The sequence below is a fragment of the Bidens hawaiensis genome, unplaced genomic scaffold (assembly GCF_021521415.1).
Source record: "Bidens hawaiensis isolate Kalapana, Puna unplaced genomic scaffold, B.hawaiensis_p1.1 tig00019314_1, whole genome shotgun sequence".
NCBI classification, from domain to species: Eukaryota; Viridiplantae; Streptophyta; class Magnoliopsida; order Asterales; family Asteraceae; genus Bidens; species Bidens hawaiensis.
This window is the reverse complement of record NW_027492925.1, coordinates 62770-132400: the sequence shown is the minus strand read 5'-3', so window position 1 is coordinate 132400 and position 69631 is coordinate 62770. Positions and strand designations below refer to the sequence as shown.

The following is a 69631-nucleotide window of genomic DNA, read 5'->3' as shown; positions in this document are numbered from 1 at the left end:
ACAAATGCAAAGTATATGTATGACAAATTAAGAAGTACAAATGGACGTATACTTAAAAAATAAAAACAACCTGACAGTAACAATAAAACAAAGATACCTCGTAAACGTAAATCCTTAAATTACTTATTTATAATAGTAAATAAGTAATTTACTATTATTGTGACGCGAGAGGGGGCGCGAGTGGGGGCTCCAGCCAATAATATTGTGACGTGTGGCAGAGAGAGAAACTTGATAAGATGGGTGTTGGTTGTGGTGCTCGCGCCCCTGGCCCTGGTGTGGAGGGGCGCGAGAGGGGGCGCGAGCGGTTTATTTTTTTATTTTTTTATAAATGTATTAAAAAAACGTATTATTAAAAAAACAAGAAATTATTTAAAAAAACACACATTTTTTTGAAAATTCATAATAAAAAAAAACATACTAAAAATTAAACAAACAATAATATTTAATAATAAAACTAATCTAATACAAGATCATCTGGTCGCCTCGCCCACAAATGTTCAACCAACTCATGTCGAAGCTCCCCGTGTATCTCACGGCTCTTGATATTTGCTATGTTATGAAGTTTTTGTTGATCACTGATTGTGGACGGTTGTGGCGGAATGTCACCTTGGTAGTTTTGGCATATAGCTTTGCCCTCGTCTTCTAACATCATGTTGTGTAGGATAAGACACGTGTAGACGACGTCCATTATCATCCTCTTCGGAGGAGTCGGAATCAGACGAGTACGGCGACATTATTTTTAAAAAAAAAAAATTGGGACGATGGGTTGTTTTTGGATTTTTTTTTGAAGTTGTGGTAATTGATTTATATGAAATGGGTTATATATAGGAAAAAAATTTTGGGTTTTATAAAGGAGTTTGGGATATTATATATGAGTTTGGAGATTGAAGTTGTGTTTGATATGGTTAAAATGGGTTGATTTAGGGGTATTATATAGGATTTTGTAAAGGTTTTTTTTAAAAAAAGGTTTTTTTAAAAAAAAACCCGAGCTCAACGGCTCTTTTGGGTGGGCCCACCAGCTTTTCCTCTCTCTTCTCCCGCGATCACCCTTGCGCCCGCCTGGAAATCCGCGCTCGCGCCCCTCTCGCGCCTCGCTGGTGTGGTGCTCGCGCCCCGGGGCGCGAGCTGATGGCCTCACGCGCCCTTTCTCGCACTCCACACCCCTCAGCCTAAATAATAATAATGGTCAAATATAATAAAATATTTAATTTGAGTTGAGGGATTCTCAAGTAAAGTGGATATTACACTTTTATGATATGAACGGAAGATTTTAGACACTTTTTTGTTATCTAATTGTCGTCCTGTCTTTCTTAGTATCTTTTATTAAATATATCACCAAAAATGTTTTTTTTTACTTAAATTACTACTTTTTTTATTAAAAAATGTTTAAATGAATTTTTGAAACTATTTACACTAATACTTTTGTATTTTCTAAAATACTTTAATTAAATACTCAAAATTATATTTATCTCACAAGATAAATTTTTAATTACAAAACTTATGTTTTGTTTATTTTCTTTAGTGAAAAATTAATATTGACAATGAAAGTAGAATTAAGATAACATTATTACTTTGGAATATTGTGTGTTGTAGTCAATGCATTAGAAGACATAACACAAGAAAACAAGTGGATTATCGATTATTTTACTATTGAGTAAATTATGCAAAATTACTTATAATAAGTTTATAATTGACATGAGTGGTGTTTTTTAATCAACTTGTTGCAAAGAATGGTCTTTTCTTCAAGTTAAATAATCAAACTCCAATTCATACATCTATTTACTCTAAATAATCTAGTATTAACATCATTTACATGTACATAGTGAATATCTTGAGTCTTGACGTTCTTCTTCGTTGATGAACTCAGTCACCAAGCCAAAGTGACCATCTCCATCGATCCCTTTTGTCTTATCACTACAATACGGGATGCACTATTGTGTCAAATGGCATATTATATATATATATATATATATATATATATATATATATATATAAATAGTACACATAGTTAAGTAAAACTAATACTTGAGAAGTGTTGTTTCTAAAAGTTTGTTGAACAAATGATCATTTCTCCAAATGAAATGATCAAAACTAACTTTCCTACTTTTACTTAATATATATTTATATTTAATTTAGTATTAAATGCCCCATAATAAGTTACATTTTTCCTGATTCCGTTGAATAATAAATAATGACCGGTTCCATGAGTACTCCAACAACGAATTTTTAAAATTAGAAAAAAATTCATCGTCTTTTTTAAAATTAGAAAAAATTCATCGTCTTTTTTAAAATTAGAAAAAAATTCATTGTCTAGTAATAAAAAGATTCGGATAAAAAAAGTACAAGAGAAAACACAAAACATAAACATAAGGCCAGAATGAAATTAAGGTTATTAAATCCTTAATAATTAGAAATCATGATTAGGTAACTTACGTTACCTTTTACTTTTTCCACCACCGCATAACATTTGTTTTATAAAAATCATTCTAGGCGTGGGCCTGCTGCTGCTTGCTTACTGTATGTATATGGTGTGGTGGACTGGTGGGGTTTATTTCTTTCTTTCATCAGCATCAAGTAAAAATAAAAAATAAAAACTTGCTTCCCGCCCTTCCCGCTTCTTCTTCTTCTTGAATCTCATCTCATCTTCTTCCACAATCAGCCGACAACAGAAGATGGCTGATGACAAAGATCAAAAGGCTATTGTAATGGATACTCCTGAACGAACCCAGATCGCTAACCCACTTTCTAAATTCGAGGTGAATTGGGTCCAATTTCTTTCTTTTTAGGGTTTCATTTCGGAATTTGATTCTGGGTTTTTGTGGGTTTTTCGATTTTGGGTGTTTTTTGTAACATTGGGTTGAAATCAAGTTTGGGTTTTTATTTGTAATTGTTTTGGGGGAGTTTGGTGTTCATGGGTCGATTCAATTTGAAGAATTTGGGTTTTTTATGATGCGTTGTGTTTGCTGTTGATTACGTTTTTAATTGGTGGTCTTTATGGGTTTCATTTTTGGGGTTTTATGGTGGATTGGGTGTGAAAGTGAAGGATCTACTTGTTCTTTGGGATTAGGGTTTGTTTACTGATTTTGGTCTCAAATTGAAGTAATCAGGGTGTTGTTTTGGTCTCATTTGTTTATTGTGATGTCTTTTGAAAGTTTGGTTTATAAGATCTGTGTAGGTTTATGCAGTTTCTGGATTGTGCTCTACTAATTGTGTTTTGGTTTGTAAATTTGTGATGTCAGTTTTGAAAATTCAATGTTTTGATTCGGTAGGCTAAAAAATCTTTCAAAGTTTATTATAATCGAGTCGTAAAGTGAATGTTCACAAACAGAGTGTCACTCTTTGATATAGATTTTAGTATAACTGGTACTTTGGGGGTGTTTAAATATGCATTTTCCAAGTGTTTTACTGGTTCAATTACAAATTTGATAGTTTTGACTATAATAGATCATTTTCAGTTGTTGCTAGACATTCTAAGGATTTAAGATTCATAATAACAAGTCATATTGAAGAATTTTGTTGTCTGTTTGCAGGACTCTCCAGTTTTTAACTATATCAACAGTCTTTCACCTATCAAGCCGGTTAATTCTGTACACTTTACTCAAACATTCAGCAATATAAGTTTTGCTTCACTTCCAACCGTTTTCACCTCGCCTCATGTCAGTACCCTCAAGGATTCTAAATTCCTTAGAAGGTAATGAGACTAATTATGTTTAACTTAGAGGTGCCAATTTACCATGAATAGGTTAATTCATGTTTCATTTCATGTCTAATTGGTCAAACAAGTAACAATTATTAACACAGAAAAGATTAGCTTAAAAGGAAACTTGTCAAACAGGTTAAAAATCACCCAAAGTATATTTTTCAATTCCCAAAACTTTCTAAATCATTGTTTTTAGAAGTTGGATGACTATTGAAATAATATAGTCTTAGTAGTCATATTTGATTACTTCTAAATCTATAAAAATTCGGTTTATTTCTAATGTTTTGTTATGTAACTTATGCTACATTTTGACTTTTTAGGCACCAGTTTTTTGATTCATCAAAACCTGAACTTACTACTGGTGATTCAAAGAAAGCTGGAACCAGTGAAGGGAATTTAACCGCTGCACAAAACACATTAGCGCATCATACAGATTACAATCCTAGTAATCCTATGACCGAAACGTCTACCATGCCATCAAACCAATGCTCAAATCTTGATTCAAGAAAACTGAACTATGAAGCGGTTAGCCCCGTCACTATGAACGCATTAAAATTGGCAGGCTCATCAGCTTCATCTGTTTCATTCATCAACGGGCCTGAAAATGGGTCAATGAGAATTGAAACTGAAATGGGAGGGAAAGAAGTATCTGCATGTGATTGGGAAAGCTTGATATCGGATGCTTCTGAATTGCTCAACTTTGACTCACCGAGTGACACTGTGGCATACAAGGCCCCTGGTCAAAGCGAGCTAGATGCTCCAAGTTTTAATACTTCACTTATGACCACGGAACCACAAGCCAGTAATGGTGATAATATTAATAATTCTTCAGAAAATAATGAAGGTTTGAAGGGTGCTGTTGAAAACCATGTAACGAGTGATAGCACATCTTTAAACAATTTTGAGGTCGGAGAGTTGGTCGAGGATACAGACAATGAGGTGAGAATTTGACTTTTAAAATCATTTATTTAAAAATTAGGCCTTTATTGGTTTAATATGTAATAACATATTCTTTGTATAAAATCAAAGATTATTTACAAGTTACAAATTTTGTAAACGTGCAGGGCGGTTCAACTTTGTACCGTGGGATGAGAAGACGTTGTTTAGTTTTCGAGATGACAGGGTCGCGAAGAAAGCACTTAGAAGATGCTTCAAATGGCAGTTCTGTAAATTTATCAGAATCCAATCAAACGGTTGCTCCCAATGATAATAAGTTACTTCCATTGAGGACTGCAAACGATTCCTCTAAATGTAAATTACCCGGAATCGGTTTGCATTTGAACGCTATTGCTTCAAATTTAGTGGACCACAAAGTTGTTAAGCATGAAAACTCGGGCCTTAATAGACAACTTGCAATTTCATCTTCATCTGCTGTTTATTCTTCTATGACATCTGGTCAAAATTTGACGACAAAACCGTTGGATGCACCTGCTATCGAGAATGACATGGGGCCCGCTTTAAACGTTGCAGAAGATGGTTCTAAAGCAGTTGGATTTGTAAGCAGTGATGAGTTAAGTCTAAGTCAAACTAGCCCGCGAAAGAAGAGGCAAGTTACTTGAATCCTTTATATTGTTGTCGTTGTTAATCATTTCAGTTTGTTCAATTTGTTAATTTTCATTTGATCGAATTTTTATAGGCGTAGAGTTGAAAGTGTTGCAAATACAGAGGTGGCTTGCAAGCGTTGTAACTGTAAGAAATCAAAGTGCTTGAAGCTGTAAGTTTTTTTGTGTTAGATATTTTGATTTGAGTTTTATATGTATGTGTTTTGCAATTTGCATGATCACTTCTGGTTTTGTAACTCTGATATTTACGTCAATTTCAGGTACTGTGAATGCTTTGCTGCCGGTGTGTACTGTGTGGAGCCATGTTCATGTCAGGATTGCTTTAACAAACCGATACATGAAGATACAGTGCTTGCAACTCGCAAGCAGATTGAGTCCCGCAACCCTTTGGCATTTGCTCCCAAAGTTATTAAAACCTCTGATTCATTGCAAGAGGTTAGCATTACAAACTTAAGTGTACTTTAGAGCTATTATGCGTAGTGAGTTTCAAAGTTTATATAACATGGTTATTCTTCATATTACAGGATGAATCTAGCAACACTCCAGCTTCTGCTCGCCATAAAAGAGGATGCAATTGCAAAAAATCTGGTTGCCTCAAGAAATACTGTGAATGCTATCAGGTTCTTTTTACTCTACCTGTTTAACTTTTAATCTTTTTACAATCGTCTAATTTTGGTTGTATGTTTTCATGAAAAAAAGGGTGGTGTTGGATGTTCCATCAACTGCAGATGTGAAGGATGCAAGAATACATTTGGTCTTAAGGATGGTGGTAAGTAATGCATCATGTTAATATGATTGTTTATATGTTTATATGAAGTTGTTTTTGTTATATCAGACATGCTACTTATTGAAAGTCATCTTATGGTGATTTTAATTCTCTAGTAGCTTCGGAAATGGACCAAGAAGTCAATGAGTGTGAAGCGAATGTGAGTGACGGAAGCTTACAAACGGTACTGTATAATGAAACCGAGTTAGTTTCTGCTACTCCTGCAACTCCTTCACGTTTTGGCAGGTAAAAAAATTATGTGCATTACAATAATATTTCAGTTTTGACATGTTTAACACTTTAACCTGCTAGATGTCAAATTATATATCCATTTCTTTTAACTCTAGGAAATCTATCCCGTTGCCAAACTCTACAAAGGGCAAACCACCACGTTCATTTCTAAACATCGGATCATCCGCCAGCCAAAGATTTGGAAAGTTGAATCATTTTAAAGTTAACATGAGCAAACTACAAACTGTTGGAGAAAACGAGATACCTGATATTCTAGAAGAAAACAACGGGTTACCAATCAGTGGTGTAAAATCTTGTTCACCAAACAGCAAACGAGTCTCACCGCCTCACTCAGGCACGGGCCAACGAAGCAGCAGGAAGTTGATTTTGCAATCTATTCCCTCATTTCCATGCCTCACCCCAAATCCCAAACAATGATGCATGCAAGTAAACAAGCAGTTTGCTTCCCCCCCCCCTAGTATGTATGGATGGATAAATCATGGATCATGGGCTATCTTTAGTTTATGTGTTGTCTTTAATTCTTTTTTTTTTCTGCTTTAGTTGTATGGTCACTTATAAAACTCTGTTTGTAAAATAATAATATCATGTTCTTAGTTTGTTTCATACCAAGTTCCAATCCTGATCTAAACAATAACCTAACTAGAGCATGGTTTTGCTATAACCTTTAGCAAAACAGAAAATATGAGCATGTGATACTAAGAACTAAGAACATTATTTAGTTATAACAAACCATATTATGTAGGAGCTAAGTGATTATCATCAGAAAATTTACATATCTGCTTCATCCATTGAAATGACTTCATAATCTTGAACCTCAAAAACTCCATTGTTGATGAAACCGGTCTAGTATTATCAAACATGAAGCTTCTTTTATACTCAACAATCCAAGTGTTTTCATCTAAACGCCATACGGAATTACTCCACTTTTCTTGTTCCCATGACGTATTTGCTGTTCGAACCAACCCACTCGACTCTCCGTTCGACCACTGTCACACGTTACAGGATTAGAATAAGTGACAAACGAAGAACAAAGAAGAAAACCGAGGCTGGTTTACCTCAGTGGCTCTTCCTGACAATATGGTGAATGACCTTGAACCAAAATCAGTTGTGACCAATCCAGATGTCTGCAAAGGCCACCCCCAAATACTCACTTCTTCCATTCCAGATTTGTAGAGCTGACATTGAGATCTCAACATCAAACCATCCTAAATTTAATAAACAAATAAATAAAAAAGAAACACTAATTAAGCATAGATCACACATACAATTAGAGGTGCAAATACCGGTCAAAACCAGCTCCTAATCATCGGCTTGAATTGGTTCCTAACCAGTTAATAACTGAATCTTTGGACATTCCGTAATTTAACCTGTGATTGGTTAACCGGTTACAAATTGGTTCTATCTCAAAAGTCCAAACAGGTTCCTAACCATCGGTTACTAACTGGTTTCTATTGTATCGGTTAATAACCTGTTTGGTTTCAGTTCGGTTAAAAGGCTACAATTTGAACCTCTACATACAATGATACAAGCATATAATAATAATAATAATAATAATAATAATAATAATAATAATGTACCTGAATAACTTCCCAATTGGGGATTTTCGATCTATCTCCAACATAAATCTGCAATTCATCATTCAAAAACCCCAACTGCTGTTTCACATCCCGAAACCCTACCGCCTGCTCACTTAAACTCCTCACCACTTCCGGCGACAATTTCATTTCCATAACTCGAAAACCGTCATACGGAACCCCCAACTTCACCGCCAAACTCAAACACAAAACCACAACACATTTCATCATCATCATACCCAAACCACAACCAAATCCGCTCTTATTCTTCTTCTTCCTCAACTTAAAATCAGTAGTCCTGGTGGTTGACCTAACCTTCGGAGACCGAATAATAAGACTCGAAGTGTCGGATTCAGGAGTGGATATGGAGGAAGGATTGTTATTAAGAAGGAGAGGCGTTTGAGGTGGAGATGGCTTAGGTTTAGAAGAAGAGAGCTTCGTGAGAGTGCTTCGTTGGGCGCTTAATGGTAAGAGATCGAGAGTGGCGTTGATGCTGGCTTGGCAGATTTTGCAGGTGCAGTTGGCGTCTCGTCGGCAAGCAGCAGCCGTCTTCATGGCGGATGATGATGATTTTACGGAGGAATTAGGTGATGATGTTGTTGTCATTACTCATTAGCCGCCGTCTGATTTGATCTGATCTGATCTGATTTGATCGATTATATATTATTATTATTATTTGTTCGTTACTCTGGTGGTGTGGTTGAGCAGATAATATAAAAGATTATAAGATATGGTTTGAATTTTGAACCCAACGGCACTCGGATAATTTTTATTGGGTCTTGCTAATAAGACATCCTCCTTCAAAATTCATACACCATCTATACGACTCGTATAGCTTATACGAGTCGTATAGGCTTCCGCACCCTGACATCCACCACTTTCTTGGAAAACGTGTTTGACCAAATTCTAAAATGAGTCGTATGAGTTATACAAGATGGTGTGGTAATTATACGAGACGTATGGCTCGTATAATAACCATACATCCTCTATACGACTAGTATAGCCTATACGAGTCGTTTTGAATCCTGATACACCCTTCTCAGTCTGTACATACCAGCTTTTCAGATGATTTTGACCATAGTTAAGACTTATACGAGTAGTATAATCTATACGACTCGTTAGTTAAGTGTACCATGTCTGGGAATGACTAGATTTATACGAGTAGTATAGTTTATACGACTCGTACAGGCAGGATAATTATTTGACACGATACAATATTCTGCCAGTTATTTGACACGATATAATATTCGGTAAATTATTTGACACGAAATAATATTCCACCGTAAATTATATGACACAATGCAATATTCTAACCAATCAAATATATATTGAGAGGTTACTGTGTCACAACAAACTATCTAGAGTGGTTAGTGTTTAAAAATTAGAGTGGTTAGTGTTTAAAAAAAATTAATAAAAAAAAGAGTTAGATATGTCGTTTGATGATGATGACAATCAAGATGATTGTGTTGGTGAAACTTCCGACGATGTCTCACCATTTTCAACCAACGAGGTATAAATAATTTTATAAAGTATGTTTATGTTATTTAATATTTAAGATATTGTTGTTAACAAAAGGTTAAAGTTATTTTCAGTTGTTTTCGTCTGTCGACGAACTCAAGGACTGGGCGAAAACAATAGGTCGTGAAGTTGGTGTTGTCGTAGTAACCCAACGGTCGAAGACAAACGCCGGTGGAGAAGTCGTTAAAGTTTGGCTAAAGTGTGATCATGGCGGGTCATACAATTGTACTGCGACAGTTAGGCATTCTGGTACAATCAAAACGGGTTGCCATTTTAGCTTAATAGGCAACTATTTGCGACAATACAATGGTTGGAGGTTGCGGGTGGTTTATGATACACACAACCATGAACTAGTTCAATATTTCAAGGGTCACGCATATGCAGGTAGACTTACTCCTGCTCAAAATGTTATGGTACATGATATGTATCGAAACAGAGCACCACCACGTGACATTTTATGTAACTTAAAGTCTAAGGATGAAAGAAATGTGACCTGCATCAAAACCGTTTACAATGAAGGGCAAAAGATCCGTAAAGAGGATCACCGAGGAAAAAGCCCGATGGAGGTTCTTTTCAATTTGTTGCAAGACACGGCTTATATACACAACCATCGCACAAATCCATCCACAAATGCCTTGGAGGATTTGTTCTTCGTTCATCCAACATCGTATATGATATATCATGCATTCCCGCATGTGTTGGTGATAGACACAACGTACAATACAAATGTATACAAGATGCCGTTTGTACAAATCGTTGGTGTAACTTCAACCAACAAGACATTTCATATAGCAATGGCAGCTATATCCAATGAAAAGGAGGATAATTTCACGTGGGTGCTAACTATGATAAAGACGACGTTAGACAACTGCATGATGCTACGTGTGATATTAACAGATTGTGATTTTGCCATGATGAATGCCTGCGAAATTGTCTTCCCTAATGCTGCCAAACTACTGTGTAGATGGCACATTAATGAGAACATAAAAAAGCATTGCAGGCAAAGCTTCGCTACCGCCGAAGAATACGAACAATTTCTTGGTCGATGGAACTGGTTGGTTAAGTCTAGCACTCTCCCTGAATATGAGTCAAGATACAGGCGACTTTATGATACTTTAATTGCCGACCACAAAAGTAATTTATCTAGCTCTCATATTAAGTGTTTGTTTTAACTTGATTCAGGAGATGTTTATTACTTGTCATATGTATTGATTATTTTTTTTTTCAGGAGTATTTGATTATGTTAACATCAACTGGCTCGATAAGTATAAAGAAAAGTTTGTGTCTGTGTGGATAGACCAAAATCTAAATTTTGGTAATACCACAACGAATCGAGTTGAGAGCGCATACTCTCTTCTAAAAAAACACATGGTGACCCGAAACTCTAAGCTTGATAAACTTGTGGGTATTATCGATCGAATCATGGTGAGCCAGCTAACAGCCATAAAAGCAACCTTTGAAGAGAGTCGTAAAAAGAAAATGAATCACCACAACATATCACTTTTCAACGAGTTACGCCGTCATGTTTCATGTAAAGCTCTAGATATATTATGGGGCGAGCTTAACCGGGTCAACAAGTTGATGGAGTTTGGTAGAACGTGCAGGTGTCATGTTCGCACAAGTTGTGGTATGCCATGTGCATGTATGATTTCAAAGTATTTGACTTCAGATCAAACCATTCCTTTGGTTTCGATAGATATATATTGGAGGAAGTTGGATTTCGATCCACTATTTGTTGACGAGGATAAAGGTCTTGACTCAAAAGCTAACGAGCTGGTAGAAGAAGAGTCAAAGGGCAGAAAAAAAAAGTATGTTGTCAAAGTTCCTTTCACTAGTAAGGCCAGCCTCATCAACCAGTCAACAACCAGAAGTCCAAAAACATAACCGCGGGCGTCCACCGACAAAGTCTAAGAAAAATAGCAAACGCGAGCCCCCTCTCAAACGCAGTAATTCTACATCATTAAGCGTTCATGAAACCATGCCCACCCAGGCAGACCCTTCCAGACACAGTTCCTTTGTCGGTGTCGAAAACAATGCTAGACACAATTCTTATACGGGTAGCCAAGAAAATGCGAGACACAGTTCTTATATGGGTAGCCAGGACAATGAGAGACATAGTTATGTGCCGGTTTCTCAAGAGATACGTTACCATCACAAGTATTTAGAACAAGTTCACTACATTCTTCAACCTTTTGTTTCACATATACAAGATGTTGCTCCTGATGGAAATTGTGGATTTCGGTCTACGGCTGTTGCTCTAGGTCGTCCTGAAGATGATTGGATCCATATACGAAATGAACTTATACAAGAGATGATGAGTAATTGGAATGTGTACATCCATGTATTCGGTGACGTTCGTTGTAATAGAGTATTTAATTCCCGGCATTGGTCAAGCGATGGAATGGCTCCACGAGAACGCTGGATGGATATGCCGTCCACATCTTTTATGATCGCTAATAGGTATGGGGTAATCGTTCACTCATTTACAACAGATGAACGTAACAATTCTACAATTTTTCCATTGTTACATCGTCCTCAAGAAATCCTAGATCATGCTGCCATTGCCATTCTAAATGTCGACGATTGTCATTTTGTGGTTGTTAAATTTGAAGGGATATACCCGATGCCAACAGTTAATTCTTACTGGAAACATTTCAGACATGAAATGGTAAGTGCTTGGGAAGACTTGTATCGGCTGCACGTAAAAATGTTTACAGATCAGCAAACAGAACGTCAAACTAATTATGTAGACTTAAGATGATATATGTTATGCATGTTGTATTTTAATCTAATTGGGAAATTTTATGTCAAATATAAAGTTGCAAACCATTACATCAGAGTTGTTGAAATTGGTTGGTAGATCATTACATCATACATAAAGCCATTACATATAATAATAACTGCATCACTAACTCAAATTTTAATGCATAACAATGACAATTATAAGTATTATGAAGAAAATCCAACTCATAATCAGTTGATGCTTCAATTTGTTGATGCTTCAATTTCTTTTTCTCTGCAACACTGATTTGGAGTTCCATAACCAACTCTTTATTTGCAATCTCCAATTCGTTTTTCTTATTTAACAATCCAGGAATTATGTCAGTTGATCTTGAACACATCTTTGGATCAAACCAGCCAATCCATTGACATTTTGATCCCTGTTATACCATTGAAGTGATTTAGGTTGCAAAAAAGAAGAAGTAATTCATATAATAAATAAATAACTTACCTCATCTGGTACCGGTACCGTAGGGTGACTCTTATTTTGTATTTATGTGGTATGCTATGTTATATTAGGAATGAGCAAATTCGGTGCCGGTACCGGTACCGGTATTTCTCGGATTTTTGTCTTCAATACCAGTACCGTCCCGGTACCGAACCGAATATTTCGGTACCGGTACCGGTACCAAGAATTTATAAATTTCGGGACCGGGATTTTCGGTACCGGTATCGGTCGGTACCGGTACGGTACCGATCTCATCCCTATGTTATATGGTATTATTACTTCTATTATTTTGTGATTTGTATTGTAATTATAGATTCAAAATAATATAGTTAAACATGATAGCATTACATAAATTATATATATTAGATAAATAACAAATGATGGTGCCGCCGAATATTTTTGTTGTGCGTGGAAAATAGGTCATGTATAGTTTTGAACACTTTACTAACACCGCCCTATACTAGTTTTTTCACTTGAAACAAAATGTATTTTGTCTCGTACAAATTTATCTCGTATAACTCATACAGCTCATACACGTAGTCGTATAGGAGGTTGCAATTCAAATTCATCTCGTATAGCCCATACTAGTCGTATGGGGGGGTACTCGTATAGCTCTTCTCGTATTAAAGGGTCAACGGGTTCTGACATAAAGCTGATTTCTATACGACTAGTATAAGCTATACGAGTCGTATAGGTAGGGAAGGGTGTCCAAATAGAAAACTGGGTGTCCGAATAGACAAAGCCTTTTTATTTTTTCTTTTGTTTTTTTAATAAACGGTATCACGTGCAAGTTATGACGATCGAGATATAAAATTAAAGCGATTTCTTATTTTATGAACAATATTGTTTTCAGTAGTTATTAATTAATAACATTAAATGTAAGATGTTTAGAAAACTTATGGTATCGCTCAATATTGATTTGTTTATAAACAAATCAAGCTGAGCTGATCTAGTTTGTAAATTGCAAATGAGCTCAGGAAAACTGGTTTGTTGGCTTGCCGGTTTGTTTGTTTCATTTAATTTAACACAAATTTTAGTATTTTGAAGTTGTAGAGTACTAATATATATAATAAATTAGTTTATATAATATGGTCCATAGTTCCTTGTTGGTAATATGATTATTATAGTAATATCTTGTTCACAAGTTGGTTAAGTTGGTTTAGTTTCCTAGTTATAATATGATTATTATAGTAATATCTTGGTCACCAAGTTATGGTTATATTATAAATATATGGCTTGGTTAAAGGTTTTGAATGCGTGATCAATAGAGAATTATTGTAACGAATTTTTAAGTCAATTTTCTCTTGTAATAATAAATTGTTTAATCAATCATGTGCCTTGAAGTGGTATCAGAGCTTGGTGTAACCGTGGTCCAAACTCGAGGTACCCGGGATTGATATCAAAATCCAGCCGTCGCATGGAAGCATGTCGTTGCCGTGAATAAATCTAGGGCGTATCAATTTTGACAAGGAGAGATCTACAAAGTGAGATCTAGGGTCAACCAATTAGAGACGCCAAGGAAGATCTAATGATTGCTGACCAATTACTTCAAGAAGTCACGCTAGATCTTGTTTATTAATTCCAGGAACCACGGAACCAAAGCCGAGTCACATTTGTTATCCAAGTTAGTGACAAGAAGACCGTTGTTTGATTTTCTTGGTTAATCGATTCAGATTTCGATTTCAAGTTGGAAGTCAGATCTTAACCGTGATCCGAAGGATTGGATCAAGAACACAAGACGATCGATAGCTGATGTACAAGAAAAATCAAGTTACAGTTACGGCTCCGAAATTACGGGGGTGATTGTTGGTAATTCCGGACCGTGTTCACAAGTTGGTTTAGTTTCCTAATTGTAATATGATTATTATGATAATATCTTGGTCATAAAGTTAGGGTTATATTATATATATAGAGCTTGGTTATAGACTTTAGATGTGTGATAAACAGAGAATTATTGTAGCGAGTTTTTATGTCAATTTTCTCTTACAATAATAAAGTGTTTAATCAATCATGTGTCTTGATTCGTTAGAGACTAATGATATTGATTTGAAATTAGTTAATAGTATTAAAATTTCTTAGATGCTAAATATTAATTTTAGTATAAAAGAGTTAGTTTGTAAAGCTATGCGCAAGTTTGAGTTTATTACCAGGCAAACTCGAGTTTCAACTTTAGATCGTTATCTATAAACGAGTTGAGTTAAGTTGACTTGTTTAACTTCAAGCTCATACTCGAGTTGAAGTTGAAAGTTGAAACCACTTGTTTATATAAAAATACGATTTTCAATAAATTTTGCAAAAAAGTAGATATATTCTTTGAAACTCAAAATGACAGAAAATCCTTATCATAGAAAAAATATCTTTAGTTATATTTATCACTTAGTAAAATATGATTGGAAAACCACTCATTAGCTGAGCTTGAGCTCTAGAATTAAAACCTTAAACATATTGATCTCAAATTAAATGAGACAAACTTGAGTTTAAGCGAGCTTGGACCGTTACACCCCTAGGCTTATGTAAATACATTGAAGAGTCAATTATTGATTAACTTACTTTTAACTAGTCATTTGAACTTTTATTGTAACATATGAATATTGACCATATCCTTCAAAGCAAGCCCAGCCTTGAAGGTGTACGAGCCACGCCTTCGGCCGGGGCACTTTTTTCCGAGGGTCAAATATTTTTTTATATGTATTTAAAAAAAAATAATTCATATGTATTATAACTTGATTTTGATCCTCTTAAAATTATCGGACACAAACAAATTTTTATTCTAAATCCATTGATTAAAATTTAGGTTATTGGGCCTAAACCAAATGAAGAAATTGATAATAATAAAAAAAATTAATAATCAGTTAAAAAAAGAAAAGAAAACGCTGATCAAAATAAGGCACTTGGAGACGTTTCGTCATTCTCGTTCCCCCTTCCAAGTTCCAACCCTCCTTCTTTAGTTCCCTGCCACCAACCACCACCATCTCCGGCAGTCCACCCATTGTCGGCACCACCGAACAAAACATCAGGATGAATCAATGTTGTTTTTTAGTTAGAGACTAGGGTTTTACATACAAATTAGGGCTAATTAAAGTTATGCAAATCCTTCAGACATACAAATTAATAATCATGTGTTTAATTTGCCAACCAAACATATTCATAAATTTGGAAGGAATTGTTAATAAACAAAGTATATGACATATTAATTGTTAATTTTCGACCCCTGTAGAAGCCTTTCGTGGTCATGTTTTGACTATAAATTCAAAGTTAATTGTTTGAACACAAAATTCAACATACATACATACGATTCTATACAGTTTACGCATGCAACATAATGTACTTGAGGTTGCAAACTCGACCAAAACACAACAAATTAACTCCTGCAAGAGACTGTAGCACAACTGCTGATCAATCACAAAATTAATATTCACTAGCTACATTTGATTTTCTAAAACCATGGCATAAACTGTGTTATTATAGGAAGGGATGCAATTGAAAATATTATATAAGGAATATATCATGTGGTCTTTTTTTTTTATGAATATATATATATATATAGCGTTAGGAATTAGGGTTGTTAATTTTCTCAAAGTTCCTTTTCACATACGATGAGTATTAATCAGCTGTTCGATCCTAGAACGATGGTCATGGATTCTGTTCCTGAAGATGAAGATGGCTGGAGCGACTACGGTTTTGCGTTCAATGATAGCAATTTCACGGATCGTGTTCTTCACATCGATATTTTTGCGGAGTCTACAAGTACAAGGCCACAATCAGGTATATTATACATCACCTGCTGCTAAGTGTAAACGGGAGGCTCGGTTTTTGTTAGCTATAGCCTGCATGCAATAATAAAAAAATAAAGACTTAAATAACAACAAAGTCAAATGTTGTATTAATGCTTCCACGACGCCACCTTTGTGGATGTGGCAGCCGACAAACCTATTGTGGCCCTTTGTCCGTGAATAGGCTTAACTTTAAAAAAAATATCGTGTTAAAAATTAACAAAATATATAAAACACTAATAACTTTTGGGTTGGGCTTTACAATTGGGCCCAACAACAATTGTGTCAACATAATTTTATATATAAATTAAAAAAAAATCCTGTAAATTCACACTTCAACCTACTTCAAACTCACTCACAATTTCTCAATCTCTCTAAAAAATCACAATAGATCTCTTTGAAATTGAGCCAACTGAATATGAGACCTCACTATCTCCGTTTCCACCTCTTGTTATTCCTCCTGCGATCGAATCCCAAATAATTAATGTTTCCACCTCCTGTTGTTAATGTAGTTTTTTTATTGAAGTAATTTTTTATTTCTAAGTTTTATTTTAATGTACTTTTTTTTAATTTTAAGTTAATATATTAAATGTTTTATTTTTAATTTTAGATTTCTATTTATTTTTAATACATATTTTAATATTTAAATATATACGAAAATAAAAAAAATAAATTTGTTATAGAAAATTGATTAAATTAATTAATTGTAGGGGTAGGTGATGGTGTGGTTGTTTTGTGTTATGAAAGAAAGTTGTGATTTTTGAAAAAACTTGGGTGTTTGTATAGGTTTGTCATTGTGGAAGCTCTTATGTCTAAATTAACAAACATGAAATATAAAGAAGACCTAAACCAAATGCTAAACATAGAAAGAAAGGCATAATTTTTTGACCCATACTTCTCATCAACATCATGCATGGCAATTAACCCACGTTGTGACGTTGGCATGATGCTTCAGACGTGTGTTTATGCTCACATATATACTCATGGCACATATCATTAAACTTCTTATAGATCCTTACATATAACATATTGGTATTGGCCACAGAATTATAACCATTAGAGTAGAGCTAGTGTCTAGTTTAGTGGGTGGAGCCTCATTTTATTGTGGTGTTTTCACTTAATTTAATTTGGCTCCCATGGAAAAAAGCTTCACAAACTTAAGCATTGTATTTTGAAAATAAAACACGAAGTGCTGATGTACACTATTAATTATGTTAGGATTGCTGGTTGTAATCTATATATTAAATGGTTTATGTTGCTTTAATTATTATATATCATGCAACTAAGTCTCTACCACCTCATTTTGCCGCCAAATATCAAAATCAGTTAGCATATGCATAATTTAACTAAAAAGTCTACATTATAGGGAATAACTGAATGTACTAATTAGCAATAATAAGACAAGTATCTTTAAGAAATGATGACCTTTGGCTCTGTTTGGTAGACGCCTACCTGCAGTTTTTAGGTTAATTGGCCTATGGCTTAATCGAACCATCGTTTAATAGGTCGTTTTAGTTAATTCAGTTACGGTTCGTTTTAGTTGGCTAATATCATATCTTATTTTTAAGTTCATTATTCTACAAATATATTGGTTCTACACTTTCTCACGGCAATGTTTCAAACATAACTATATGGATTGTTCAACAGCGGTAAGAGTTAAAACCTAATTACCTGTCAGCTCTCCAATTTTAGCTGCAAGAAGCCCATTTTTCTACAAGGTGATTCCTCAATGTTCACATGGGTTATATATTTCTCTTAATACATGATGAGAAGGTGATTCCTCATTTGTTCATGTAGCTCTTTTCAAACGGGATGAGAGAGTCATAACAACTCCATGCAACCTTGAGAATCCATGCCTCAGGTAGGTTTCTAGTAGTTTCTTATTTCTTGCAACTTTTTCATGTTATATTTTTTGTGTAATCTATATATAGTTTAGTTGTTTTCTTTTGCTTTCAGAGGAAGCTGCTATCATGGAATTATTGAAGTTTATGTATAGCAACATTTTGACAGTTACAACTGCTCCTGCTTTGCTTGAAGTACTAATGGTTGCTGACAAATTTGATGTTGCTTCATGTATAAGATGTTGCAGCCGTTTATTAAGAAATCTACCGATGACACCTGAATCTGTACTGGTTTATCTTGATCTTCCTTCCCATATTTTAATGGCTGAAGCATTTCAGCCGCTAACTGTTGCCGCCAAACAGTTCTATGCTGTCCATTACAAAAACATAACCAAGTAAAGCTTCCTCAAAACTAAATAAGGAATATATTATTAATTACCAGTTAACAATCATACTAGTTTTTTTTTTTTTTAATGGCAGATTTCCAGATGAGATCCACCAGGCTGGATGCATTCTGAAGCATTTACCTTCGGTTGTAAAGGCTTTCACTTGCAAGCCCAATGTAACATGGACCAACAGAGCTCGTCCCACAGGTTCGAGCTTTTTTTGGTGTTACATGAAAAGGGGAAAGTTTATTTTGAGTTTGCAGCAAGGTCAAAGCCTGCCGAAGAGTTTGTAAGCAAACTAAAAGGGCATTATACGCGTGGAGAGGAAGCTAGGCGCCAATGTTTGCTTTCAATCCCAAGGACTTTGTGTATATTGGGGAAGATAGTGCTTATTCCATTAATGATGCTCTTCATTTTAGGGTTGAGCTTACTTGCAAGCCCAATGTAGCATGGACCGACAGAGCTCGTTCCTCAGTTTCAAGCTTTTTTGGGAGTTACATGAAAAGGGGGAAGTCTATTTTGAGTTTGCAGTAAGGCCAAAGCCCGCTCATGATACGTGTGAAAAGGAAGTTGTGTGCCAATGTTTGTTTTCAGTCCCATGGACTTTGTTTATTGGGGAAGATAGTGTTTATTTCATTAATACAAACAGTTGCTTTATGAAGCTACACGTTGTTTTACGGCAAATTAAGGTGTTATTTAAATGAAATTGTAGGAATGAATGTAAACGGGTCATATTAATCTGCACACGTAAGTTCTTAATCGTTAGTTTTACTTTTATATATATTATTAAGTTAAATGTGATTTAGCACATAATTTCGTATTTCTAAAATTATATGCAACTAATAAGATTTCATAGGAGTTCACTTCAATTTTTTTTAAAGTTTTATTTAAGTTTCTATCTTATATCTAGAGCTCCATAACAATCTTAAATATCATCTTAGGTAATGTTTTTATATGTAAGGTATAACCTTAATTCCTTAAATTATATATGTATCTATATTCTATAATTATATATCCTTCCTTTTTATAAAGTAGATTTTATATTTTTATTTGATATTTAAATGATATATAATGTACTAGCATACAAACCCGTGTATTTATTACACACGCACGCATGCTGAATAATAAACATTTGATATTTGATTTTCTATATTGCTAGCTTTACTATCTTTATTTAAACGTAATAGTATTAGTCCTTCGCTAGATGTTGCACGGATTTGAACGTAAAGTGGATTAGGCGCATTACATAAAAAAACACTGATTGGGGGTTTCTTAGACTAAAAATAACTCAAAATTAAGTTGCTTAATCGTTACAATTTATGATTTTGTAATATGCAGAACAAAAAGATGGTAAAAGAAGACAATTCAGAGTTACAAATGTTTTAATCTATTTTTGATGTAAGTATGAAGCGTGTCATATTGTTGAACTCTGAATAGTGGTGTCTGATGGTAATCTATATGTTGGAGTTCATTTCTGATGTTATTCATAAACAAGAGAAGCCCAACAGCTAAGAAGTTACAATCACAAGCTCCCAAACTGACAAGCTTGAAGCCTCTGGGCTAACGATCTTAGATGCTTCCCGTTACGTACGTACAGTATGCTAAGGTATGCTGGCATTAATACCCTCGGTCATCGGATGTTCATGTAAACAGAAATCACTAATTAATGTTTGATACTTTCAGGAACCGTGTAAACAGAAACCATAGGAGTTTTCAGTAGAAGCAGAAATATGTAACAGTTGGTGTGCATGATGAAGAATTATGAAGATTAGTGAGATTTTCTGTTGAGGGGATGAAGCAAAAGGGTTTTGTGCGTGTGTTAAGACTGATAATCACAAAAGTTAAACTAAAACACACACTCTGGTGCTGTTGATGCATTTTATTTGGTTTTATAATTTACAAAAATGATTCTTTAACAATTCAAGTATAATTTTGAAGTCCCTTTCCTTTTTCCACCTAACAAGATCTAAAAAGTATCTAATGGCTTATGTTCCGATTGTGTGAGGATATTATAATTTTGGCTAGACGTACCCTAATGATATGACTTGTAAATGGGTGTGTTGCATGGGAGTGTAAGAGATATATGATAAGAAGACGAATTTTAGACTTGTATTGAGGTGTATGTGTGCAACCGGTTATCTGAAAATGATTTTGTCGGACGAGGAGACTGTTCATCACGTGTTAGAGCTTTGTCGGGTGGCGAAAAGTGTTTGGTAGAGAACTGGTGTGGGGGTCCAAAACTCACAAGCCACAGAGCGTTTATTGCGGTCCAGAACTCGGAAGCCCAAAAAAAAACATTTATTACAAAGTTTTATTTTGTTCTTTGTTATATTGTTAGCTTTGTGGGGGTGGCTGGCTATGTGGGCTTACTGTTCTATTCTTTGTTATTGTACCTTGTGGGTTGTCTTTGCTCAGCTTCAGCAAAATATAACGAATGAGGATTAAGTAGCATGCTAATCCTGCTGAGTTAGGGCTTAATGTTTTATTCTTTGTTATCAAAAAATAAGTAAGACCAAAGAAAGAAACATTTCTTACATATCCTTTCAAAAAACCAACACCCACATAAACCATACAACTCAGAAAGTTGAGTTAGGGCTCAGTTTCATTTCTGGTTAACTGCTCCGTCATAGATAATTAAAACACAAAGTCATATTCACTTGTTTTGCTCGATCAGTACCACCTACTTCTACCACTTAATTTCGAAACAACTTAGGCGTTCCTCGTGCACCTCATTTGGAATGAAAATTTTCAGAGTCCCCTCATCCATATGAGAGCTGTGACGCAGTTGGGTTTGCAACGTATATCAACCTTATACGGTTCAAACAAAACATCTGACCTGCATTCCGAGAAAAAGGAAAGAAAGCCCCTGGTGTAGTAGACTTTCAAGTTTCTTTCATTTCAAGGGATGTCAAAGCATAAGAGGGGGCATTCTTCCTTGTTTTCAGTAACACACCTCAACTTAGGCAGATAATAATTATCCTTTGACGGTTTTTCTGATCCAGGCCAAGCCTTTTGTATGAAGCGATTTAACAGATTAGGGAGAAATCGACCTGATTGATACACCTTTGGATCTTGCACCGCTACCTGCTGTTGAACACTACAGCAGCCAAGGTGATGAGAGGGCAATCCAAATTAAACTCATTCATGCGCAGGTACGTGACCAGATTGTCAATAACAACATTGTCTACCAACGAAGAGTTAATGTCAAGCGAAAAAAAGTGGTCTTTCAAGAAGGAGATCTCGTGTGGGTACACCTTAGCAAAGACCGTTTCCCGGGGAGAAAAGCAAGCAAATTACAGCCTCGAGCGGATGGACCTTTCAAGGTGATGGAACGCATTAATGACAACGCCTACAAGATCGATTTACCGGGTCACTACAATGTGTCTGCCACTTTCAATGTGGCTGACCTTTCACCTTTTGTGGCAGCGTTGGATGATCCCCTTGACTCGAGGACGAGTCCTTTTGAAGAGGGGGAGAATGATGCAATTAGGCCCAGCCCACATGACGGCCCAAGTAGCAGCCCAAATAAAAACAGCCCGCAGGCTGTTTGGCCCAGTGGAACCAGCGACAGCAGTTAGGCCTCCTGGCCCTAACTTGGAGAATAAGCTGCAGGAGTTAATTTTGGCCAGTTATTTCCTTTTAATTATTTACCTATAATTGTTTGATTGAGTTTCCTATTTTCTAGTTGTTGCCTAAAGTCTTGATTGGTTCTAGGCTATAAATTCATGTTCTGTTTTCATTGAAAGGGAGATTGGATGGCATTAGGATGGACGAATCGAAGATTGAAGCAATCCTTACGTGGCCCACCCCCACGACACTGCATGAGGTACGAAGTTTTCATGGTTTGGCCTCATTTTACCGGCGCTTCATTCGAAACTTTAGCGCCATTGTAGCCCCTATTACCGATTGCTTGAAAGGAAAATCCTTTCATTGGTCTCCCGCGGCTGAGAAAGCATTTGCAGAACTTAAGCGTTGCGTGACGCAAGCACCGGTTTTAGCATTACCCAACTTTCAGGATACTTTCCAAGTAGAGTGCGATGCATCGGGCTTCGGGATTGGAGGGGTCCTTAGCCAACAAGGTCGCCCTATAGCTTTTTTCAGCGAGAAACTTAGCGAGGCTAAACAAAAATTTAGCACTTATGACAAGGAATTTTATGCCATCATACGAAGCTTGGAGTATTGGCGTCATTATCTTCTTCATTCGGAATTTATTCTTTTTTCGGACCATCAAGCTCTTCGGTTCATTCAGGGGCAGCTTAAGCTCAATCCTCGACACGCCAAATGGGTCGAGTTTTTACAGGAGTATTCATTTATCATTCGGCACAAATCCGGAGCTACTAATACCGTCGCCGATGCATTGAGCAGAAGACATGCCCTTCTTACTTCACTTCGAGTTCGGGTGGAGTGGTTCGATACTTTCTGCAACTTATACCCGGATGATCCGGATTTTTCCACCTTATGGGAAGCCTGCCGTGACGGTCGAGCCAATGGGCATTCACTGCAGAATGGCTTCTTGTTCAAAGGAACTCGGTTGTGTGTGCCCAAGTGTTCCTTTCGGAAGGCAATCATTCTTGAGGGGCACCAAGGCGCGTTAGCCGGACACTTTGGGAGAGATAAAACTCTCAAGTTAATTAAGGAGCGTTTTTTTTGGCCAAAGATGAGCAGTGATGTTACTCGCATTGTGGACCGGTGTCGTACGTGCCACATCGCCAAAACACATCGCTCAAACGCGGGTCTCTATACTCCATTACCGGTCCCTGATGGTCCATGGGAAGACATTAGCCTCGATTTCGTTGTCGGTCTTCCGTTAACGCAACGCAAGAAAGACTCTATCATGGTGGTAGTCGATCGATTTTCTAAGATGGCCCATTTTGTCGCATGTGCTAAGACCTACGACGCGAGTCAAATCGCCCGTCTCTATTTTGAAGAAATTGTGCGCCTACACGGTATCCCGAAGTCTTTGACATCGGATCGGGATGTCAAATTTGTTGGTCATTTTTGGCGGACGTTGTGGAGGCAGTTGGGGTCCCGCCTTAATTTTAGTAGTGCTCACCACCCCCAAAGTGATGGACAAACCGAGGTCACTAACAGGAGCTTGGGAAACTTGCTGCGCAGCCTAGTTGGTAATCATCCTAAGCAGTGGGATCTCATTCTACCACAGGCCGAGTTTGCTTACAACAGGTCCTCACACCGTTCGACGGGTATGAGTCCTTTTCTTGTCGTGTACGGCCGGAATCCGTTCACACCTTTGGATCTTGCACCGCTACCTGCTGTTGAACACTACAGCAGCCAAGGTGATGAGAGGGCAATCCAAATTAAACTCATTCATGCGCAGGTACGTGACCAGATTGTCAATAACAACATTGTCTACCAACGAAGAGTTAATGTCAAGCGAAAAAAAGTGGTCTTTCAAGAAGGAGATCTCGTGTGGGTACACCTTAGCAAAGACCGTTTCCCGGGGAGAAAAGCAAGCAAATTACAGCCTCGAGCGGATGGACCTTTCAAGGTGATGGAACGCATTAATGACAACGCCTACAAGATCGATTTACCGGGTCACTACAATGTGTCTGCCACTTTCAATGTGGCTGACCTTTCACCTTTTGTGGCAGCGTTGGATGATCCCCTTGACTCGAGGACGAGTCCTTTTGAAGAGGGGGAGAATGATGCAATTAGGCCCAGCCCACATGACGGCCCAAGTAGCAGCCCAAATAAAAACAGCCCGCAGGCTGTTTGGCCCAGTGGAACCAGCGACAGCAGTTAGGCCTCCTGGCCCTAACTTGGAGAATAAGCTGCAGGAGTTAATTTTGGCCAGTTATTTCCTTTTAATTATTTACCTATAATTGTTTGATTGAGTTTCCTATTTTCTAGTTATTGCCTAAAGTCTTGATTGGTTCTAGGCTATAAATTCATGTTTTGTTTTCATTGAAAGGGAGATTGGAATTTTGAAGTTTATCAATAAAATTCTCCTGCTTGTTCTTTTCGGTCGTTTGGTCCAACGTGATTGCAATATTGCATCACAAAGGAACACGACCAAGGGCATGTTCCTGTTTGTTTGTTTGTTTAAAACCTAAACAAACACAAACAAACTTAAACGAACCATGATTGAACAAACATAAACGAACACAATTTGCCCAACATAAAGAAACACAAACAAAATGGTAATGAACACAAACGGGCGAGTCTAACACATCACGATTGAAGGAGGAAGCGACGATGTAAAGACTTAAAAGCGATTAGAGACTTACTACTTAGCGATTAGCATAAGCATGAATATCATATCATATGGCCCATAAAAGTTGCAAGCATATGTAATTTTATTTATATATACATTTTTATATCATTAAATGGGTTTTATTTACTAACATATTTAATTATTTTAAAAATATATATACTTTAATAGTTAAGAGTGCTAAACTAACGTTCATGAACATAAATGAACACATGTGTAAAAATTTTGTTTGTGTTGACTCATTTATAATAAACGAACACAAACAAACTTCCCGCTGAACAGTTCATGATCGTTCGGTTCATTACGGACAACAACAACAACAATATAGAAAATAACGATGATAATAATAATAATAATAATCAGAGGTGTAGGTTTGTTTGTGATGGTACCAATAACAAGTAAACCTAGCAACGAAATGTAACCCTAACATAGAAGACCTGAAAATCAAAGAATAACAAGAGTGAACTTGAAGATTGAAAGATATACTGTAACCAGGCGACGTAGAATAGCTTCGATGATCCACTTTAGAAGCTGAGGAGGGATGCCTTATTATGTTCTCAGCGACTGGACGGAATGAGACGACGGCAGATCTGGTGAGTTTCAAGCGCAGGAGGGAAGCCATGGCCCATGGGACTCAAGACAGGGGTTTTATAGGGTTTGTTTTGTGCTTTCAAATTACAAATACATATCTATAATATTGCTGGTTACGGATTCTCACCTAAAACACAGTTGTTACATTTAAAAAAAAATGTAATGACTTAAATATTTATTTCTTAAATGTAGTGAGTTAAATAAGTATTATTAAACTATTTTGTTTTTAATCACTTTGCTATTTTATATAGAATAGTAACCAACTTTCAAAAGTGTTCCAATTAGGTCACTCAAGCATATTTTCCTCAAATCGGGTCACTAAATCTTCAAATTGAGTCCCTCCGATTTTTTTGTGCGTCAAAAAATAAATGAAGGATAAGATGTGGGGGTCGGAATTTGTAATATATGTAGTTAAATTTAAAATATTTAAAAAAACGTTAATTATATTAAAATTTAAAATAAAAAATAAAATCAACGTCGTCACTCAGGGTCAACTTAAAAACAATAAAACGATTTCCTATGTGAAACAAAAAGAAAAAGGCTAAAAAACACATTTTAAAATCTTTAATTTAATAAACTATGAAGTTGAGTGATAAACACTTTTTAAAATTGAGTGACATAATTGAAACACTTTTGAAACTGCTTATTATTTTATGAAGTTGCCCCTTTATTAAGAATATGAAAAAGGGAAAAGAATTTCAGCCTTTGATCGGATTTGGATGAACATCTTTGGAGTAATAAGCAACATAACGGCGATGACGACGAAAAAAAATAGCTGTAATTTTTTATTTAATTTATATTTTTTTATATTTAATTTAGTTTGTTTTTTTATTATTGTATTATATATTATTGTGTTGGGTTTTTTTTGTTTTATGGAAAAAAAAAAAGAAAAAAGGTTGGGCTTCGAAGCATCCTCATTATAGAGGGGCATTATACCTTGGGGCTTCGATGCTTCAATGCCCATGTGGTGCTGAAGTGGCACTGCTTCGAAGCCCCTCACCATAGTGGATCGCCTAAGTGCTAACCAGTCTAAAGGTATCAATCTTTAACAGCTTTCGGTGCAAGTGTGTATAAGTCAAGAGTTAAGGCAGACGTTTCATCGAACAAATGGTGTGCATGATGAAGAGCTTAAGTAGACATCATATCTGGAGGAACCAAGATTATTCCACATTAGCAATCATAGCTCAAAACAGTGTGAAATAAAAAAAAGAAAATGAAACCAAAACAGTGCTTCATGATGTAAACAAGAATGAAAAATATCAATAAAGAAGATGGGTAATCGAAGGTAAATCAGATGGAGGTTGATAAGATATCAGTCGGCAGTGGTTCATGTTGTATTCTTCAAATCCGAAAAAGTTCCCTGCATTTGCACAGCGCAACAAGGTAAGCAAACAAATATGATCGAGTAGATTTATCATGCAAGGGATGGGAACTGTAACAAAACATACCCTGCAAGAGTGCATCTGTCACTCCCGTCCTCCATTAGGCCCCACCAATCCACATATGATGATCCTAATCATAACAACAAACAAACATTTTCATATACATAGAGGATTAGTAGGGACAGGGTTATCTCCATAATCCAATCCTGCTATAAATGGTTAAAGAATTTAAGACCTTACCTCTATGTAAATTCTCAGTCACGAAGTGATATTCTTTCCCAGTATGAACGTAATCTGACACCTCTATCCGCATTCTGTCGCTCCATGAAATGCCGCCATTTAATAACGCAACATCCATTCCTTCATCATCATCGCACACCAGGTTCACACAACACTTCTCTACTACCCCACCATCATCATCTTCATCCACGTACAGCTTGATACTTACATCAATTTCGTCACCATCATCCAATAGATTACCAGTTCGCCAAACACTTTGCCAAACATAATTAAAACAACTCTCTTTTTTACATTGTATATGGCATGTTGAAGGACTGTATTTCCATACCAAGACCTTACTTTTATTATTGACTGCAACTTCCATAATTGCTGGATCTTTAGAACTTGAAGTAGCCATGAAACACACATTTAGACCACTTATTCTTGAACCCTTAGGATGTGAAGGGACTCTAAATGATATCCTTGATCCAATTTCTTCATACCTAAAACATGGAAGTGTGTTCCCTGGAACAAAGGCACTGAATATACCAAACTCATATGATACCTGCACAAACCATTTAATAACATTAGCAGGTAAAAGATAAACACAGACAATAAAGAGTAAGAGATTGAGTGAGAAAGAGGACCTTGATGGACTCATCTTCTGTATTTGCATTTTCTAACCCAAGATATCTTATAACTTTTCTGTCAACCTTTTTTATCGATTCAACCTTAAAACAACCCTCCACCTCAAACAATTTTTTGCAATAAAAAATGGACATCAAGGTTAAGGGATTTGGTGTTGGCTGTACTATTTCCAAGGACATATTCTGCCTGATTTTCAGATCTCTTACAGATTTTGGGACGTCCAGAACTGACTGAAGATGTGAACAACTGCAAACAGTGAGTACTTCAAGACCAGGTAAACTTTTGACGCAACCTGGTAATGAAGTTATATGATTGCTGCTTATATCTAACCACTTCAATGAGAAGAGATTACTCCAATCCTCTGGGAAAGAATTATCAAACAGATTGCACCCTGAGACATTAATATTCACTAAAACAGAAGGCAGTGAAAATGAATCCAAGCATTGAACTTGTCTAGGACCTCCAAGGAATATCTCTGGGCAATCATTCATTTCAAGTGATTCGAGAGATCTTGGTAAGCATGGAATATCTTTCAAACTTCTGCAACCACTTATATCTAACAAGACCAGTCTTTCAAGGTTCCCAATGGATTCACAAACCTCTGTCAAACTTAAGCATCCTTCAAGGATCAAACTCTCCAAGCTAGGAAGCCCACCAAGATCAGGGGTTTTAATAAGCTCCATAGAGAAACTGAGATCAAGGATTTTTAAGGATCCGAGCTCCTGCGACATCTCACATGTAAAACAAGACATATAAATAACTTCTGTATTGAACCATGTGACAAAATAACATTCATAATTAGTGATCAACTGGGAAACTAGAAGATGGAACTAAAAATATATACTTTGAACCCATGTGACAAAGAAACAATGACAATTAATTGGGAAATCAGAAAAGGACACTAAAAATATATACCTTGGTCCCATCCCATACTTGTTTTAATTTGCTATAACGCAAGTCAAGAACTACTAACTTCTGTAAAGGTACATCACATGGTATGGATTTTAAAGGAAACCCATGCCAACGCAGCAACCGTAACTTTTTGGGCAATTTCTTGTGGCTTCCAGAAAAAGTTGCATAGTTGAGTTGAAGTAGCATTAGGTTCTTCATTTTTTCTATTGCTCCAATCTTGAAGTTTTCTTTATTTAGACCACTAAAATCTTCATAACAACGTTTTCTTCCACTGTCCATCTTTACTACAGAAGTTGAATTAATTCCATTGATCGTTTGCATATCAAGAGCTAGTCCATGTACTTTCTTTGTACCCTAATTAAGAAATTTAAAAAAGGTAAGCTATGGCTTAACATGCACAATAAATTAAATACATATATAAGAAACTAGATATGCATTTGATAGGGTTTGATAGATTACGATAGTGGTTAATTGAGATTAGAGAATAGAATAAGGCAAACAAAGAACCGAACGACAGTATTAATGAAAACGCATAGAAAAGTTACAATAGATTCCCGGGCCAAGCCCTCTCTCACTGCATACGCAGGAGCCATGGCAATGCCATCCTAAACATAAACCTCAACATACTCTCCTATTAGCTAATAATACCTATTTATAGAATTATAAGTTGCACTTGACCCCCTCCTAAATCAGACGAATGCCATTTAAACTATAACTTGAGCATGATTCCTATCAGCATTGCTTACTTCATTTTCTTTAAGTACATTAAACGAATCTTGATCGTTCCACAATCTACTTCGTTTCCCAGGATCCTTTGGTGATTCTTGGCAAACAACTTCCCGACCCATTGCCCTGATTAACTGATGCATCATCACTTTCCCATCTTCAATGTAGAGTAGACATCTATCCATTAGATTTTGGATCCCTACTACAGGGTATAGATCGCATTCGGCTAACAATTTCACGATGAATCTTTTATCCTCACCCACAAAATAGCAAGCAATATGTAGGAATAAATCTTTATCGTATGTATCTTCAAGAGTGTCATAGCTTAGTTGTAGAAGTTTTTGGATCACGGGATTGGGAGTTTCGTCTAGTTTGCGTATTGCATCATCCCACACATCGATAGCCTTTCCATTTAGAGCAGAACCCAATACTTTAAGGGCCAAAGGATGCCCTTTACAATGATCAACTACAAGTTCTGATCGGACAATGTAACGTTTCATAGGATGATCTTTATGAAAGGCATACATACTAAAGAGCTTATTTGAGTCACCGGGACCTAACACTTCTATAGTATGCACCTTCGGATGTACTTTAAATTCAGTTAACAACCACTTGTGCCTAGTTGTAATGATCACTTTACTTCCAGGATAAAACTGTTGTGACCCAAGTAGTGCTGTTAATTGTTGCCTTGTAGAGATATCATCTAGGATAAGAAGTACTTTTTTATTGTATAAGGCGTTTGAAACCTTAACAGTTCCTTCGTACTCATTCCATATAACTTCTTCCCTGTTACTCCTTAATATTGTGGAGAGAAGCTGACTTTGCAAACGCAGCAATCCATTGGGCTGCTTTGAGATCTCCTGAATATCTGCAAGAAAGCAACTGCCATCATAGTCAAGGTGGTTTGAGTTATAGATGCATTTGGATAGGGTTGTTTTTCCAATGCCTCCCATCCCATGAATAAAGAAGAAAACTGCATCAGGTGATGGATCTTGTAACCATGATTCGATCTCAGCAACATTGTCCTTTATTCCAACTAGTTTACCCTCAATGTACAAGAGGTTGTAGTTGAGTTTCTTTCTTATAACACTGACAATGTTATCTATAAATTTGGCCTCGTATCTGCAAATATAAATTTGAATAGTTAATGTTGATCAATGTGTATTAATTATAATTTTTGTGACTTCAAAAGCTTATATGCTTTATTGTATGTTTAATCTTTTCCGTGGATGAGAAGGATAATACTCAAAATTTTGTTATGGTCACAGTGAATATAAATTAGCAAACATACCCGTCAGCAGTTAATACCATTCCTGTCAGGCTTCCAGCTTTTGTAAGTGAATCCCTCCACGCCTTCACCTTCTCCACCCATTCAATCTTCTTATCATACTCACCAAATGCTTCTGCAAAGCTTCCTGTTTGGTTCCGGACATCTGATGGTTCCACCTTGTAGAACACGGGAACAACTTCATGTGTAGAGTAAAGCCTCTCCTTTTCTTGGATGATGGTTAAGACCTCATCAAGACACCACTTAGAAGAAGCATAGTTTCTTGAGAAGACGATGATCGAAATTGCCGATTCACCGATAGCCTTTTTCAGCTCTGGGCCTAGAAGTCTTCCTCGGTCCATGGCATCATCGTCTCTAAAAGTGCGGACTCCTGCTTGCGTTAGAGCTGCGTAGAGGTGATCGGTGAAAGTGGTGCGAGTATCTTCACCTCGAAAACTTAAAAAAATGTCATAACTGAAACCGGTAGCCATAGTTATTAAGCAAAGTTATGGGAGCTAAATGGGAAAATTAAAGCAAAGTTATGACAGATGGTTTGAATATTTTTGTAATCAAGTCCACATGACATCTTTTTTATTAGGCCCACATGACATCTTTTTTTATATACGATGATTGCATTATTGTCTGAAAAATTGATGACGTCATTTTTTCCTGGAAATGCGTCCAAAACATCCAAGCCATTTCCGAGTCATTTCCAACAAAACTTTTTAACTTTTTATATAATTAAACTTCCTTGGAAACTTCCAACCCCTTTCGCTTCCTACAATTATTTCAAGAGTTTTCAATTGTGTGAAAGTAGGTGCAACATAACATTTTTAGAGTTAATTACATATATGGTCGCTATGTTTTAGTTCAGATAACATCTTTAGGGTCTAAGTTTCTGAACTAAATAACTTGAAAAGTTTAATACACTTCCAAGAGAATTTTGGCCCATTTGACCCAACTAAATTTTTATTTAATTTTCTCTGTTTGACTTTGTACAAGTAAACTGTAGCCCGAATCAACCTGCATCTTAAACGGGCCAAAAATTACCTTCTCTAGATAACACTATAACAAAAGGGAATGATCCAAACCATAAATCCTCTTTTAAATATCAAAATAAGCAAGCTTTTCGTTCATAAACAAAATTCTCTTATGAATCCAATATTTCAGACAAAACCTCAAGGCCAACTGTGTCATAAACAACAGAATCAACCAGTGAAGCCCATACAGAATGCTGGGGTATCTTTTCTTGGCTAACCATCTCTTCCAACCATATAACCGCTTCATATGGTTTACCCATTAAGCAAAGACCCTTGATGACTCTGCTAAAAGTACCAGCATCAGCCCAACAAGAATTGACCATCATTTTCTCCAAAAGTTGACTTGCTTCAATATAATTCCCATCATCACAAAGACCATCCACCAACACACGATACGTCTCCTTATTAGGAACACAACCCAACTGCCTACACATCTTATTCAAATACCCAAGAGCCTGTTTAGATCTCCCGTCACTACAAAGACCCTTAACCAAAATATTATATAACTTAACTGTTGGAACACAGTTTCCCTCCACCATATCTTCTGTAACAACCTTTTCCGCCTCTTTAATCATACCTTGTTTGCATAAAGCCATCACTTTAGCTTCATAAATCAACACCTGTGGTTTAAACCCTTGGTCATGCATTACTTGAACCACTCTCTCGGCACCATTTATATCACCCTCTGCATAAAGTTTAACCGCCATGGCATTATAACTTTGATAACTGGGAATCACTCCTTTAATAAGCGCGCTATTAACTAAACTTTTAGCACTTTCTATGTCTCTACCATTTTGACACATGTTAAAATCAAGGTGCATACGTCTCTTCTTAGGGGCTTTTAGACCTTTTCTCAAAACCTTATTTAAAATATCGGATGCTTCATCAACATGCCCATATGCACATAAAGTATCTAATAATATTTTATACACCAAAACATCTTCACCGCTACCTTTACTTGATATTTTCCAGAACATTGAATATAACAAATGAATTGCTTCGTTAATTCTTCCATCTTCACATAATCCCTTCATTAGAACTTGATAGGTTTCGTGGGTCGGATAACAGTACTGAGAATTCATTTCTTGAAAGACTTGTAGCGCGAGATCAGACCGTTTCTTTTCACATAGAACATCAATCAGCCAAGTTAGCGAATGGGCTCGAGATTTCACTTCCCATTTTCCAAAATTCTCTAAAAAAAGATGATGAGCGGATTCAAGTTTGGATTCTTTCACCATTAACTTAAGTATGGTATTAAAAGATTCTGTCCAATTCACACAATTGAACTGATCAAGATTCTTGAAGAATGAGATGGCTTCATTCAGCATTCCAGCTTCTGCATAGGCCTTGATTGAAGTTGAAAAGATCGAGTCTTTGCACTCACACGAATCCTCTTTCATCTGATCAATTACTTGTTTCATATCAGCAATACGGTTTGATGTGCTTAGAATGTTGATCATGGTGGCATATACAGGGCCATTGTGACGGTAATTTGGATATCTGTTTCTTGCTTCATTAAAGATATGAAGAGCTTTCAACGGGTTTTTCTGGCTGCGAATGATCTGAGAAAGGTACGTTGGCGTTAATACCCTCGGCCATCGGATACTCATATGCCTTGATCTGTAGACATAAAGCGGTCACAAATTAATGTTGCAGAAACAGTGGTAAGTGCAAACAGGCTAACAGTATTTAAAAAGCATATTCACTACAAATAATCCTTAGCCAGATCAAAATACTCCACCAGCTAAGGCAGGCATTTCATCGAACATGTGGTGTGCATGACAAAAACCCATAGGATAGATGCTCTTTTTTAGTTAGAAATTAGGGTTTTACATGCGAATTAGGGCGTTATGCAAATCAATAATCTTATAAAGTTAAAATCTAAAGTAATAAAGATGAATTGAAAACCCATTTACCTGATGAACAAAATCTTCACTCACTCTGTGCTTGGGGACTGTGTATACAGAGACCCTACTATAGCTTTGCTATTGGTGGGATATACTGAGTACGATGATGATGATATTTTACAAACATGGTACCTCTTAATTTTCGTAATAAAAAATTTTCTTTTAGCTTTTATTCGGTCAGGTGTTTAAACCGGCCCTCTTACAGGTCTCTTAACGGTTAGACTCTTAAGTAAGACTATTTGGAATGAGAAGAGGATTTTTTGATTAAGATTCCATCATTAACAAGCTACAAATGTTTGTTTACTGGAAAAATACAATCCTTTTTTGTTAGTAATTTTCTTGAAAAGATTCGTATGGCTTGTTATAAAGTTTTGGATGGCTGACAATTTGTGGAGTCTTTGAGCCAATCTGTTTTTATGAATGTGCTTGAACATGTCCTTTTTGTAACTATAATGAAATTCTTTTTTAATAAGTGTGTTTGAACATGTCTTTGAATTGAATTATAAGGTTGTGTGTAGTGGTGAGGAGACAGAGCTCCATGTAAATAGAAAGAATGATGAAAAGAATAGATTCTCAATTACAAGTTATGTTTCAAAACATAGAGCTCCATGTAAATCAGTGATCTTACCAGACCAATTGGAGTATTTAAAATGAGGAGAGCATTTTTAAATGATTTTTTTCTTAAGATTTCACCATTAAGAAAAACATGAAATGTTTTGTCTTTTATTCAATCTTTTTTTTCTGTGGACTAGAAAACTAATAATGATTTTCTTGATAAGATTCTCGTGTTGTGCAATGAAGTTATTTTTTAAAATAGATAAGCAACAACTTCTTGTTGAGCAACTCTCTTGATGAGTATATTGGGCATGTCTTATTATAATGAGACTCTCTTGATGATTTACTTGAACATGTCTTCTTATTATAATCAGATTCACACTAGATGAATGTATGTCCTATAATAAGATTCTCTCTTTATGAGTATGCTTAAACTTAGTTAATATCTGCTGTGCGCTTCATGAAACTTATCTCTCATCATGAAGCTTGAGGTTGTAGAGTGGCATTCTTTTAAAATAACCAAAAACTTCTTCTTTACTTCAAATTCTTGGTTATCAATTGATAATTAGTCACCAAAACTGTTGCAAACCTGAAATGGTTTTTTGTCAAAATTCACAACCATGTACATTTTATTTATTTGTAAGTCTTTATTTCTCCCTCTATATATAATATATATGTACATAAAAAAAAAAGATTGTATTGTTTTAAACAGATGATTATACAGCCTCCGCATTTAACTGCAGTTCGGCATCAGTTTCCGCAGGAGCATAGCTAACCTGCATCCAGAAGCAAAAACATTGTAACTGAACATACAATTATTTTAATTAAGAGAGAGAGAGAGAGAGAGAGAGAGAGATTAAAAAACCAAACCTCCACAGGCAGCTCAACCGGGAACAAGTTTATGCTACTAGGATCAAAACTGAAACCACTGCACAACATAGTGAACTGTGAAAATCAATCCATAGACGCAAACAGCATGCACGTCGATCTGAACCAATAGATTTTGATCATTTCAAAAAAATAGAAAAGGAAGCAAGATCATATATACCTGCGAGAGATTACTAACTGCCACACATATGGAATGAAGAACTCTTCAGGGTGGCTTTCTTGCTCGTAAGTGAATCTTAGTTGCGTGAACATCTATAAATTGAAAAGAGGGATATGTATTAAGAAAGCTTATATGATATAGAATCGTCAGAGTTAGAACTACTTGTAATAATCAAATTATCTGGTGTTTCAATGTCTGACAAAGACAAATGCGTATAATTTAAAAAATTACCTTCATGCCATCACCTCGCCAAAATCTGCAATTTATGTTGATTACTTGTAGGACTTTATCAACCGACCATTCTCCATCCAACTTTTGTGCATCCATACGGCTATTAAAAAAATCCAAAACCTAAAAACCAACAACAAATTTAATTACCATAATTTAAATCCAGCATAGCAAGTCTTGATTTTTAATACATACAGAAAATATATTCTCCAACAACTCATTGAAGCGCGGATGGTTCCGGAAAGGTTGAAAAACCTCCTGCCTGTGCATAATTGCATATATCACCTAACACATTTAAAAAGTCAGTGGTAATACCATGCATCATATACCATACATTATATATTGCACATAATACAATATATGATTGCAAGTACCTCGGGGTTTCTTGGTAGTGCATAAGTCAGGATCCCATTGAGTATTTCCAATACGATTCTCAAAAAGTCGGTATATATATGCAACTCTGCTGACTAGACCAATGAACTGTAAGTTAGTTAATTATACAATAAAGAAAGTGAAACTGAAATAATAACAACCTATTACCGTATCTTCAGGAAGTTTATCATCATCCTTATCACTCATTTGCATTTTATCATTCTTTAGCTCTGCCAGTTTTGCATATCTGGATGTTATATTAAGTCCATTAAAAGCAGTATCGAAAAGAAATTAGGGCTCATATAATATAACGATGAGAAAGATGGCGTACTTGCGTGACAACATATCAAAAAGGCTAACCAGACGTTGTGCTGCATATGAACTTAACCTATGCACATGTGGCGCCATGTTGGCCAAAGCTGCAAGGCAATTGGTATGTAGATAAACATCCTGTTCCATACAAAAACACGTAAAAAGTTGGGTAAATGTAATGAAATGTATTATTTTCATATGAATATATTATTATATTGTCTTACTCGCATCTTAGACATGTTATACTTCACTGTCCTGATTAGAATGATGACCATGAGAGAACCGAGAGATGTTTGATTAAGAAGACGTTCTTGATACCATGGAACTGAAGGCAGAATCTAACAAAACGTTGGTATATCAGAATAACTGTCTCATGTAGCAAATACTTTAAAAAGGACTTATTTTATATCATATAGCTAGAGCAGATAATATGAAGTTACCAGCTTGTGTATGCTAGCATTAAAAGAAGAATCTTGACTAAGTATAAGCAGAATAATCAGCACCATATAGATTTGATTTGATGTTCGCCTTGAAGCATCATAAAGTGTCTCCAACAGTGGCATCAACTGGCCATTTAAATGAAAAACAAAATGATTCTTAGTATATCATATAACAACTCTGAAAAGTAGTAATTATAAATTTAATAGATTTATAGTTCATACCAATGTATCTATATCAGTTCGAACTAGAACATATTCTAGAAAGACCAAATTCCCGTGAACCAACGCATACAGAAGCAGAAGAGTAGTTTCATCAGCCAAGCACCTGCAGAGGTTAATCAGTTTTATCAAAAGTATCTAAATGCTTTTAAAGTGTACCCATTAGATACAATACTTAACCCAATCAAAGTACATTGAGCTCTTACATGCCAAGTGTATCAAAGAGATGAGCAAAGGACAATCTGACAAGTGGACCACTATGTGCATTTCCCTCCATATCCACCCGATCAACTGAATTAGAATAATTCTTAGAATAATTCAAAAGATAAAGAATAAACGCTAAAAAGAGAAAATATCTAAAAGTATTAAAAGTTAAAAGAAACTTACACTCGACATCCCTAACATTTTCCAAGGCTTTGCAATATGGATTTTCAGCAAAATATGTTTCATCTTTCAGAAGAGACTCTGAAGTATTGCTGTTTTTAACAGATTCCACAAGGATACATTTACGATAGTGAATGAGAGCAAGTAATATATTGATACTGCTGTCCGCCAGTTGACTTCTAGAAGCTTCAACACTTGAATTCACAAAGTAACTAAGAGGAAAGAACACTATATTTGCTGCAAGTAATGTATACAGAACATTCTATCAGTAACATCATACATAAACCATAGTTACTGAAAAACGACACATATAGAATAGGCCAGTTCAGATATACCAGCAGCAGAACCAACCCTCTTCAGTACACCAAATTGACTTTCTTCAGACATTAAAGCATACGATGCACTACTTTTGGATCGTGGGCGTGAAATGTAGTTTAGCAGCAGTTTATGAACAATCAAACCTACCAAAGAACTTTCCTGCAAATTAAAAAGATCTTTAAATTAATATTAGTTTCATTAGATTATAGCACATCATTACTTTCTTAAAAGATTTTACCTGACTCATTGCTGCATCTAGGAAAGGGTGAACATCATTTGGTCCAGGTGATGGCCCAGAAAGAAGTTGAGTAGATATAGCAATAAGCATAAAGTTCAGCAGTTCATGATGCAGAAGATACGTCTTGGGACTGAGTATTTATAATTACACAATTAGAAAATAAAACATAAACCATAAACCCTAATTCTGGAAAAAAAAAAAAGTAATAACATGTAGTAGTAATAATAATATACTACCTTACATCCACTCTGCCAATAAAGCTAAGCACAGCATGCATAACCATATTTATAATGCTCTCGTCTGAAATCAACAAGTTAAGTCAATAAGTTAATATGCCATTTTAATTGAAATATTGGATTATGCAAATATGGGGTTGGGTTCAAATAAATAGTCTTCTAAAACTAGGAAGTCGTAGGAAGGGCATCAAACGGACTTCGATTGAACTCAAACTAGCGGCATTAGAACCGTCTTGTTGAACTCTACGATATTAGATTTTCGCTTTTTGATTTATTGCTTGCAGATTCTAGAAGTATTGTTCAGATTATTGTGTCTTTTTTGTTTATTGTCGTCATTGTGTTATATTTCTCAGCATTGTGCTATATTTTGCAATCATTACGTCTTTGTACCCTTCCTAAATTTAGGAGACTATGTATGACAACTAACTAAAAACGTTAGATTAGTTACCTTTAGGGAATTTATCAGGTACTCTCTCATTCTCGTCTAGAGACAAATACAAATCATCAAAGTTGTCGGTTTTCAAATTCTCAATCGAATACTTTAAGAACACAGACGATATATAAGATGCATTTACAGCCTTCATTAAAGCCACAGAGAGTCCATCAGTGTTAGCAAGTGAGTCTTGCAAACACAATGTTAAGTGAACCAAGATCTTAGCAAGGTGCCTAGTGGAACAATTATTCTGTGCTGCAAAATGAAACATATAATATCAAATTATTATTTATTATTAACCCTAATTAGAAATAGAAAAAGAAAAACCCTAGGAATAGAAGTAACCTAATGTGTGGCAAGCTTGTTGTACACGATTAGCTGGCCAATGGAGATCAAAAGGGAGGTCAAGAAGCTTCTGCCAGTAATCGGAATTGAGTGGAAATGATTTGCCGCCGACGAATGTTCCGATCAGATACTCCGCCGTGTCGTCGCCGCCGGCCCAACGCGGCGTAGAAGGTCCGGTGCCCATGTAAACGAAACGGTGGTGAGGGATCTGAGTTGAAAGTATAAGAGGTGAATGGTAAGATCGTCCGTCGGTGACGGTGAGTGAGTAGATGAAATGAAACAAATCCGTTGGCTAATTAGTATTTGTATTTGTATTTATAATAAATAAATAAAAAACAAGGGATGATGATGATGATGATGATGATGATGATGATGATGCAGTCAAAAGTCTATAGAACGTGTTGAACAAGGGAAGAGGTGGAGGTACGCGGGTATTGCTAATAATAATAATAATAATTGTCCTTTGGTTTTGAGTGGGATTATAACTTCACAACTAATTATTCATATGCTAACTACGTTTTCTTACCCTTCTCCAAGTATTTAAATATCTTGGTCGTACTGAAAAAAAAATGTCTGTATGTCTTAACGAGTAACAAAATATATGAGCTAAAAAGAAGTTTTAGGCCCAATAATTACGAGAGATAATCAATGTTCAATCCTATTTTATAAGGTTTATATAAGTTAGAATTATTTTGGCACCGGTAATTATGTGACTCGGTCGAATGTTCGGCTCGCACTATCCACATGCGGGCCATTATATTATAAATAAAAAGTACTTGAAGAGACAAATTATAAAAGTATAACATCTACAGCGCAAGACGTCTACAAACGACATATCAAATTCCAAACTTTTTTTTCAAAAACACTCATTTGTTATAGTTATTCAATCAATCATCTAGCAACCACATCTATATCTACTATTAAAACAAGATGTTTAGCCCTTTTCTATTGGTCATTTTGATTAATTTTCATAAATACAAAACATTGTTAGAATTTCTTGATAATATAATAATTCATAAATAAATTTAAAAATCACCAATATCATTTGGAAACCTAATTTGCATTTATGTCTATTAACCATATATTCCTTTGTAATTTTGCATAAATGAAAAGAAAGGACGACATAAATTTCTATCTGTTGAACTATAATTTTTAAATTTCCTTCAATCAATAGAAAATTTTCAAATGGATTAAACCCAACAAGTAGGTTATATATTTCTTTTTATGTGTGTGTAATTTCATTAACTTAACTCATAGAAATTATTTGTTATCTTTTTCTTTTACAAGATTCAAGGCAGTGAATAAACCACTAAGAAAGCCACACGTCTTTTTTCTTCTCATACACAATATACACCAATGCAAACTTCTATTATTTTATTTTGGTTTTGTTTTCATTTATATTTCTATCATGACTATCTGCTAAAAGTTCAACTTTGTATGCGTATGCTTTTAAGAATAAAGATGTCTTTCAACTTTAATTAGTTAATGTTCTTCAAAATAAATGGAGTTCTATAGATAACTTTATGTAAAATTCAACACTTTATTTTATAGAATATTAATTTTTTATTTATTGATATATGGTTAAATGCTTTCTAATATGCCAACAATCAAGCAACATCATAGAAGATGAGGACAGAATCAAAAATTAAAAATCTGAGTTTATTATTTCAAAAATTAAAGAACTAGAGAAAGAGGTTGGATTATATACATCATATATATTTCTTTTGATCTTTTTTCTTTTCAAATTTATTCAACAATATTATAACTTACTATTTTCCTTTTCTTATTTTTTATAGTAAACAAGCATATAAAAATATATTGTCGTTTGAAATTATATATGTTTAATTGACAATTTTTATATTTCCACCCGTGTAGTACACGGGTTAATAACTTAGTTAAATATATTAAAGTAACACTAGCTGAGTGTCCGCGCGATGCAGCGGTGTGCGCCAACAACTTGACATTGAATGCATGATCAGTGTCGATACATATGTCACCTGGTGATAGTGCGCACCTGGTGACAATTTTATGTTTCTGTTTGAATGACTTGCATTTATAAATCATGTTTCCGTCTCAACAAGCATATAAAAATATATTGTCGTTTGAAATTATATATGTTTAATTGACGATTTTTATATTTCCACCCGTGTAGTATACGGGTTAATAATTTAGTTAAATATATTAAAGTAACACTAGCTGAGTGCCTGCGCGATGCAGCGGTGTGCGCCAACAACTTGACATTGAATGCATGATCAGTGACGATACATATGTCACCTGGTAACAGTGCGCACGTAACCCGAAATTGAATGTGTAACTCGTGTAAAGCCAGTACACGTGTAACCGAAGATTGAACACACGTAACCGGCATCGGAATGCACGTTATCAGCGTTAAACATGTTTCGCTTACTCAACACACTTGACCCCTTTCGACTCGAACCCGAACCGACCTAAAGCAAATTAACCCTTTTCTGTGTCAGCTCGTTCTGACTCTAATCCATTATTACACATGACCCGAGCTTGCCCGACTCGACTTGTTGCCGGTTCGAACTAGTATTCACGTAACATGTTAACTTTTTAAAACTAAAAAAATATAACAATATCATAATCAAATTAAAGAGAATAAAATGCCCGTTTTTATAGTGCAACTTTTAAAAAAAAGTTATTAACGAGTGAAAAAGTTATGACCGTAAAAAGTCGTGAGGGTAGTTAGTTTTGAATTAAGGGGCATATGTGTAACTACTCTTTAAATTAGCAACAAGGGATGTGAAGTTTAGGGATCAAAGTTGTAAATATGTTTTGAAAGAATGAAAAGACTTCATTACCCTTAAATTTTATATTTTGAAGGCATTATATGTTGTACCTAAAGCATTAAGTTTGGTACCTCTTAAAATTTAAGAGGTCCCTAACTCATGTTTTATATATAGTATAGATATAGATATAATAATATATGTATCTCTGTGTGTGTGTGAGTGTAAGGGCCTTTTTGTTTAGCTCTTAATGCAACCATCTAGATGCATACATCTGAATATGTAAGATATTGATGTGTTTGGTTTGTTGTAACATAACCTCTTAATCGCTCAGTGACCACTGAACCATTCATCTTCAAAATATAGTTTAACCATTCAGAGGACTCATATATCCCTTATACTCTCTTCACCTCTGCACCATCTCCCCTCCCAATCTTCACCACCGATCTTCATCATCGGTCTTCACCTCCGCACCGTCAACCACCAACGCTGCCGGAGCCGCCTATCGCCGCCGGACCTGAAGGCCACGTCTATTTCTCCTCCATCGATTCCATCCTTGTCGCTAACCAGGTACAATTTATATTTCTGATTCTATCGGTTTCAATTTCTATTTCATCCACAATTGATTCATATTTAATCAACACCTGATTTCTATTTAATCTATTTTATTTAATTCTTTTTTTCCATTGTGTTAATGTGTGAGAGTGATGTGACAAGCTTGGTCCATTTGGTGGGTTGTAAATCCGGACGAGGGAGAAAGACTTCTCTAAGGCGGTGTTTAAATTTAGGCTTAGGCTTGGAAATCTAGACGTCACATTGGCAACGTTAGGATGCTCTTATACTACAAAACTTATGAACACAAGAACAAAGCTAGGGGTTTCATCGTTGTCACGTGACATTAATAAGAAAAATTTGTATGTGCTTTTACTTAAAAGTTAAGTTACAAGGTATATTTTTGAACGATGGCATCTATAAAGAAAATGTTTAGTTTCATAATTCAATTGTTGTCAGTTGTCACGTGACATTGATAAGAAAAGTTTATACATAGTCTCATGACCAATTTCTCTTATCGTTCACTTATGAATTCATGTTTTTGTTATAATATACCCAATCCATCATGTACTTGCCCCCCTACAGTGAGTTTACACATCAATTTCACAAATTACTATAGTAAGACTAACTTCATTAAATTAACTTTGAAAGCAATGTTTATTTAGAGTAAATTATACACTACACCATCCCTACAGTTCACTTGAGTAGGTATAAATATTTTAGAAAGTGACATAAAAGTAAAATTTCAATATAATCTATTTCAGTATATATGATGAATACATCACTTTTGAAGAGACGAACAAAATAGAGTGATAAATTATGAAAAAAATAAACAGACTTGTGATTGAAATTATAAAGAAAACTACAATTTAATCACCATGAAAATAATGCAATACTTAATTATGGTGTGATCACCAGAAATTACTACAAAATTTTACTATCCTTTAAAAGGTGTCTTGTGCCTATTTTAAGTAATAAAACACTCAAACATGGATCAACAAAAGCGTCTACAAGTATAATGAGGCTGCAAACACAATATCTCTCTTGATCTTCGAAACCGCATCTTCAAATTTATCTTCAAGTTCAACTTCGCCGATTGACTTTGCAGCTAATATTAATTGCTGAAGAACTTCTTCCATCCTCCTAATACCTCTGATCAAACTGCCTTCAAATACCTGTGTTATTTCCATTATCTCGTAAAATTTTGACCCTTTTGTCCATGAATAAACAGCCTCCATAATATCAGGCCGAAACGAACTCACAAAACTCTCCACGTCAATCTCAACCTGTCATACAATGAATCATTAAAATAGATACAACTTTAGAATAAACCATGCAACAATATAACAAAATATTTAATAGAGTCAAATGAACCTTGCACTCTAGCTGAACTTTAGCTACCCTTCGTGCGGTATCTTGCAATTGTGTAAAAAGCATGCTGAGTTCTTCCCTCGGCTTTTGAGCATCTTGAAGCTTTTCTTGCCACACAAAACAAGATAAAAGAGAAACCATTTCTTCTACTTTTATGTCCTTAAAAACACCATTAAACATGAGCTCTGTTAATACCAATTCATCCGCACTACTAATTTCACAAGCAACTTTCCCCTTCAACTCCACAACATCGTCTCTAGTCGCATATCTGCATCAAATTGCATATTATCTTATTAGTAATTTAATACTATTTCCTGATAATAAAACAATATAGAAAAGAGTTTTTTGTTTACCCAAGTCTCCGAAGAACCCGTTTCCTTGCTTTGAGCTCATCTTTAAATGCAAGTGTGGAGGAAGACCGCATTGACTTTTTAATCAACTTAATTTGAACAGTAATTTGTTTCTTTTTGTGCAACACTTTCAACTTTTGCTCAATAAGCGGAGATTTTGCAACTTCATGTTTCTCAAACAGGCTCTCTAGAGCTTCAATCCTGCGGACCGCCTTCCTATATGACCCGCTTTGGACCTATAAAAAAATATAAACATGAGAACATTTTGAATGTGAGAATACATGGGTGCAAATATATAAAATGAAAAACAAAAAAAAAAAGTCTTACCTTCATGTCTTCTTCAGGGTCCAATAGGGGCATTCCTTGTTTAGAAAATCTTGAGAGAACTTCAGACACCTTTTTTAAGGTATTTTCCCTATTTTCCAGTGGCAAAAGATCCTTTGCTATTACGAGCCGCACACTACTCAAGTTATCTATCTGTTGACCAAATTTGACCGTACAAATAAAATCAGATGTTTCTTGACCAGAGTTGATAATATAATATTAAAGAAAGGTATATTGGTTTTTAATGGTCTCAACTATTGTCTTTTGGTCACTGCTGATCCCAATTAATGAATTGGCTACTGATGGTCCCAACTTTTAAAGTATTTGTTCCTAATGGTCCGCGACTAACAGAATCCAAGCCCCGTTAGTTTCAGGTCGCTGGGAAAACATTTTTGGCCGGAAAATTCAAATATGTTGCCGGAAAACACCACCTGAACACCGCAACCACCACCAATTAACTCACCGCTAACCAACTACCACCACTTGAGCACCATCAACCGATTCCGATGATGGTTCTAAGGTTTTCGGCGACCTCAATAATTGGGGCTTTTACTAGAAAAAGGTTCCTAAAGGTCCGATACGAAGTCACCAAGATGTTTGGGACGAAAATGCTGAGTTTTCAGGGGGAAAAATTGAGTTTTCCGGCCAAAACCATTTTTCCGGCGACCTGAAACTAACAACGTTAGGATTCTGTTAGTCGTGGACCGTTAGAAACAAATACTTTAACAGTTGGGACCATTAGTAGCCAATTCATTAGTTGGGACTAGCAGTGACCAAACGGCAATAGTTGGTATCATTAAAAACCAATATACCTTAAAGAAATGTTTTAGAACAAAAATCAACAAAGCATCTCCCAACACTCGAAAAACTGACAGCACATGTGCATTGACCTGAGTTGACCAAACAAAGACAGTTAGAAACTTGCCTGAGAAATAGGAACAGAAACAACAGCTGGTTCCCCGGGCTCCTTTAACGGAATAATCTTAATTTTTTTCTTGGAAAGTTCATCCCTAGACACAGCACATCTTGTTAGAATATCCACTGTATAATTGGCATCTTCCGGGCGTTTGTCCACATCATCTAAATAACATACAGATACATTGACACACATATACATATAAGTAATATGTCACGACTAAATCCAAGAAAGAAATTATCATAGAATATAGATGTCCAACCTTCTGAAAGACTCTTGACTCTTTGAAAGTTGACTATAACACCCCATGTGACACGATCCTCAGTCGAAAAAGCAAGGGTACTTTCATCATCATTCGTGCAACGGACACATACAAGCCTGCCAGGCTGCAAAAATGGCAAGCAGTATCTAGGAGAAAAGATGATGTCACGCACGTCCTTCTTTAAGCTTTTATATTGCTGCAATAATGAATAATAATTTTCTAAACTATCCTCCTCTTCAATTTGAATCGAGTCCCTTTCGTCTTGAAGATCCTTCATTTGTCTCTGCAATAACAAAAAAGAAAAATAATACTACCTTAATAAACAGGTTAAATGGGTCAAAGTCAAAAATCAAAACATATTTCTGGTATCAGCAACCTCAAGATCAGGGATAGCTCGGTCAGCTTGAAATTGATAGAACGAATTACGAAGCAAGTTTTCAGGATCACCGTCTTCACATCTCAATTGGTTCAAAAGCATGTTGTAGCTTAAATGGAAGGCACTGAAAAATCAACTAACAGTCAACTCAACATGCAAATCATAAAAATCAACCAAAAAAGAACACAATGTATCAATGCAATATAGCAAATCAACAAGATATTTACTTTGACCACAAAATGTATGCCTTTGACCATCATACCTGTTCAAACAGTCAGCACTCCCTTTGACCATCATTTTAGCAGTTGAAGGCTCTAATTTTTCATCAACCATAAGAATACAGACACCACGATCATCAATTCCTCTACGACCCGCACGACCACTCATTTGAATATATTCACCACTTGATAGCCATCTGAATTTATCTCCATCAAACTTCCAAACATTTGAAAAAACAACTGTTTTTGCAGGCATGTTAAGACCTATGCTAAATGTCTCTGTGGCAAACAAACACTGATACAAAATATACCAAAATTAAAACCTCAGAATCACAAAACATAAAGAAAAAATATAAAAGTAATAATAATGTCCTCATCTCAACCTTAATTAGACCTTCTTGGAATAATATTTCAATGACTTCTTTCAGTATGGGGAGCAATCCAGAATGATGCACGCCTATTCCACGCTTCAAGAGGGGAAGCATATTCGACACCTGGCAAAAGAAAATCAGTAAAATTTACACAAAAAGATTAAAAAAAAAAACTCGATGCATTATTTTAGTATCTGTCCTGCCTGTGGTAGCTTCTTATCATCATCTGATAGCATGTCCATAGCACTCCAAAAGATCGTTTCAGTGTTCGCTTTCTCATCATCATCACTTAGATCCATTTTTGCCATCTAAATATATTTACGATAACAAAACTGTAAGCCTCAATCGATACAATAACCACGTATTCCAAAAAAACACTTACCTGCATTGCAAGGAATTCACATTCCCTTTTGCTAAAACTAAAGATTATAACAGGATCGTATTGGCGTTGAATAATCATTTTCACCATTTTAAATATGTCACTATCTTCCCCACCTCTACCATTGACCAACCCCTTTTGAAACTTCCCACTATCTTTTTTCTCATTAACAGGAACAAGGGCATTTAAAGCTTTTTGAAAACTATCTTCACGAAACTTTCCCTTTTCATCCACCACCAAATATAACCCATCACCACCCGTAGGAAAGAGATAATGCTGAAGTGGTGTCGGTCGATAATCTGTATAAACAATATGACACGGTTGTTGATGAACCTGCATTATACATTATCACATTAAGTTTTTTAACATCATAACAGTTAAAAATATGATTAATGCTAGTCTCACGGTCTCACCTTTGCAACCCAGTCAGCAAACTCCTTTGCATTTGGTACAGTAGCGGATAAGAACACGAAACGAGCGTTTTTAGGGGCCATAACAATGCTTTCTTCCCAAACTACCCCTCGTTCTCTATCACGCATATAATGCACCTCATCAAAAATAATCCACGCAACCTCACGTGTAAGCTCTGACCCTTTGTACTGCATACTACGCCAGATTTCCGTCGTCATCACCTAAAAAAGACTAAAACTTTAGTTAAAAATATTACACTTAAATTTGCAACAATTCACAGGAATATAAATTATAACTTATAAACAGCATTACCAAACAAGAAGCATTTGGCTCAATAGTAACATCTCCTGTCATCAAACCAACATCAGAAAACTCTTCTTTAAACTCCCTATACTTCTGATTACTGAGTGCCTTAATAGGTGAGGTGTATATTACTCTCTGCTTATTTTTCAGTGACATTGCAATAGCATAAGATGCCACAACAGTTTTCCCAGCTGATGTATGAGCTGACACCTGTTAAGATTCAAGATTCAATGTTGAAATTAACAAAATACATAATAAAAATAGAATCTTGATGTTACCATGACAGATTCTCCAGCATTGAGGCAATGAATTGCTTCGGACTGAAAAGGGTCGAGAGTAAATGGGAATTCCTTGGCGGGTTTAGAATCTGGGTCGGTGACTGGGCGGCGAGGAGGAAGAGTGACGTAATTATCCGGGTATGATACGTCATGAACACAGGCAACCGCTGTGTCTACCTCGTTGTCGTCTTTGTGTTGTTTGTGTGGTGGGGGTGAATGATTTGAAGGGCCTTCGTCTACTGACTTTCTCTTGACTGATCCCATTAATGAAATTTGAAGAATTGATGAAATTGAAATAAAGCGTTTAGAGTTCAAAAGAGGAAGAAAGAAGAAACCCTAAATAACGTGAACAGAAAAGAGCGGCGAAGGTATTATTGGTCCATTGGATATAAAGTTTTGTTTTTAATTTTAGTTGTTACTGTTTGTTTTGGAAAAACGAAAAGGGAAAAAAAAAATATTTGCTTCATATAATCTCAGCTATGGTACATAGGCAAATATAAGGACCAACTATCGAAATGGTAAAATATAATCCCAACTACGTATGTGGGTGGAAAATTAACGGGAAGTTAACCTTCCGTGAGTTTCTATAACGTGGCGTCTAACGTGTCTCTTAACCTGCTGACGGGGCTGCTGATAAGGATGCTGACGTGGCTATTGATTAAAAGAAAATACATACAAAATCCACGGGGACGATGACATGGCCTTTGTAATATATTATGCCCTAATTTTGTTCAACTACCACCACCAACACATAACCACCGCCTATCACCACCATCGTATGCTACTGTCACCACCGCCACCGCAAAAAATCCGGCGACCAAAAAAACCCATCTTCGTTAAAACTCTAAATCCGGCCAAAACAAGCCCCATCTCAGGTAAAACACTAAATCCGGCCAGCCTATGACCACCACCATCACCGCTGGCTTTAACCACGCCACCACCAGATCAATGACAATTCAAGTTCTAGGGTTTTGATATGGGTTCGAAGTTATGAATGATGTGCGTTTACATATGGGTCCGAAGCTGGAATTAGGGTTTTAGATCGTACACCCACCACCGCCTCTAATTAGGGTTTTAGATCGGATACTCACCATCGTCTGAAACTAACACCATCCCAATCGAAAGAAAGAGGGGTTAAGGAGTTGCATATGCGTGATTCACAGATTTATAGATTTGTGGTGACGGGGAGGTGGGGTTCCGGAGTTAATAACAGGAAGATGGAGGAGCTGTTGTGGATTGTTGGTGAGGATTAAATGGTGGTTTGATAGGGGATGATAATTTGTTAAAGTACAGGAGTGTTTGAGAGAGAGAGTTTGTGATTTTATATTTTTTTAATAACTAATAACCCCGTCAGCATCCTTGTCAGCAGCCCCATCAGCAGGTTAAGAGACACGTCAGCCGCCACGTCACAAAAACTAATGGAAGGTTAGTTTTCCGTTAATTTTCCACCCACATGCGTAGTTGGGATTATATTTTGCTATTTCGATAGTTGGTCCTTATATTTGCCAATGGATCATAGTTGGGATTATATGAGGCCAATATTCCAAAAAAAAAGCTTAGACATGAAAATAACTCAATTTAGTGAATTTTTTGGGAAGTTTTTTATATCCATTAATTTAATATGCAAACAAAATAAGAGCATCATTTATTTTTATGCTTGTTTGTTTAAGTTTATTTCTATTACTTTCGCTTTCAAACATAGTGAAGAAACACTAACCGAACCCCGGGCAGATTACTGGTAACCTGGGGGTTAGATAGATGTTTCCCACGAGGGGTTAGACCCTGAGAAGATGGTTCTTCTGATAACCTGCAAAACAGACACCGTGAGCTCGTCACTGAGAAGGGGGGGTTCCTCCTTGTGACCACCCTCCGGCGTGAGAATCAGACTAGATTGCTCTTTAAATATAAGTGTCTATTAAGAGATTGCTAGAGCAGATATCAGGTATAATATGATGATACAAGATAAGATATGATGGTCATACCATTTGGGGTATTTATAGCCGAAGGTAGGTTTCCAAGGAGGTGTGGCCGGCTGCAACAGTGTTCCTGTTCCACCAACAGTGGCCTACGCACGTGCCCTGCTGGTAGTTGGTGGGTAGGCAGCGGCTGATAGTGACCAGGCCTGCTGTGTACTATTCCTTTTCCACCAACTGCCGGCTACGCACGTGGTATGGCAGTAGTTGGTGAGTAGGCAGCGGCTAATAGTGACACAGTACAAGAGCATGCTGCTCGCCATATTGTGTCAGTAAGCTGTCGTATCTTTAGTCAGATCTTTTTCCCATACCTCGTCAGGTACAGTACAGAAGATCTTCCTGTATCGTACGGACTGGCTTATTTGGGCGAGAGTATTCCCCCTCCCGCCCTTGTGCGGGATAGCTCCCGGCTTCGCTCATTCCTTCAGGTGACACTGAGTGATTGAGAGCTAAGTGCCTTGTGCGTGTAGCCTTGCTGCGCGGGTGGCCTTCCCTGATGGCTTGTATCCGAGGCATTTCCTGCGGGACCAGCTTGCGTACTGCGCGTAAGGACGTCACGTCTCTGAGCATGGTTGGTCCTGCGGATCCAGTTGGTTTCTGCGCAGACGTCCCTGTTCAAGGTGAGTCTTGCGGGTCCAACTGGGCTCTGCTGGGACCTACCTCTTCACATAGTAATCAAGTTTTTCAGTAATATACAACATCTTGCTTGCTTTGAATTTTTACTAATATTTCCTGAATTTTTAGTTGATGTTGGGTGATTAGACCCCATCATCCTAGCAATGCTATTTCCCTTGGGCTTCACTTTAGTCTTTTGGAGACATGTGGATGGGAGTCTGTCAAATATAGGTTTCAGTTGGATGTTGCCTAATGGTGCGTAACCAGCATAGCTGCATAGGTATCTTTATTTCATTAGGTTTGTCTGCTTTTGAAATGTTTGTGTTTAATGCCTACTTTGAAGACTAATGACTAAAACTGACACACACATTAGGAGATGCAACAAGTTCCTTGGTCAACAGTTTGAATGTAGTTATTTTTCAATATAAGATTGGGTATAGATAATATGCACTTAAATGTGACAAAATAGAAGTGGTAGTAAACAGTGAAATTAGCAATCAAAAGTACACCTTACCAAATTCATGACTAACATGAAGAGGTTTTGTACAAAGACACATATTTTAACTAACATATAAACCTTACTTAGGTTTAAGACAATAGTCTTCAGGATACCAAAACCACAACTTTTATCACTACTTTTAATTCCACCACCTTTGAAAACTCCTTTTCTTCATCCCAAATTCCCAAATGTGGAGTGGAATGGACAAAGTCAGCTCCCTTTATTTGCTCAGCTCCACTATGAAGATGTTGGGGTCACAATGTCCATTATAACCATTTTTATCACCAACCTAAAGGTTGGGTTGTTCACTAAATGACAAAAAAATAATATTAAAAATCCTTATAGTCTCACGACCCGGTTGAGCAGACAACCTGGGTCACAACCCATATTTTATTTAAATATTCATTTTTTCTTCTTTTCTATATAATTTGCTTTTCATTACTAATTTATATTATTTAACTTAATTTAAAATTTAAAAACACAGTCTTGTTTAGTTTAATTTTATTAAAAACGGAGCACTTTTAAGAACATGTATTTTTTTATAATATTATTATATGTAAAATTATTTTTGTTACTTGTAAAAATTAAAGTTTTCTTTTTACAGAATTATGATATTGTTTGATTGCCATTAAAATTAATACAATTTAAAAAATAAACATTTTATTTAATTTTAATAAATATTATAGAATAAATTAAAACCTAAATAAGATATATGTATTAAAATAATTGGGTTGGGTTGTGAATAAAAGTGAAAAATTGGGTTAGGTTGGGTTGTGTATGTGAAAGAGAGAGAGAGATTAGTTTTTATTAAAATGTTGAGTTGAGTTGTTGATAAAACTACTAGTCTTAGCATTTGACCGACCTCTCCTCCTTTTGTGACAATACAAATTATCCCTTTTATATATAATAATAAAACCTTTATATCATCTTCTCTTTCCTCCTCACCATACACATAAAGATAATACAACTCCCACCCACAAAATATAGAAAACCTTTTATATCATACGTATTTTTTTATGTTTTTTTTTATTTTTCTTTTGTAAATAACTAATTCTAGAAAATCAACATTATCTCAAATATGTTCAAGATAATACAACTCTCGCCCACAAAACATACACTTAGACTGTCAAGAACACAAGCAATATTAAATGTAAGATGTTTTCAGCACCATTGCCCCATATTACATATTATCACTCAATTCAGTTCCGAAAAAGTGTTTAAATCGTTGCACTTGTTCACAAAGCAACAGGCCAAGTTACTTTGTCTCACGAGAGCGTCCTCTTGTTGAAAGACTCAACTGTTAAATTGGCAGTAAAGGCCGGAATTGAGTTCAGCTTCCGAATAAAAATCTCAACCTGGAAAAGCCAACCAATCCTCAAAAAATTACTACACCGCTACATGCAAATTCGATAAAAAATAAATAAATCAAAGTAAAACACAAGTAATGTGTTACCCAACCCGAACATACCTGGTGAGATATGTCAGGCTGCTGCGTGTAGTTATTTCCCTGAAACATTAAAAAAAAGGCAAGTATGCAACATAAGGCTAATGATTGAACATTTTGATACGTATGTGAAACAAGCTACACGGCTGTTGACTATTTGACCACGAGCATAGATACCATCTTACCAGAATCTTTGTGTTCCCGGATTCATACTCAAATTGAAGTTTCTCATCATCACTTTGAGCATATATAGACTGAAGTGTAAACCGTGTAACAGGGATCCCATCTGATCGTTGGTGATCATCCATCACAATCTGTACATCAAATGTTTTATTAAAATACTTAGATTATTACTGTAGTAATAATAGTTTTGTAATAAATAACAAACATGAACTGTTTATTAAAAAAGACAAATTTTCACAGGTACCTTATAGCCGAATAGTTCACAACAAGCCCGTCTGAAAACTGAGATTCTATCTGCAAAAACAGTCTTATACCTGTTTCATCCATCATGCAGCATCTTTAATTTAAATGCTTAAAGAGCCGCAATATTTCTAAATAGAAAGGCTACCTACCTTTCCTCACGTTTCTCGAGGGTGGCGATTTGTTCTTTTAATTGAACTACTTTTCCAGATATATACGAGTCTACCAATGTCCCAGCATCACCTATACAACATAACAGCAATCAGTTTAGATCATTACACACAAGCATCAGCTGTATATCTATTCATGTCAAAGAAATCAACCCCAACCCGAACACACTCATAATCATGTAACCCAAACATGACCTGCTTAGCCCATTTATCTAAATGAGCCAAATGGGTCGACTAGTTGTAAGCAGGTTATAATCAAGCTGTAAACGCCACTTAAAAGGGTTCGTAATAAATGAGTCAAACAGGTCGTAAACAGGTTGGCGATTGACCTATATAACCAAACGGGGTAACAGGTCAGCCTGATTGACTAAACAAGTTAAACTGATCAAACCAAACGCAACACGTTTGATTAAACAGATCAAAGCAAACACAACCCCTTTAATTAAACAGGTCAAGCCAAAGACGGCCTGTTTAATTAAACAGGTCAACCCGAACACAACCCGTTTATTAGATGGGTTAGACATGACAACCCAAAACCTAACTAATTCCGTGTCACGTTTAGGTGCGTGTCAGTAATCGTCATCCCTACTTGTGACCAGTATTTACCCAAAATTTCAACAACAAAACCTAGGACAAACTAAATGAGAAAAATGATGTATGAAGAATCATTAAAAACGTTAAATTAGCATATATGCTGCAATGTTTAACTAAGCCAGCAGCCATTGAAAAAACCATCAAATAGCAATGAACCTAACATCAGATAATCAATGCATTCAAGATTTTCAACATACAAGACACGGTAACGACGATAACGATGGTTGAGTTCTTATAGGCAGAACTACTTGTTATAAGAGAAAATCAGCATTATCTGAAAAAGATTCCAAAAAACTACTAATTAAAATCAAAGAATCCCCCCAATTTTATATTGAAAGATACCAACGCAACATTTGTAATTGCTCAGTAAACACAAGCAAAAAGTACCTGATTGCTTTTTTAACTCCTCAATGGCTTGTAATTTGTCTTTCGTCTTCTGTAATTCATTCTGCAAAGCCTCAATTGTCTGTTTTGCCTCACTGTCAACCGCCAAACTGTTCACCATACGCAAAACTTTTGTACTTGCAGATGAAAAATCACCATGACCCAACTGTAAATGACAGAATATATAAACAACTGAACAATAATTGGAAATAGGGCAAAAGAAAAAAAAACAATTATGAAAATGCCAAAAATACAGAAGAAACTCTATATTATAAAATCTAACCTTTGACTCCAATATAGCTATCTCTGCGCGGAGACGATCATCCTCCCTCTCTAATGACTTTATTCTTCTTGATTCACTACTTAGCCTTTCATTAAGTAACTTTATTTCATTATGTTGACGGGCATTAATATCTTTTTGCTCAAGTATAGAGTTTTCAAGTTTCTTTATAAGATCTTCCTTCATAGCAAGGGATGCTTCAAGCTCCTGTCCTTGCAAAAGAAGTTTTAAACAGCTCCATTAGCACAAACCCATAAATTAGATAAAAGTTTCAAATATGACCTCTAGCTTACAACCTTAACCATCCCATCTGCCATAGCCCCTGATTCAGCATTCTTCTGCTGTTTCAGTTGATCAACAGCAATCTTCAAACGATCTCTCTCCTCTGTAACTGAAGAAAGCTGAAAAAAGCATCTTGTAAACAATAACGATGACACAAGGTTGTGATGTATGTTGAACATAGGCCATACTACTAAACAAACAAAGTACACAAAAACATGGACAATAAATATCAAAGATTCAGTGATTTAGAAGATACTTGCAAACTATGTTATTTTACACACAAGCATGTTTGTAACTTCATACAAACTTACCAGCAACTCAGTTCTTTTGAGCTCCAATTTCAAAAGTTCCATCTTCTCATTGGTTAATGCAGACTCTGTTTCAGCATTTTGTCTCGCATTTTCAGCAACATCAAGAGCGACTTCAACTTGTTTTAAGCGCGCGGTCACCTCTCCCATCTTCATCAATCCTTCAAGAACCTCCCTGTAATGCACATGATCAATTTAGGAAATAAGTAATCTGCTGATATTATTTAAAAAAGACAACATACTAAAACTATACTGTGAAGTTGGTACATACTTTTGTAAGGCTTCAAATTTCATAGGTATGTCAGCAGCAGATGAGACACCAGGAATTTCTGTCATCATTGATTTCCATGAAGATAATTCATCCTCCAATTTCTTTCCATTTATCTGTGCTTCTGATAATTTCATAACCTCTGACTCTGCCCTCTCCCTGCGACCCTTTTCCTCCAACAATTTCTCCCTCAATAACTCAATGTCCTCATGAGAAGCTTTCCATTTTCTAGCTTCACGCACTTCTGATTCCTGATGCGAAATACAGAAAACTATAATCAATATTTCTGCTGCTAAGAAAGAACTGAGATGTTCAGTCTTTAAAACTTTGTTAGCAGGGTGCTTATACTTGAACAATAATGATGGCAAACTGCAAAACTTATGAATTTGTTACTTTTGACTAAAACTATAAGCATTGAATGTGTTTAAAAAAGTACACATTATTTGATAAAAACTTTGGAAGTTCTGCAAAGATATCTTTATTATTTTGAGGAAGAATGCAGACTGTCTGATTAACACACACATGCATTCAGAGCAAGATTACCGATACACCATATATAATAATCAACAACCGTTGTAATTTAATAGTCACTTAAATATAAATGGTTCAAGTAAATATGTAGGCTAAAGTAGCTTGTGTTCCCACGCTGAAAGAAACAATAAATGCAACTTCCATGCTATGCAGTCAATATCGGTAGAATATCGGTTATCGTCCTCATGTGAAATATCAGTCAGAATATCGATACCGATAATACTGGTGATTGACCAATATTTCACCGATTTCCTGATATCAGTGGTCTAAGTCTTAATTGTCAATTGTTAGCGTTTAATGTTAGTATTTTAAGTCTTAATCAGTTCCTACTTGGTACAACTGTTAGTGTTTTGCAAGTTGCAAAAGGATAATTTGTTGATCGTAGGAGAATATACTGAATTGCTGGTGTTAAATTGCTATGTATATAAGTTCTGCATGATATTAAAATTACCAATATCCCACTGCGATAACCGATATCTCAAATATCGGTCAAGACTGATATCTCTGATATTTTTCCACATTAACTGCTTAGCTTCCATGTCACCTGACTACAGTAACTTTAAAGCACGTGAATTCTGTTGCTTTAATGATTATTATAGATTCTGATTTATTATTTTTCATTAACAATGTTAATCCTATTGACCCTTTTATCAACAAATAATTCATTTCAATGTTAGGTATGTGAAAACAAGCATGAACTAAGTACTTGCAATGAGGAAAAACAAGACATACGTAGTTTCTGAGCTCTTCTCTCAAGTGCTTCACCAAGATACTGTTATCCGAAGAAAACTCTTGATGTGTAAAAGTAGAAAGTTTTTTCTCCACTTCATTCTTCTCATGCAAGCACTGTGCATAAGAATGTAAAACAAGATACCATTAGTTGCAGTATTAAGCTTATTCCCAAAGGTAAAACTTATACATATAATGTCTCCCCTCTCCACTCAAACAATAAAAAGAGTATACCATTTGACAAAGAATATAGCGAATTCATAACAAAGCATAGCTAAAGATTTTATATAACCTCATTGAGTTTTGTTTGAAGGTTTTCCAATTGTTCCTTTAACATAGCTGCTTCTTTCTCAGAATTGCTAGCTTTGCATTCCATCCTTTCAAGCTAAGTAGAAGAACAGCAGCAGTTGGTTTCATAGCATGTAAAAAAAAAAAGACAAAGAGAAAATACTGTCGTTACTGAGACTACTCACATCTGCACTAATTCTAGACATTGAAAGTTTTGATTCTTGTTTAAGCTGTGTAAGTTCCTTCTGAAGACGAACTTTTTCCCTCTCTATACTTTCAGACACGTGGCTTAATTTCCCCTCTAACAGGCTTGCTTTTTCTTCAGCCGTAGATAGCAAAGATTCTGCATTTTTGCGAAGTTCCATCTCTTTTCTTAACTTTACCTTAATAAGTTAATAAACTTTTATTTAAAAAGATATCAAAACAAAGAATTTAGTAAGCAGATAACAAAAAAGCAAGAAAGATAGTACAAGTTCAAGAAAAGTGAAACCGTGACTTAAGCTATTACTAAACTTAATAGTAAGTCAATGAGTAAAAGCAAACCAACTGAGCCTCCAACTATGGAATACTTTACTAACAGAAACAATGAAGTTCAAATTCAATAAAAAAAACTGCAAAGACTTCCTAGTTTCAAGATATTTATAGTATTACTTCCACATGATTGTAATGTAAACTTTAACTTTAAATACAGATTTATCCTATATATGCATGCACACTGTGCAGAGCCTCTCTTTTTTCTAAGATTGTATACTAGAAATAACATCAAAAGTTAAAGAGCAGTCTAAATCTACAAATATGTGAGAACACTTAAATTAAATGAAAAGGAAGTAGATTGAAATAGATATGGTTCGTTTTAAACCTCAAGTTCACTATGGATATGAATTTGCTTTCTTAGTCGCTCCTGTGATTCATTGACTTCTTTCATAAGCTGGTCTTGCAAAGACTGTTCACGTCCCTTGGCAGCAGCTAATTCTTGTTCTAAATATAGAAGCTGATCCCGAAATTTCATCCTTTCAGCTTCTGCAGAAAGTGATAATCACTCTTAAAGCTATAGAATATACACTCATAATAAACATATTAATGAAAGACGGCAAAGAAAGATTACCACTATAGGTGAGTGAAAAACAAAGAAACTATGTTAAAATGACGATGACTACATGAGAGAGCACTTTTTATGTAAACATATTAAGCGCCCACTTAAAAACAAGCTTAAAACAAAACTAAAGGGAAATCAAACAAAATGCCTATTTTTTAATCTTTTAAGGCTTTAACTGTATGGGTGTGTATCTTCACCAGTAATACAGACTATCAACAAAACCCAATTATGTGCATGACATTATTAAGATGATTCATCAAATGCATGAAACATATTGAGTAGAATTCAAACGTGTACATAAAAATGTGATTGACTCAGAGAAAGATATCCATCTATCTTTGCATCTACAGCTTCACATATTTTGGCTAAGCAACATTAAAAGGCTCATTGTGACAAACTGGAGTTCTTTAATACTAAACCTTCAAAAGGTGTGAATATCATTATCTTACTCTTACACTTGAACCTTAGTCCATCAGCCCATATATGTAACTTTATAAACACATAATCTATTATATGTATAAACTCACATCTGTAATACAAATTATGGATAGAGAACCTGTTTGATAACAATTTGTATAGCTTCTTTTCTTGTATAATGGTGAACAAAAGCCATTCAGAAACACATAAGTATTAAAAAAAATGTGAGGCAATATGAGCAGTTTAATAGAACTTTTGACTATGCTAACTTTAGTTTAATAAATAGTACAAGTACTTTAAAAACACTACACTAGCAACCACTATAAAACCAGAAAGACAGCTGCATGCATCAAAAATATTTAATGCAACACATGTAGGTACACAACATCATCAAAAATTGGATTATATGTTTGTTTCTACAATGAAACATAACAAAAGCACTACTATATTGTGAGGAAATTCAGATTAATTAGTGCCAAACTTAACTCACCTGATTTGCGCAGGTCACCATCCATTGTCTCGAGTTTAGATTGATAATCCCGTGACTGCTTTTCTGCACTGCTTAAAGCATCCAAAAAATCTGCTTTGACCTGTATGGACAATAAGTATTTCACCTAAAGATGAAAAGTAATGAACTAGCAAATGACTACACCACAAATAAACGTTATGTAACTTTATGACCACTTCTTCAGGGTGACAACTGTATTCAATGTTTGCATAACACACAATGGTAGGTGTATCGTATATGGCTTCTATACATGATAACACAATTATTGTATATCTGTATCCAATGTCTAAATGTTCATAGTTACTGTTATCAATCTGAGTACTTAATAAAACTTCTTCAACTAAAGAACATATTTTCATCTGAATACTCCATCAAGCATACACACAAGTTATTATAATAATTACTTTCAAACTATACAACAAGATATCGGCAAATAAGCATCACCAATATAGAAGCCATGCACACTGGGAAACTGTAACCATTATTGAAACCTAAACTAAGCATCAGATACTCATCAAAATAGAAACAGGTTTCTATCATAGCTTACATGTTCTATGTTAATGTTATATAAAGTCCAGGTACACAAAACTCAGTAAACACTAAACAGTGATTCAGTATACTCTCCTACGATTAACAAACTAACCTTTTGCAACTTATAAAACACTAACAATTGTAACAAGTAGGAACTGATTAAAACTTAAAACACTAGCATTAAACACTAAAAATTGACGATTAAAACTTATAAAACTGGTATTGGAAAAATCAGTGACATATCGGTACCGATATTCTACTAGAGGTCTGATAACCGCTATAGCACTGATACCGACTGCATAGGTAAACACAAAAAACAGTAGTTATCCATCAGTAAATTAGTTTCAGTTTAGGATTCTAAAAACAAATTCCATTTCAGCTTTGCAATTAACAACTGACAACCAATATAAAAAGCTTATAACAAGCATTCACCTAATTCTACTATGGATGTACTTAGCAAAACGATCCAAATCCCTGCGGAAGAGAACAAATTAAGCCCTAGGTTACTAATAAACACCAAAACAAAAACAACTACTCCATATCTTGTATAAATTTATAAACTATTATGTTTAATTTCTAAAATCTCTATCTTAATTCGGAAACAGGAGTATGACATAATAAAAGCGCCATAAATACGAATCGAACGGTGTAATTAGTAATTAATAATTAATTACCAGCTGACGGCATTGGTAAGTGCAAAGCATCTGATCGGAGTGTTGATGAGAAGGTTCAGGCTCCGGCAGGTCCTCGAAGATGAGCAGACGGCCATCGGAGTTAGGGCTGTCGGTGGCTTCAGGCCGTCGTTTCTTCGGTAAAGGTGTTCTCACAATCATGATTATGAACCCTAGATTCGAATGTGAATGTGTGATAAACAGATTAATTTGAAATGAAAGGCGCCCTCTTTCTGCCTAAATAATATACACACCTGATTGATGTGGGCAGACGACCCCAAATGTTGGTCACCGTCTAACTGACTGAGAAGTCTTATCTGACTTGGAGTAAACATGTAGCACCAGTGGTCTAGTGGTAGAATAGTACCCTGCCACGGTACAGACCCGGGTTCGATTCCCGGCTGGTGCATTTGCTTTTTGTGACTTCATTTTTTCTTATTCTTATTATTAAAACGGATGTATTGTGTTGGGAACTGAAAAGTGTATTGAAATCAGACTGACTTCTTTGACCGACCCCAAAACAAGAGCTTATTAACATTGTCTCCATACAACAATTTCAAATACACACGAAGCCAAACGATGATCCGTTTGATCTTTGTTACAATAATGAAAACAGGTTGTTGAGGTGTGTGTTACACCTCTTTAAAAGAGTGTCGTCTTCGTTGGTAGTACACTACTTTCCTTGCGCAAAGAAATACAAATTTAGAATGTCACACCCCGGCTTAAGGTCTGGACGTGTGACCCAACATTGATACTTGTTTTGTAAATATATCAGAGTTTAAGGTTATAAAGCGGAAGACTTAAGAAAATATTTATTATATTTAAAAGACGGGATTTTAAAACACCCGTTAATTTGTACATAAGTGTTTGTATTACAAAACCATGTTTCTCATATTTTATTTATAAAACATCCATTGAGCCATCAGATCGTCTAACGGCTACCCTTCTTCTCCAAACACTTGTTTTCCATTACCTGTAAAACAGTTATAAAAATACGTCAGTAACACATGCTGGTGAGCACGCTGACACAAAACATTTAAGTAACTTAGTTATCCCCTTGGGTATCTTATGACTCGGCCATCGTGGCTTAGGAAACAACCAAGTTAAATATACTATTATAAACCTCTAGTTATACTTGAAACCTCTCAGCGATACCGCAGCATCGAGGTCTTGGCAACTATTCAATATACACGAGATAATCCCCTCTCGAGCATTACTTGGGTCCGACCCAACGTGGCGGAGGCATTAGCAAATGTGGTGGGGTGTGCGCACCGTCTGCCCACATATGTAAGGATCCAGACAAACATATACAATAGCCTGAGGGCCAGTATTACTTTTGTTTATAAAGTTTTAGGGATATAATCCCATGAAAACATTCAAGACTTTGTTTTATAAAAAGTTGGACGTATTCACCTTTCTTCTTGGTTGGTGTTTCTCACCAATTTGTCTCGTTACCTCAGACCTATAGTACGAGAATAACATTTTATAAGTACTAGATCAACGATCTAGCTTCAGACCTTTAGTCCGATTGCATAACCTTTACCTTGACATTTTATCTCTTTATAAATATAATGACCTCTAGTCCTTTCTTGTTAATCACTTATAAACCTTTGTTTCTTCTACGTGAAGAAACATATACTTCAATTTTCTTTTATTATAAGAAATACTTAATAAAATCTTTATATATAATAAAGAAGTATTATTTTATCTATAATCTCGACTTTATTGAATCTTATTTCCACTTTATAAAATCAAGGTACATGCTATATCCCTGACTAGGGTCTAAGCCATTTATAATATAATAATCGGGCAGAACCCCTACCTTGAATGGCTTATTACTCGAAATGCCTATGCTTTACTTTGAATGCACTTCTATTTGGACTGCACTTCCATTTGGAGGAAGGTCGAGAGAGTAACTTAGGTAGAGTCACGGCACGAACTTCGAGGCTATAATCCTCGGGATATCGACATATCGGGGTGGTGGCACGCTTATCGAGGTTAAGTATGTGTTTTGGATGGTGTGAGGATGAGTGAGGACCACCCCCATGACCAGTCTATTTATAGAAATTTTTCTACATCTTCGCGTATCGCGAAGCTGCACTAGCTTCGCTAAGTCGTCGCGTAGGCTCGCCACGTGTCGCTACTGTGATATTCGTCAATTTCGGGTCTTATTTGTATTCGTTTATGTATTTGTTTATTATGTAAACCGACCCGATTTGTAAACTGAAGCTTATGTTATAATCAAAATGATGGATTTATGTTACAATATTGTTTCACACTTGTTGGGTCTTGAAAACATCCTATTTTTATTTTTATTTTTATTTTTATTTATTATTTATTTTTTTATTTTTTGTTGTTTTGTGTTTTTGTCTTGATCCATTTTGCATGAAAACCCTTGTGTCTCACATCCATATTTGACCACCAACATTACCCTATATATACACCACATTTCCTCTTCATTTTCCCTTGCTACAACTCCAAAAAAAAAACTCTCTCAAACATTAAAGATTCAAGGTTATCTTCTTAAGTGTTCGTGAAGGTTTTTAATCTTTCATCTTAATTAGTTTATGTAGCCTTATTAATACTTGTTTATGATTGTGCAACATATATATAATATACACCCCTTGTTTACCTTTGGTAGTTACTTCTCCGATTCCGGTCGGTGAGGTTTCGGACCTCATAAGGTAAGGCTTCATGGAGGACTTCGTGTCCTTGATATATATACATCTATATAACTTGTTCATACATATTAATCTTGCTTATTTTAGTTTGTTGGTCATGTTTACAAGCCCCATGGTTATGGGTTTTTAAGAGTCTATGCTTCGGTTTAACCGTAAATAGCTCTACACCGTAAACCGGACTTTGTTACTAGTTTTGTTAAATAATTGTTTAAACATACTTATTGTTAGATCTAAGTTTCTTAAATCATTTTTACAAATTCTATGGTTATGGGTTTGTAGAATCTTACCTCGGTCTTAACCCGAAACACGATCCGAACCGAAAACTGAACTTTTGTTTAAAGACTTTATTGTTAACTTTTGGTTGTAAAACTTAAAGTATTTTTATTTGTACATTATTATACAAGTTCTTTAGTGTTTGACCAATTATCAAGACCCGAACCGACAACCCGAACACTCGATAAAACAAAAAACCGTTTTAGTATCTTTATTCCAAAGGGATTTGCATTCTTGCATTTTACCCACCTTATTACTTAACATAGGTTGAGTAAATATTAAGGTTAGATACTTTAACCTGGTTTCGAGCAAACTTACGTTTTTAAAGGGTTATTATTATAAATTCTTAAATAGTTACATTTTAAACCTTTAACTTTAATTATTTACATTTCTCAACATTTATTTTGTTTAAAGACCTTCAAGACAACCTTTCTAAATTCAAGACTTCTTTTCTTTTCAGGCATTGTGCGTTAAACTCGTCGTTCCGACAAATCTCCAAATTATCATCTTTCAAGTTTACTACTTGAAGGTGAGTACTTCATACCCCATTTTCCATCTTTTATTTTGGGGGTGACATTTCATATTTATTCAACAAAATGCTTTATATTTGAATCTTAAACCACAAACGTAGTTGTATACTTTACCTAAATAATTGCTCGATTTGGTGTTCTATGCTTGTATGCCTATGTGTTTATCGCTTTTGGTTGGTGGAACTATAAAATCCTAGACTATTTGGCATCCCCTTATAGCAAGATGTCGTTAACGTAATGCAATTAACGATAACTATAAAATCCTAAACTATTTGGCATCCCCTTATAGCTAGGTGTCGCTAATGTGTTTAGCGATATCTATTTATCCAAATTACCACTTTTATTTATCGTTTCGTATGCAAGTTTTGTGGCTATCTTTATTATATACTAATATGATTAAACTTATGAATTGCTCACCAACCTTTGTGTTGACAAACTTTATTTTATGAAATGTTGCAGGTTTGCATCTTGGTTGATTTATGATTGTGAAGAAAACGACATCAAAGACCTTAGGATATTAGTAAAATGAACAATATCAAATTTGCCATATTTTGTGATATCTTGTTTATGGTTATTTTATGGATAATTGTTATGCGACATTTTCGATGTTGTGAAATGAAATGAGTTTATTAAATACTGTCACTTTAATTAGTGTCATGTGCTTATGGACAATCGTTACACCTCGGCATGTTCCGCCGCCTTTGGTCGGGGTGTGACAGCTACGGTATCGCCACGTGTCCTGCATCTTCGTGTATCGCGAAGATGCAACTCAGATTCTTCGCGTATCACGAAGATGCAAAATTTTAATTTTGTTCATTTTTGGTCCCTGTTCTTTTGGTAACTTGCCATATCTTAATTTCGTCTCATCATCCAAAAATACAAAGGCGGCTCTTAAGCGGCTCGCGGTGATGCAAGCGTGCGAAGTGCGCCATCGCCCACTAGGGAGAATGACTGGCTACTTAAGAACATTATCATGGAATGTTCTCCCCTTATAAAGTGCTTAATATTTCTTTCTTCTTCCGATGTGGGATGGAGTATCCTTGCTTCATTCCCTTAACATAAACTACTTCCATTCTTTGTTCTATTTTTCTCTTTACTTTTACCATGAATATTTTTAGTCCCTTAACTTTATTATTTGTCAAAAATTGTCCAAAATTTTCGTGATGTTACATAGAAGGATCCAAAAATGCACACATTTACAAATCGGGTGTGCCACTAGCTTCTCCATTTCAGATTTTAAAGAGTGTACCAAGAAGATCCGGTCTATTTACTGGGGACCAACTCCATATGCCATGTTTTTCCTTCATTGCACACATATTTAACATGTCTAAACATTGAGTTAGTTCGTTACTTTCGTTAATTCCCTTATATTGGGTGCCTAGACCATCTCCATTACCACACTATTATGCAATCTTGTTTGACTGCCTGACCCGCCACTTTACTTGATTTACATATATCACTTTTGAACGTGTTTGAAAATTGATCAATTAATGGAATATTTGTGAAGAAACACTAATCGACCCTGGGCAGATTACGGATAATCTGGGGGTTAAATAGATGTTTCCCACGAGGGGTTAGATCCGGCAAAGATGGTTCTTCTGATAACCTGCAAAACAGACACCGTGAGCTCGTCACTGAGAAGGGGGGGTACCTCCTTGTGACCACCCTCCGGCGTGAGAATCAAACTAGATTGCTCTTGAATATAAATGTATATTAAGAGATTGCTAGAGCAGATATCAGGTATAAGATGTAAGATACAAGATAAGATGAGATGATCATACCATTTGGGGTATTTATAGCCGAAGGTAGGTTTCCAAGAGGATATAGCCGGCTGAATAGTATTCCTGTTCTACCAACCGTGGCCTACGCACGTGCCATGCTGGCAGTTGGTGGGTAGGCAGCGGCTGACAGTGACCAGGCCTGCTGTGTACTATTCCTTTTCCACCAACTGCAGGCTATGCACGTGGTATGACAGGAGTTGGTGAGTAGGTAGCGGCTAATAGTGACATACAGTACAAGAGCATGCTGCTCGCCATACTGTTGTCAATGGGCTGTCGTATCTCTTGTCAGATCTTTTGCCCATACCTCGTCAGGTACAGTACAAAAGGTCTTCCAGTATCGTACGGACTGGCTCATTTGGGCGGGAGTATTCCCCCTCCCGCCTTTGTGCGGGATTGTTCCCGGCTTTGCTCATTCCTTCAGGTGACTACTGAATTATTGAGAGCTAAGTGCCTTGTGCGTGTAGCCTTGCTGCACGGGTGGCCTTCCCTGATGGCTTGTATCCGCAGCTGCGGGAACAGGCAGAGTACTTCACCATTGGGAGGCATTTCCTGCTGGAACAGCTTGCGTACTACGCGTAAGGACGTCACGTCTCTGAGCATGGTGGGTCCTGCGGATCCAGTTGGTTTCTGCGCAGACGTCTCTCTTCAAGGTGAGTCCTGTGGGTCCAACTGGGCTCTGTTGGGACCTACCTCTTCAAGTCCCCCCAGTCCAATGTTCTTCTCATGAGTGTTTAATAAGTGAGGTGAACTTTTGGACTTTAAGCAAAGGGTTTTTGAAAAGGGTTTAGTTTTAAGGTTTTCCATGGGGATTCTTCCCACGGAAGTCCTTATGTCACTTGCAGAAATTCCCGACTTTCCTGCTTGATCTTTGGGGATGATGCGGGTAGGTCTGTAACCTCCTCGCAAGTCAAGAGCGTTGAGTCACACTTGTGTGGATTCTCCACGAGGTTTTGGTAGTTTTGAACATAGTGATCAATTATGTTAAAACCACCAATTCCATCTTGGGGCTTCAAACAATGTAGTTCTCGACGTTCCCGCTATGCGGGGATGTTATTCCCGTTTCCGCAAGCATTGCCCAGAAGATCCTTCTTGGTTTCAATTCCTTGCAGAGTGCTAGGTATGTGAAGGGTTTTGCCTTGACACTGTACCCGCACTCGTCTTACGGTTACTTTACTTCCAAGGTATTCCTGGCGTCAATTCCCTGCAGGTGCTAAGTATGTGAAGGGTTTTGCCTTAACACTGTACCCGCACATGTCTTACAGTTACTTGGTTGCCAAGGTAAGGGGTATTTTCCCGCTTTTGAATCTTTTTGAAATTCGAAGAGTTGGTGAAAGGATAAGAACAGTCCAAACTATTGAAACGTCGTCCGACGGTTTCTTCTGACTGTGTCAGAACGTGCAGGAAGTTATGGCGACGTGACAGTATATGGTCATTCCAGGTGCTTTTTCAGGCGCGTGGGCGCGAATTTTCGGGCGCGTGGCCGCGAAATTAATGGCACGCGTCCTTTCAATAGCTGTTGCCAGCTTGCTTATTGCCACGTGTCATAGTTTCATTGCACCTGCGATTTCTCTCTCTTCCGCATTAAATTCATCGCATTAATTGCGATTAGTATATAAAGGGGGAGAGGGTCCTTTGCAATCCACACTTTCACTTTTCTCTTCATCTCCAAAACGATTTCCGGCGAATACTCACCTTTTCAGTCGAGCATTCTTGAAATCGTTTTCTTTTTCATACCTGCAAGATGTCTTCTGCTTACGATCTTGAGGCTACAGCCCAGGAGGCTGGGGTGTACGCCGAGAACCTGTCATCCACGTCCGACAAGGATGACAAGAGTACTGCTGGCGAGTGCCAGTGTGCTCTGCCTGTCGATCTATATCAGTACATCGTCAGGAAGTTCATGCTCGAATCTCTCGAGCCTGAGTTTCCTGAACCTCATCAGACGGTGTATGATGCCCCCAGAGGCAAGATCGGGGTATATGCCGCATTCTTTGTCTATGGGAATCTTAGGTTCCCCTTGACGAAGTTTGTGTACCGTGTTCTGGAGAGGCACGGTGTACACCTGACCGAGGTGCACCCGATGGCGATCGCCAAGATTCGCCACTTCGAGTGGGTGTGCCGGATTCTGGGCATTGAGCCCTTCGTCGACCGCCTGATGACCTTCTACTCTTGGAGGTGCATCCAGGGGTGGTATACTCTGATAACCCGGATCAAGGGTTTGAAGATTTGCGCAACCGAGCGCAGTCTTCGTTCATGGAAGCGGGAGTTCTTTTATATCTCCGCTCGCGCCATCCCCCTTGCCATGAAGTTCAAGAATGGGCAAGCACTCCCCAGCCTTCACGCCTCCAACTACCAGGAGGCGGAATGGTTCTCAAAGATATCCCGAGTCCAATCTCCGGTTTACCGCTTTGCGGAGTCCGGGATGGTGATGCTCGGGATGAGCCGGGTGTGGAAGGATGCGGAGGCGCAAAAGATCCCGATCGTCCTCGAATACGGTTTGAACTCTGTTCCTTACGGTATGCTCTTTTTACTTTGTTTATATAGGTTTGTCTTCTAACTGTTTTTCTTTTATTTCAGAGGGGAACGACTTGCAGTCGCTCCTGTATCCGCGGGAGGCTGATGGTCCCGCCCGGATGGGTACTCGTGCTCTAGATGAGAACGAGTTGCCCATCCTTGAACAGACGGCGGATCGGTTCGTGGAGGTCTACCCGCCAGGCCACGAGATCCTGAGCGCCAGGCGGCCAGGTAAGGCGTTATTCAACCCTCGACCCCTCAATGCTGAAACCTCTGCTGGAATTCCTCTAATCTTGTGTTCTGATGAGGAATCCGCAGATGGTCCTCCGTTGGTGCGGAAGAAGAAGGCTGCCGGCGGGAAGGGGAAGGCGAAGGTGGCCTCCACTGCCGATCCGGTGCCTCGGTCTGATTCAGAGACCGAGAGCGAGGAGGTGGCGGGGAAACCCGGTGGTGATAAGACCACTGCTCCGGAGGCTGCGACGACTGTCACCTCCGGAGAGCCAGGATGACAACGGTGAGCGGCGTGAAGAGGCCGGCTCCATCGGGTTCATCCCCGCCTGTCCGCACTTTTAGGCTCAAGAAAACCCGTAAGTACAAACTTTATTTTTAACTTCATAGCTTTCCATCATTAATACTTATCTTCTTTGTGCAGGCGTGGATACTACCGCATTCCAGGGTGGAGCGGGGAGAAGTACCCTCGGACCCATGACGGTAGGCTTGGTCAGCCTACCTGAGGCGACGACCCAGGCGGCTGCGCCTGCTTCCGTTGGTTCAGTTGCTCACCCAGTTGAGCCAACTGTTCCAACTACGATGACATCACCGCCGGCTGTCAGTGCCATATTCACCGCATCTTTCACTGAGCCGGCGGTTACTTTTTCTGCGGACTCTGCAGCGGCGACCACGGTTGTGAGTTCACATACGGTGAGTTCACCTCCGTTGGTTTCTACTACCGCGGCGGCCTTCGCCATGCCTCCTCCGTCATCGGCAACGACGGCCGATCCTTCAGGTATGCATGGGGCTTCTCGCCAACCTCTGCCTCCTTCCCATCTACCGGACCTCTTGGACGGATTTCCCTTGCGTTCAGGTGATGGGTTTGGCGGTTATCGGCCTGTTGTTGACCCTACAGGTGCGTAGGGTTCTTTTGGCCTCTTTTTTTTTTATATCATCTTTTCCTAACTGCTTTTTATTTTTTGCAGTGTCGGATTCCAATGAAGTGTATGTTCCACGATGGAACATCCGCCGAGGAACAACCCTTCGCACACATGTGGAGTGCGTGGAGTGGGCTCGTCACGCAGCTCCCAGTGGTGCGTTGGGGGAAGCCATGGCTAGCTACCAGGAGGGTAGGCTAACCAATGAGCTTCGGGTTCTCCTGGCCCGGATGCAGCCGCGCGTCGAGCTGCTTTGTCGTGAAAACGACAAGTTAAAAGCAGCTCGTATCCAAGAAGTAGCTCAGGCGCGGGCTGTCCGAGAGGAGAATAGGAGGCTCTCCGCCGCTGCTGCGGAGAAGGAGAAGGCGTTCAAGGCCCTTGAAGTTGAAGTTCAGGCCCGTCTCGAGGCCCGTTCCAAGGCTGCCCAAGCTGTTAACGAACAGCTTCGGCTGGCTAAGGAAACTGCTCGGAACGCAACTGAAAGGGCCACCAAGGCTGAAGCTGTTGCTGAGCCTCTACGCCTCGAGAATGAGGAACTTAAAGCCAAACTAGAGGCGCTCCAACAGGCTCATGATGCCTTGGCGATGGAATACGCGAAGAAGCTCCAAGAGATCCTGGACCAGAGGGGGGTGCTTGACCAGACTGAGCGGAAGCTAAAGGGTGTTGAAGAGGCTGCGGCTAAAGAAGTGTTGCTTGCCAACCTCAACAAAAGTGAAGCCGAACGCGCCCGTAACCAAGCTCAAGCTGCCCTCCAGGAAGCTCTGGTTACCAAGGAATGGCTTCTTCGAGAAGCGTTGTCTCAGGTAAGCTTAACTTCATAATGTCTTTACGCTTCTTTGTGAATAGAAAAGGTTTTGATACTTGTATTTTTTCTTTTTGTAGGTTGTGCATCGGGTCTTCACGGATACGTCTTATGACGATGCTATGAGCGCAGCCCTCAACGCTTCTCATGAGGATGGGGAAAAGGCCGGCTTCCTGCTTGGTCTAGGGTTTGTTGAGAAAGGCATCCCGCCTTCCAACTTCCCTTTGTATGATGTGGATACTGAAGCTGTTTATGACCAAGCAGTGAATCAGTATGCCGCCTTCCCGCATCCGGTGGTGGAGAAGGTGAACGAAGTCGCTGCTGCTGATGATGGGCTAGCTATCCTTAAAGCTTTCCTTGAACCACCACGCTCTACTGATGGTGCG

General features: G+C 36.8%; 8 protein-coding genes and 1 non-coding gene across 11 annotated transcripts; 3 read left to right on the top strand and 6 right to left on the bottom strand.

The window, feature by feature from the left end:
- The first annotated feature begins 2672 nt into the window (after positions 1 to 2672).
- LOC143558014 (protein tesmin/TSO1-like CXC 2) lies at positions 2673 to 6719 on the top strand. Its single transcript, XM_077046948.1, has 10 exons — positions 2673 to 2756; positions 3531 to 3691; positions 4021 to 4639; positions 4765 to 5246; positions 5337 to 5414; positions 5523 to 5697; positions 5787 to 5882; positions 5962 to 6031; positions 6148 to 6274; positions 6376 to 6719. The coding sequence occupies exons 1-10, from the start codon at positions 2673 to 2675 to the stop codon at positions 6695 to 6697; spliced, it is 2214 nt and encodes a 737-aa protein (XP_076903063.1). The 3' UTR covers positions 6698 to 6719.
- Positions 6720 to 7014: 295 nt separating this feature from the next.
- LOC143558023 (uncharacterized) lies at positions 7015 to 8460 on the bottom strand. The gene is made up of 3 exons (XM_077046957.1): positions 7858 to 8460; positions 7336 to 7485; positions 7015 to 7266 (listed from the first exon to the last, which is right to left on the bottom strand). Exons 1-3 carry the CDS (start codon positions 8458 to 8460, stop codon positions 7015 to 7017), a joined length of 1005 nt encoding a protein of 334 aa, XP_076903072.1.
- Positions 8461 to 9283: 823 nt separating this feature from the next.
- On the top strand, positions 9284 to 11256 carry LOC143558022 (protein FAR-RED IMPAIRED RESPONSE 1-like). The gene is made up of 3 exons (XM_077046955.1): positions 9284 to 9364; positions 9447 to 10506; positions 10601 to 11256. The coding sequence occupies exons 1-3, from the start codon at positions 9284 to 9286 to the stop codon at positions 11254 to 11256; spliced, it is 1797 nt and encodes a 598-aa protein (XP_076903070.1).
- A 15506-nt stretch (positions 11257 to 26762) lies between these two features.
- On the bottom strand, positions 26763 to 31104 carry LOC143558021 (disease resistance protein RPV1-like). The gene is made up of 7 exons (XM_077046954.1): positions 30600 to 31104; positions 29329 to 30430; positions 28586 to 28936; positions 27670 to 28392; positions 27044 to 27587; positions 26870 to 26933; positions 26763 to 26781 (listed from the first exon to the last, which is right to left on the bottom strand). The coding sequence occupies exons 1-7, from the start codon at positions 31064 to 31066 to the stop codon at positions 26763 to 26765; spliced, it is 3270 nt and encodes a 1089-aa protein (XP_076903069.1). The 5' UTR covers positions 31067 to 31104.
- A 529-nt stretch (positions 31105 to 31633) lies between these two features.
- Positions 31634 to 33565, bottom strand: LOC143558013 (pentatricopeptide repeat-containing protein At1g05600-like). The gene is made up of 2 exons (XM_077046947.1): positions 33532 to 33565; positions 31634 to 33235 (listed from the first exon to the last, which is right to left on the bottom strand). The coding sequence occupies exon 2, from the start codon at positions 33223 to 33225 to the stop codon at positions 31726 to 31728; it is 1500 nt and encodes a 499-aa protein (XP_076903062.1). The 5' UTR covers positions 33226 to 33235; positions 33532 to 33565; the 3' UTR covers positions 31634 to 31725.
- A 1180-nt stretch (positions 33566 to 34745) lies between these two features.
- Positions 34746 to 38834, bottom strand: LOC143558012 (uncharacterized). 3 transcript variants are annotated; one of them, XM_077046943.1, is made up of 18 exons: positions 38651 to 38834; positions 38321 to 38560; positions 37873 to 37936; positions 37637 to 37766; positions 37416 to 37557; positions 37084 to 37317; positions 36903 to 36987; positions 36700 to 36802; positions 36478 to 36603; positions 36262 to 36375; positions 36057 to 36175; positions 35887 to 35972; positions 35728 to 35816; positions 35549 to 35638; positions 35357 to 35476; positions 35126 to 35217; positions 34948 to 35005; positions 34746 to 34853 (listed from the first exon to the last, which is right to left on the bottom strand). In XM_077046943.1, the coding sequence occupies exons 1-18, from the start codon at positions 38832 to 38834 to the stop codon at positions 34794 to 34796; spliced, it is 2136 nt and encodes a 711-aa protein (XP_076903058.1). In that variant the 3' UTR covers positions 34746 to 34793. The 3 variants fall into 3 exon arrangements, with proteins under 3 accessions (XP_076903058.1, XP_076903060.1, XP_076903061.1); XM_077046945.1 differs by having other exon boundaries at positions 35728 to 35820; positions 35894 to 35972; XM_077046946.1 differs by lacking the exons at positions 34746 to 34853; positions 34948 to 35005; positions 35126 to 35217 and having other exon boundaries at positions 35728 to 35820.
- Positions 38835 to 42839: 4005 nt separating this feature from the next.
- LOC143558034 (DExH-box ATP-dependent RNA helicase DExH9-like) lies at positions 42840 to 47785 on the bottom strand. The gene is made up of 14 exons (XM_077046964.1): positions 47509 to 47785; positions 47240 to 47440; positions 46930 to 47148; positions 46520 to 46849; positions 46341 to 46445; positions 46150 to 46260; positions 45811 to 46061; positions 45549 to 45672; positions 45173 to 45455; positions 44916 to 45074; positions 43998 to 44143; positions 43674 to 43906; positions 43324 to 43588; positions 42840 to 43235 (listed from the first exon to the last, which is right to left on the bottom strand). Exons 1-14 carry the CDS (start codon positions 47770 to 47772, stop codon positions 42957 to 42959), a joined length of 2970 nt encoding a protein of 989 aa, XP_076903079.1. The 5' UTR covers positions 47773 to 47785; the 3' UTR covers positions 42840 to 42956.
- A 3924-nt stretch (positions 47786 to 51709) lies between these two features.
- Positions 51710 to 59681, bottom strand: LOC143558033 (mitotic spindle checkpoint protein MAD1-like). The gene is made up of 16 exons (XM_077046963.1): positions 59523 to 59681; positions 58300 to 58399; positions 57156 to 57316; positions 56482 to 56679; positions 56301 to 56393; positions 56012 to 56125; positions 54752 to 54999; positions 54484 to 54655; positions 54187 to 54291; positions 53894 to 54097; positions 53614 to 53776; positions 52615 to 52705; positions 52467 to 52536; positions 52225 to 52353; positions 52064 to 52102; positions 51710 to 51950 (listed from the first exon to the last, which is right to left on the bottom strand). Exons 1-16 carry the CDS (start codon positions 59679 to 59681, stop codon positions 51861 to 51863), a joined length of 2136 nt encoding a protein of 711 aa, XP_076903078.1. The 3' UTR covers positions 51710 to 51860.
- Positions 59682 to 59857: 176 nt separating this feature from the next.
- Positions 59858 to 59928, top strand: TRNAG-GCC (transfer RNA glycine (anticodon GCC)). The gene has a single exon. It is a non-coding gene; the product is annotated as a tRNA-Gly (tRNA).
- Positions 59929 to 69631: the final 9703 nt, after the last annotated feature.

What these genes read in the sequence shown, in the direction of transcription:
- LOC143558023 (XM_077046957.1), bottom strand. Translation starts at nt 8,460, where the DNA reads ATGACAACAACATCATCACCTAATTCCTCCGTAAAATCATCATCATCC. An exon ending in CCAATTGGGAAGTTATTCAG is followed by an intron (nt 7,486 to 7,857) that starts GTACATTATTAT and finishes TATTAAATTTAG; the next exon opens with GATGGTTTGATGTTGAGATC. An exon ending in TGTCAGGAAGAGCCACTGAG is followed by an intron (nt 7,267 to 7,335) that starts GTAAACCAGCCT and finishes AACGTGTGACAG; the next exon opens with TGGTCGAACGGAGAGTCGAG.
- LOC143558022 (XM_077046955.1), top strand. Translation starts at nt 9,284, where the DNA reads ATGTCGTTTGATGATGATGACAATCAAGATGATTGTGTTGGTGAAACT. An exon ending in CACCATTTTCAACCAACGAG is followed by an intron (nt 9,365 to 9,446) that starts GTATAAATAATT and finishes AGTTATTTTCAG; the next exon opens with TTGTTTTCGTCTGTCGACGA. An exon ending in TTTAATTGCCGACCACAAAA is followed by an intron (nt 10,507 to 10,600) that starts GTAATTTATCTA and finishes TTTTTTTTTCAG; the next exon opens with GAGTATTTGATTATGTTAAC.
- LOC143558034 (XM_077046964.1), bottom strand. Translation starts at nt 47,772, where the DNA reads ATGGGATCAGTCAAGAGAAAGTCAGTAGACGAAGGCCCTTCAAATCAT. An exon ending in AGTGCTGACTGTTTGAACAG is followed by an intron (nt 45,673 to 45,810) that starts GTATGATGGTCA and finishes TTGATTTTTCAG; the next exon opens with TGCCTTCCATTTAAGCTACA. An exon ending in TGTTCCTATTTCTCAGGCAA is followed by an intron (nt 44,144 to 44,915) that starts GTTTCTAACTGT and finishes GTCAACAGATAG; the next exon opens with ATAACTTGAGTAGTGTGCGG.
- LOC143558012 (XM_077046943.1), bottom strand. Translation starts at nt 38,834, where the DNA reads ATGGGCACCGGACCTTCTACGCCGCGTTGGGCCGGCGGCGACGACACG. An exon ending in GAACTGATATAGATACATTG is followed by an intron (nt 36,604 to 36,699) that starts GTATGAACTATA and finishes TTAAATGGCCAG; the next exon opens with TTGATGCCACTGTTGGAGAC. An exon ending in ATGCTAGCATACACAAGCTG is followed by an intron (nt 36,376 to 36,477) that starts GTAACTTCATAT and finishes ACGTTTTGTTAG; the next exon opens with ATTCTGCCTTCAGTTCCATG.
- LOC143558021 (XM_077046954.1), bottom strand. Translation starts at nt 31,066, where the DNA reads ATGGCTACCGGTTTCAGTTATGACATTTTTTTAAGTTTTCGAGGTGAA. An exon ending in ATGGTATTAACTGCTGACGG is followed by an intron (nt 30,431 to 30,599) that starts GTATGTTTGCTA and finishes TTATATTTGCAG; the next exon opens with ATACGAGGCCAAATTTATAG. An exon ending in GACTGAGAATTTACATAGAG is followed by an intron (nt 26,934 to 27,043) that starts GTAAGGTCTTAA and finishes TGTTATGATTAG; the next exon opens with GATCATCATATGTGGATTGG.
- LOC143558033 (XM_077046963.1), bottom strand. Translation starts at nt 59,681, where the DNA reads ATGATTGTGAGAACACCTTTACCGAAGAAACGACGGCCTGAAGCCACC. An exon ending in CTTACCAATGCCGTCAGCTG is followed by an intron (nt 58,400 to 59,522) that starts GTAATTAATTAT and finishes TTGTCCATACAG; the next exon opens with GTCAAAGCAGATTTTTTGGA. An exon ending in GGAGTTAAAAAAGCAATCAG is followed by an intron (nt 52,706 to 53,613) that starts GTACTTTTTGCT and finishes TATGTTGTATAG; the next exon opens with GTGATGCTGGGACATTGGTA.
- LOC143558013 (XM_077046947.1), bottom strand. Translation starts at nt 33,225, where the DNA reads ATGAGTATCCGATGGCCGAGGGTATTAACGCCAACGTACCTTTCTCAG.
- LOC143558014 (XM_077046948.1), top strand. Translation starts at nt 2,673, where the DNA reads ATGGCTGATGACAAAGATCAAAAGGCTATTGTAATGGATACTCCTGAA. An exon ending in CCTCTGATTCATTGCAAGAG is followed by an intron (nt 5,698 to 5,786) that starts GTTAGCATTACA and finishes TTCATATTACAG; the next exon opens with GATGAATCTAGCAACACTCC. An exon ending in AATACTGTGAATGCTATCAG is followed by an intron (nt 5,883 to 5,961) that starts GTTCTTTTTACT and finishes CATGAAAAAAAG; the next exon opens with GGTGGTGTTGGATGTTCCAT.